The sequence below is a fragment of the Bison bison genome, unplaced genomic scaffold (genome assembly GCF_000754665.1).
Source record: "Bison bison bison isolate TAMUID 2011002044 unplaced genomic scaffold, Bison_UMD1.0 scf7180017864338, whole genome shotgun sequence".
NCBI classification, from domain to species: domain Eukaryota; kingdom Metazoa; phylum Chordata; class Mammalia; order Artiodactyla; family Bovidae; genus Bison; species Bison bison.
The window spans coordinates 2738926-2800529 of NW_011494910.1; the positions used below are offsets into that span (position 1 = coordinate 2738926).

A 61604-nucleotide genomic window follows, 5' to 3' on the forward strand; every position below is an offset into this window, starting at 1 on the left:
TCTCAGAAAGCCTGCGCCTTACCGTCCCACTGAGCCTGCTGAGAGTGAGTGGCTTGAGCTCCCAGCCCATCTGCCCACCCCTGCCCTGCAGTGTCACAGCTCGGTCACCCATGCTCTCATTTTCCCATGGTGTTGGCGGTCTGCCCTTTCTGCCTACCAACTTCACAGTGTAGGGAAAGGAAAGAGGTAGTGACCACTCAGACTTGCCGCTTAATTACAGCGCTACACCAGTCACCTCCCTCCTCCCACCTTGTCCTTGTGCATGAGGATCAGGATCCTGTTTTCAAAGGACATACTGGTAGGTTCCATGGTAAGGCCCTGCAAGTCTGGACATAGTACAGGTTCACGAGGGAGGGAAGGCAGTCACGGGCTTGACGGGTAGGTGCACAGCTATCCCAATCTCCTTCCCTCCAGGGTTCCAGCACCAGGGACAGCATCCACCTAGCCTCTGCCCACACTTTTCCTCTGTCCGGAAGCTGCCATGAAAATCTTTGTCCCTCTCATCCAGTGGCTTGGCCCACTGAACAGGTCTATGACTGACAGGTCCTTCTCCATTACTCAGAAACATCTGTTAGGACCACACACACCAAGACAGCACACAGAGCTCTCCTGAATATAATAAGCTCAAGAAGTCCAGGACCTGGAGCCAACAGCTGACAACTGAAAGCAACAAATGGCAAAAATCTTCCAGCTCCTTGGGTCAGCTTTACCTTCTGAGATGGTCTCCAACCTTGCTTAGCTCACCAGGCCCACCGAAGACAAATGGATACCTTCTGCAGCTGCCCTTCTCTGCTCTGCCAGGCCCTTCTCTTCCTGCTGTAGTTGGCTCTTCTGGATCTAGCTTGCCGTGCTGTCCAGCCAAAGATCCTCCTCCCCTGTCTGGGGAGGGGAGAAGTTACCTCTCAGGGAAACCCTGGCCCAGCTAGGGCCCCACTCCCCAACCCCCAGTTCGTGAGTGCTTGATGACATCCTCAGGCTGCCTCCATCCTTACCTGCCCTGGCCTGCACCCTTCATCTCAGCATCTGGTTCAGCAAGCTCTTTTACTTAAGTTGTTCTCACATCCCAGCATCCCAGGCCCATGGGGTTGATGATATCATATACCACAGATACCCGCTTAGTACCAGGCATTGGATAGGGGTCCCATATGTGGGGTTATGCCAGACCGCATGGCTGGAAGAGATGAAGGAGCCCATCTCCCAGTCTCCTTTCAGCTCAGAGGGCCACTGGGAATAATTAAGAAAGGAAAACTGGCCTGGGGGTCAGGGACATGGGTGTTAGTCTTGTACTGGTCTCTAACTAGCTGTGTGGCACCCTTTCCTCTTGGGATTGCAGCGTCCTCTGCTGTAAGAGAGGGGCTTAAATGGGGTGCTTTAGAAAGTCTTTCCAACTCCAAGTCTGTCTCTGAAAGTCTCCTGGGCTACTGCCCAGGGATCACCTCTCTTAGGAAAGAAAAGAGGAAACAGCAAAGATATTTTCCCCAGCTTCTCAGTACCCTTTCTAGTTCTTCATGATGCTAAATGATGAAGCACGACCAGATCTGGTTCTGGCACCAGAAGCTGAAGGAGAAAAAGGTGTAACTCTGTGCTGAGAACACAGGCCTCAAGGTCTACCAGCTCACAGCTCCAGCCTCTCCTGAGTGCTGTGACATTTAAAGTGGCAGAGGCTGCAGGCTCCTGCCCTGCACTCTCCAGGTAGACACTTCTGAAGTATTCTAAGGTCCACAGCTCCCATGGATAGGCTGGGGCTGCCTTTGCAGCTTCACTGAACTTGCATTCTCCTCTGCTTGCTCTTGCTTCCTTTGCGTCTTTAAGGTATTGATCCTAAGGGGTCTAGAGATCTCCCCAGTAGCTTCCTGTAGATAAATATTGACCCCAGAGGTCTCAGGGAACTAGACCTATAGGAACATAACTCATGGCCTACAGGGTCCTTTGTGATCTGGTCTCTGCCAATCTTTCTAGTCTTATTTCCTTCCAGTGGCCCCCTTGCACTCTATTCTTCAGCCTCACTGAACTCTCAGTTCCCCAAAACCAAGTTCTTTCTCTCTTGCATTGTGCAAAGTTGTGCATGTTTTCACATAATTTATTCAACAAATATTCATTATGCTACTAATCAGTCATGATGCCGTCAGGAAAGAGATGGTGTACTCAAAAGGGGGAACTGAAGTTTAATGAAGAGGCTATTTAAAATGTAAGCAGGATTTGGGGAAATTAGCAAAGCGTCCTAAGAGTAACAGCAGTGGGACGCTCCTAGCGGGATGGGGAAAGGGAAGCATGGCTAGCGGAAGGTGCACTGCCAGAGCTGCAGCTCCCGACGAGAGCCCTCACACAGGAGCTGTGACTTTTGGGAAGTGGACAGCCTTTGCCAACCCAGCCCAGCTGGAAGTGAGCTACGGTGAAAAATCCCCCAATCTCTGTCTCCTGCCACCCTCCAAACTCCCACTGGTACAGCTGAACCCAATGGGAAACCCCAGAGAAAAAGGTGTGGCCCACAGAGCTGGGTGGAGAGGTAAGAGTGGATGTGGAGGGGCGAGGAAGCACTCGGTGCAATCCCTGCCATGCACCCCACATGAGCGGCACAGAGCAGCGGTGCCCGCAGCTGCTCACAGGCTAGAGGGGAACGGCCTCCATCAGCGGGCCAATAAACAGCAACAGAAATACCAACTACTTTCGTGCTCACAACAAACACTTATTAAAAATTCACCATGAGCTAGTCATAGAGTAAGTTCCCACAACTTTTTTAAAACTGGCATCACATGGACCATGCTCTCTGCCCACAATGTAATTGCTATAAATCATTAACAAAGAAGGAATTTATCCTCATAGTCAGAAACTTAAAAACATGCCTCTGTAAAACTTGGGGCAAAGAAGAAATCACAATGGCAATTAGAAAACAGTTAAAACTGAATGATGACAAAAATGTTACAGATTAAAATTTATGGGATACAGCAATAGTTTGTATTTAAAGGGAGATTCTGAACATAAATGCTTACATTAGAAAAGAAGAAAGGTTGAAAATTCATAAGCTAAGCATCCAACTTAAGAAGATGGGGGGATGGATAATAGAAAAACCCTAAAAAGGAGAACAAAAAAGACAATTAAGACGAGCAGAAATTAATGAAACAGAAAACAGAGATACAATGGGGAAACAACCAAACCAAAAGGCGGCTCTCTGAGAAAAAGCAAACGGCTCAGCTGCAGTACGTGTGCACGTCAGAAGGATGCACTGCAGTAAAGACGGATGTGCTACAGTGACAGCAGATTAGCTTGGGTGAAATCAGAGGCTTGCGAGTGAAAATAAAAAGCTACAGAAGGTTAAATACAGGTAACACCATTTTTGTAAAGCTCAAGAACACGTAAAACCAAGTTATGTATTACTCAGGGTGTATCTGGGAAAAAATTTTTTTAAAGCAAGAGAATGATAAGCACAATCAGGACTGGCATCTGGGAAGAGCCCAGAGGGGCCTCAAGACCATGGGAATGTTCTGGTGCGGGGAGCGAGCTCCGCCTCTGGCAAAGGTCATGAGGAAGGAGGCTTGGCATACGCAAAGGCGGGATCAAGCCTCAGGAGTCTCCCTGGAAATTCTCGAGCAATCTACCCCCAAAACCAGAGTCTGCCTACTTTCTGCTTTGTGCTTTCACCTACACCTCTGACTTTACGGGGGGCTGTCCCCCACTACCTCTCTGAAAAAAGAGTTAGCTTACAGCTCCAGTTAATAATTCCTGGGTGTGACAGTGTTTAACCTACAAACTCCTTTGGAAATCCTCTAGCCTGCCTGAATAGGTTTTTCTGGCCACATGTGATTGTTCAGAGCCTCCCAACTGCGAGAGGCAGGAGATGTTCTAAACTGTCTAAACACAGATTCTTTTGAGTAGTTAAAAGATTGATTAGAAATTGTATTGGTGAAGGGATTTCCACTTGTTGGGCCAATGTTTGCTGCTAAGTTTCCATATCCCTTACCTGCTGTGTCCCTGGCAGTGTATTGATTAATATAATTGGTGTAAGTAGTAGCTTTAATGTTTGTAACCTGGGACCCTTGAGTTAATTCTTTTTCTTGTTATAGCCCACCACACCTTTGCTCTGTAGGAATGCAACTTTATCTAATGCTTTTTGGAGGCTGGCGCCTGACTTGAGAATAATCACCTTTAGAGAAAAAGGCCTCCGGGCCAGAAGATGATGCAAATCACCTAAACTTTTGCATATGATAAGTTTGCAGGAAGAAAGCCTGGCTTACTGCATGACTCTACCCCTTCCCCCATTATCCTCTATGCATAACTTAAGGTATAAAAACTACTTTGGAAAATAAAGTGCGGGCCTTGTTCACCGAAACTTGGTCTCACCATGTCGTTCTTTCTCTTACCTTCTGGCTGAATTATTCAGCCTCTTTTCTACACTGAATTTTCCTACTGAGCTATCCTCATTCTATTACTCTTTATATCCTTAATTAATGTTTAATTAAGCAATTGTTTCCTGATCTTCGCTGACGCCGTCCCCGCTTCGAATTCCCTGGATCAGCCGGGGCTGGTCCCCGGCATTCTGGTCCACAAATTTACAAGGATGCTTGTAAATATGATTTTTTGCAGGTATCTAATAATAATTTTTAAAAACTGTAAGCAAATCCTGGTCAGTAGAATGTCTCAGACTAACTCTGCATCGTTTCTCTACGTGTCAGTATGGAACTGTCTCATCCTCTGCTGCCCTCTTCTTTTGCCTTCAGTCTTTCCCAGCATCAGAGTCTTTTCCAATGAGATGGCTCTTTACCATCAGGGGCCAAAGTACTGGGGCTTCAGCTTCAGCAATAGTCCTTCCATCGAATATTCAGGGTTAATTTCCTTTAGGATTGACTGGTTGGATCTCCTTGCAGTCCAAGGGACTCTCATGAGTCTTCTCCAACACCACGGTTGAAAAGCATCAATTCTTTGATGCTAGGCCTTCTTTATGGTTCAACTTCCACATCTGTACATGACTACTGGAAAAACTATAGCTTTGACTATATAGACCTTTGTTGGCAAAGTGATGTCTCTGCTTTTTAATACAGTCTAGATTTGTCATAACTTTTCTTCCAAGAAGCAAACATCTTTAATTTCATGGCTGCAGTCACCATCCACAGTGATTTTGGAGCCCATCTGAGCAGATACAAACTACTATATATAAAATAAGTAAACAAGGTCCTACTATATAACATAGGGAGCTATATTTAATATCTTAGACCCTGATGCTGGGAAAGCCTGAGGGCAGGAGGAGAAGGGGACGACAGAGGGTGAGATGGCTGGACGGCACCACCCGTGTCCATGATGCCATCACCCATCGTGGACATGGGTTTGGGTGGACTCCGGGAGTTGGTGATGGACAGGGAGGCCTGGCGTGCTGAAAGAGTTGGACACGACTGAGCGACTGAACTGAACTGAAACTATTTCTTACTTATTCATTTATTCGGCTGTGCTGGTCTTACTGTGGCACAGGATTTTGTCTTTGCTGTGGTGTGCAGGGTCTTTAGTTTCAGGATGTGGGATCTGAGCTCCTTGATCAGCAATCAAACCCGGGCCACTTGCATAGGGAACATGGAGTCTTCGCCACCACGCTACCAGTGAAGTCATCCAATCTCTTGTAATAAACTGTAATGGAAAAGAATATAAAAAAGAATATGTGTATGTATAACTGAAATACTTCTCAACACCAGAAACTAATGCAACTGTAAATCAACTACACTTTGATTTTTTTAAAAAGCCTATAGCACATTGCTGGATGCTTGAGTGTTTTTATGGTTAATCTCATTGAGAAGCCTTGCTAAGAAAACAAGGAAATTGGAATAAAAACCAAGGAGGTCTTCTTACAATGAAAGCAAGCCCAGAGGTTGAAAAATGAACCTCCCGGAAACCTGGCTGTTTCCCCTCCATGCACAGGCTCCAATCTATAAACCTCCTTCCCTGACCTTGCCACCCAGGAGTGCCAGAAGGGTGGATATAAACATCAAGCAGCCCAAGAGGTGACCCACGGCAGGCACTTGTCACCTTGAGCCTGTCCTGAGTCTGTGTTCCTTTTCTAGCAGTTCTTTGATTACCTTTCAGGAATCACGTCTTCTCCACTGAATGTGGTTTTGGTGAGCAGGCAGATCGAGGCTCCGGGCTCCTACCGTGGGATCTGGAGGAGTCTTCCAACCCAGAAGACAGTACAGAGAAGACACGGGCCTGGGGCTGTGCTGGGCCAGCTGAGAACACCCTCCCTGGCAGCACACGCATCAGGACTGAAACCGTTCTTCACAGCCACCATGAAAATTTGCTCCGGTTCCGACTGGCTGATTCAATGAGTCTGAATTTACGGTTTCCTATTGATTTTGTGAGCCTCTGATATCTTTCCAACACATATTTCCTTTTTCCTAAATTAGCCATTTCATTCATTTTCTAAAATGACGATAAAAATAGATGTTCATAGTAGATGAACAGTAACAGAAATTCAATCCACTAGACGTTGGATGTTCTCTCCTAGGAAAGCCGCTGTTACCATTTTGATATATGTCCTTACAAACTTTTCTCTGTGTACATATAGAGAGATGGACTAGATCTCTAGATAATTTGGAGTTATGGGAGAATGGAAGAGGTTTTACCAAAAAAAGAAGTCACACTAAATAATTCTTATGTGTATTTTTTATAGGATATAGTATAAACATCTTCCCTCGTGAGTACAGAGAAATTTACACCATTCCTTTTAGTGGCTGCATAGCAATCCATGGTGTAAGAACCAGAATTTAATCATCCCCTGTTGTCATACATTAACACTGCCTCCAACTTTTTAGTATTACAAATAATAATGCAATAAATACTTACACACCCCTTCATGGGTCACAGCCTTGTCATGGCAAAGAGGCTTACATAATTCAATGACGCTATAAGCCATGCTATGCAGGGCTACCCCAGATGGATGGGTCATGGTGAAGAGTTCGGACAAAATGTGATACAAAATGAGAAGGAAATGGCAACCCACTCCAGTATTCTTGCCACGAGAACCCCATAAACAGTATAAAAAGACACCAGAAGATGAGCTTCCCCCCACCCCTACATCGGTTGGAAGGTGTCCAGTATGTAACTGGGGAAGTGGGTGGTGGTGGTTTACTTGCTAAGTCATGTCCAACTCTTGGGACCCCATGGACTGTAGTCAGCTAGGCTCTGCTGTCCATGGATTTCCTAGGCAAGGATACTAGAGTGGGTTGCCATTTCCTTCTCCAGAGGATCTTCTTGACCCAGGGATCAAACCCAGTCTCCTGCATTATAGGCAGATTCTTTATCAACTGAGCCACCAGGGAAGCCCCTACTCAGGAAAAGCAGAGGGCAAACACTAATAGCTCCAGAAAGAATGAAGCATTTGGGCAAAGTAGAAACAATGCATCAGCTGTGGATGTGTCTGGTGGTGAAAGGAAAATAGGATGCTGTAAAGACCAATATTGCATAGGAACCTGTAACTTTAGGTCCATGAGTTGGACGTGGTTAAACAGGAGAAGGCAAGATTGAACACTGACATCTTAGGAATTGGTGAACTAAAATGGACAGGATGGTCGAACTTAATTCAGATGATCATCATACCTACTACTGTGGGCAAGAATCCCTTAGAAGAAATGAAGTAGCCTTCACAGTTAACAAGAGTCCAAAATACAGTACTTGGGTGCAACCTCAAAAATAACAGGATGATCTCATTTCTAAGGCAAACCATTCAACATCACAGTAATCCAAGTCTCTGCCCCAACCAGTCATGCCAAAAAAGCTGAAGTTGACCAGTTCTATGAAGATCTACACGAACTTGCAGAACTAACACCAAAAAAAAAGATGTCCTTTTCATTATATGGGACTGGAATGCAAAAGTAGGAAGTCATAAACAGATACCCAGAATAACAGGCAAGTTTGATGTTGGAGTACAGAAAAATGAAGCAGAGCAAAGGCTAACAGAGTTTTGTCCAGAGAACATGTTGGTCTTAGCAAATACCCTTTTCCAACAACTTAAAGAGATGACTTTACACATGGACATCACCAGATAGTCAATTTGAAATCACGTTGATTATGTTTTTTGCAGCTGAAGATGGAGAAGCTCTATAAATCAGCAAAAACAAGACCTGGAGCTGACTGTGGCTCAGATCATGAGCTCCTTATTGAAAAATTCAGGCTTAAATTGAAGAAAGTAAGGAAAACCATTAGGCCATTTAGGAATGACCTAAATCAAATTCCTTATGATTATACAGTGGAGATGATGAATAGATTCAGGGGATTAGATCTGGTAGACAGAGTGCCTGAAGAACTGTGGACAGAGGTTCATAACATTGTACAGGAGGCAATGTTATGGTCCAGAACCATCCCAAAGAAAAAGAAATGCAAAAAGGCAAAGTGGTTGTCTGAGGAAGCTTTGTAAATAGCTGAGGAAAGAAGAGAAGCAAAAGGCATGGGAGAAAGGGAAAGATACACCCTACTGAATGCAGAGCTCCAGAGAAGAGCAAGGAGAGATAAGGTTTACCTAAATGAGCAATGCAAAGAAACAGAGGAAAACAATGGAATGGGAAAAACTAGGGTTCTCTCCGAGAAAACTGGGAGATATTAAGGGAACATTTCATGCAAGGATGAGCATGATAAAGGGTAGAAACAGTAAGGACCAAATAGAAGCAGAAGAGATTAAGAAAAGGTGGCAAGAATACACAGAAGAACTGTACAAAAAAGGTCTAGGTCATTCACCTAGAGCTGGGCATCCTGGAGTGTGAGGTCAAGTGGGCCTTAAGAAGCATCACTACAAACAAAGCTAGTGGAGGTGTCAGAATGCCAGCTGAGCTATTTAAAATCCTCAAAGACAATGCTATGAAAGTGATGCACTCAATATGCCAGCAAATTTGGTAAACTCAGCAGTGGCCACAGGATTGGAAAAGGTCAGTTTTCATTCCAATCCCAAAGCAGGGCAATGCCAAAGAATGTTCAAACTATTGTACAATTGTGTTCATTTCACATGCTGGTAAAGTTATGCTCAAAATCCTTCAAGCTAGGCTTCAGCAGTACGTGAACCAAGAACTTCCAGATGTACAAGCTGGGTTTCGAAGAAGCAGAAGAACCAGAGATCAAATTGCCAACATTTGCTGGATCATAGAAAAAGAAGGGAATTCCTGAAAAACATCTGCTTCAGCATCATTGACTATGCTGTGGAATAATTAGAGAGATGGGAGTACCAGACCACCTTACCGTCTCCTGAGAAATCTGTATGCAGTTCAAGAAGCAACAATTAGAACCAGACATGGTACAACCGACTAAGTAAAAACTGGGAAAGGAGTATGACAAGGCTGTTTATTGTGACCCTGCTTATTTAACTTATATGCGGAGTACATCATTCAAAATGCCAGGCTGGATGAATCACAAGCTAGAATCAAGATTTCTGGGAGAAATAACAACAACCTCAGATATGCAGATGATAACACTCTAATGGCAGAAAGTGAAGAAGAACTAAAGAGCCTCCTGATAAGGGTGAAAGAGGGGAGTAAAAAAGCTGGTTTAAAACTCAACATTCAAAAAAATAAGATCATGACATCTAGTCCCATCACTTCATGGCAAATAGATGGGCAAACAATAGAAACAGTGACAGACTTTATTTTCTTGGGCTCCAAAATCACTGCAGATGGTGACTGGAGCCATGAAATTAAAAGACGCTTGCTCCTGGGAAGTAAAGCTGTGACAAACAAAGGCAGTGTATTAAAAAGCACAGACATCACCTTGCCAGTAAAGGTCTGTAGAGTCAAAGCTATGGTTTTTCCAGTAGTCATGTATGAATATAAGAGTTGGACCTAAAGAAGGCTGAGTGCCAAAGAATTGATGTTTTTGAATTGTGATGCTGGAGAAGACTCTTGAGAGTCCCGTGGACAGCAAGGAGAACAAACCAGTCAATCCTAAAGGAAATCAACCCTGAATATTTATCTGAAGGAGTGATGCTGAAGCTGAAGCTGCAATACTTTGGCCACCTAATGAAAAAAGCCAACTTGCTGGAAAAGACCCTGATGCTGGGAAAGATTGAAGGAAAAGGAAAAGGGGGCAGCAGATAGCATCACTGACTTAATAGACATGAATCTGAGCAAACCCCAGGGGATAGTAGAGGACAGAGGAGCCTGGCGTGCTGCAGTTCTTGGGGTTGCAAAGAGCTGGACGTCACTTAGTGACTGAACAACAAACCATAAGCAGTTACAGCAAAAAGTGAAGAAGCCATGGAGTCTGATGTTGTAATCCAAAACAAAACACAACACACACCTGCCCCTGGGAGAGGGCATGTTCCATGCTGACAGCCCCTGGTGGTTACAGAGATTGCTGCTTGCTGGTAGAGGCCTATGATGGTGTCCACTGGGCACTGCCAAGGAAGCAAATCTGAAGAGCAGCTTGAGCCTAAAAACAAGTTCAAATATTCCAAATGCAGAGAGGCCCATATTTGTATTCCATGCCCCAAATGTCTCAAGAGTGTAATAAAGAGTAGCCAGGCTTGTGCACAAGTTTAGAATGTTGCAAGTTCCTGCTAAAGAGAGGCTGGTGCAAAGGGTGTGAACCCAGGAGAGGCTCTGAAAAATAAACTGCTGCCACTGCACTTTTCCCCCTTCTCCTCTGCTGTCCTACCTCCCCTTCCCAGGCCCCACCCTCTAGTCATGTCAAGTGCCCAGGGACTGGGAGTGATCCATGGGGAAGAGTAACATGTTCGGTCAATCTTTATGGCAAACTGAGAGACCTCTAGGAGCCCAGTGGAAATGGAATGGAATAGGGAGCATCCGGTAGACATAGCCAGGGAAGGGAAAACAAAAGCCAAATAGATGTAAACCTAAAATGTTAATATGATCTTTATTATACAGCACATCTGGTGTGTGTGCATCCCAGAAGCACACGCTATAAAACCAAGTCCAGCCATTCAAAATTACACTAAATGAAGACTTAACCCATAGTTGTATGGCTTAAAAATATACACAATTAACACTGTCCTGCTGTAAAAATATTATGGATAGAGACAGGGAGCACAAGAGGGGAGAGAGTGTAAGAACTGCAGTTTGTGTCTGAGTAATTTTCTCTTGTTATTGCACTTTTATTCTACATACTTAGTATATTACACTTTTATTTAACACTGTAATAATAAACATTAGTCCTTTAAAACAAACACACAAAAACATTACGTAAAGACAAAAGACAACAAGCTATCCAGACCGGTTTCCAATGTCAGGTGTTCACACACAGTCTGTTTTCCATCAGCTCAGCTGGACTGGATGTTAACAAAGCAGATAAAGTTAAAAATAAAACCCTTTTAAGAACAGTAGTGCTATTTAAAATCCCCAAGGGAGTTTGCCATACAAGTTTCTCAAGGTTGCTCCCACCTAACCCACTTAAACACCCACTAGTCCTAACCCACCCCACCCTCATACTTAGAAGGATAAACCCTCTTTTTTTCTTTTAAAGAAAAAGTGGGTTATTTGATCCAGCAAATCCAAAAATCAAGCTTTGAAAACTCAAAGAAAGCAACTACTCTTTTGGCAATGGACTCTTGGAGGGCCATTTATCCCACTCTAATGCAGTACAAACTTCCTGACTAGTCAGATGGAATACCACACATGCCTTCTCTCCAAAGCAAGGCCAGGGGGAGTCTACTCCCCAAAGTGCTATTACAATCACCAACCCCCTTGGCTTCTCAGTGCTAAATAATAAGCCAAAAAATAAAGTGTCGTTCAGTGCAGTTATCACTTTGCAGCCCTGCTACCCCAAACCACTTCTCTGATCAGGGAAAAACTTTCTCGATGCCTCTTTGGCAGCTCAAGCAAAAATGCAAAAAAAAAAAAACCACCAAAAATGCAACGGAGAGCTGACAGGTAGGAGCTGAGAGTTGTACAGTCCCGCGTTTCTATCTGTGGCAGTACTACAGCCTTCCCTTTCACTCTTTTTAGTGTTAAAAATTAGGAGAAGCTGCTGCCTAGGCTCTGTCCCTTTAAAACTGATGGGAGTCACAAATGACTTCTTTGGTCTGGGAAGAACCAGCACAGCCCTCCTTTCTAGAGAAGTGAAAGGCTTTTGCTCAATGAGCCCCTCTCTGCAGAGGATCCAGGGAACTAGGGCATGTCTAGGGAAATCCACCCCAACGTGCGTCCCTCAGTCTGCCCAGACCAACCTTGCTGCCAGCTCCCTCGGCCACGGCAGCGACTCTGGAGCCCCAGGCCCCACTGTGTCTCCTGACTGCTCGGCAGGAAGGTTCCTCAGCCAGTTCTGAAGCAACAGAAGGGCCCAGCCTCCAAGCACATTAAAAGTGGCCAGGTGATCAATTTCAGGCTGAGGTGAATTTCCCTAATTCAGGTGGTAAGAAGGAGGGAACATAGTAAGGGTAATTCTTCTCTCCACCCTTCCTCCTACCCCAGCCACAATCTCACCACATCACATGGGAGCACAGACAACCAAAGCTAGGAGGTAAAATCTTCAAGACTTTGGTCTTGTGGAGCCCTCTACAGCCCAAGAACTGCCAGACTTCTTTGAATATCTAGTGTCTTCCCAAGTAATATACAATACAGTACATTTCATGGCATTCCATCACTTAAATAATGGGTGCCAAGGAATAAAGAACCCAAAATTAGTGGACACTGTTATTAAACAAAAGCAAAGTATAAACACATGTTATACATATGTATTCCTGTACTCAGCCTGCTGAGTGTTTAAATAACACTTCCAAATATCTACATCTGGACTGTGGCTGGCCTGGAGACTTTCAGGAATATTTTGCACCTTTTCTTGATACTTTTTAAAAAATGAACTGTAACCACTCATCTCCTTACTAAGCATTAGCCCCTCCCCTGCTTCTTCCTACTCAGGCAAGAGACATGGGGCATCTGCTAGCAAACTAATGTCTGAGAGCAAACTAATGTCTGAGAGCAAACTAGGCCACAGAGGGTAAACTGAAAAGCGGCTCTGGGTAGAGAAAAACCTAGCCTCCCATGTGTAGATAGGAGTGTGGACTACTAAGGCTTCTTAGAATGTTGGGAATGTGGGCTCCACAATGGAAGCACAGAGTCCCCATTACAGCTGGAGCTAAAAGAGTCTGGAAAAGGGAACTGTGTACGACTTTTCTTGAAATTTCATAAGAAGAGATTTATACTGATTTTTTTCTTGGCTAAAGAAATAGCTTGGGTACAGGGGACTGCTGGATATGCCTAAGCAGCCATCCAACTCTTCACTATCTGGGAGTCATCTCAGCCTGGGAGGGTCTCAAGTTTCCCAGCAAGCATCAGTCCCCTTGGGAGCTCTCTGTAATGAATAAATGTCAAATTCTACCCATAGCCAAAAGGTGAGGGGAAGGAAAAAAAAATAAAGAGTGAAACAGAAAGGTCTCTGCTGTCAAGTAGAATCATCGAGTCCTCTGTTTGGCCTCTCAGAATGTGACTTGCATAGCCGGTCCATGATGCCCTGGAGCATGGGCTGGACAATGCCCAAGAGAGGTCTCTGAGAGGGGTCACCATCCCAACAGGCTTCCATCAGCTGCCAGCACTCCTCATCAAACACAGGAAGGCGTTCTGGACGGGCCCCTAGAAAACGGAGCATCGAAATAAGACCAGAGGCAGCGAGAAGGGACCGACACAACGAAGAGGCGTGATCAGCCCGAGGCCGACTGCCCGGTGTGGGCTCAGGATGTTAAACGATGCAATAAGTTTTGGCTTCAGCTGCATTTATCTAGGTTAGAACTTAATAGTAACAGTGATGAAAAACTGGAATATACCGGCATAGGAAGTTGAAGAATTAGACATTTTAAAGAAAAAAAGCCTTCTGAGAATTCAGAACCATGCTGCCTGGAAGGAAAGGTTGGACTTAAATGTCTTTTCTGGATTCCACGATGGTTTAAACGTGTATGAGGTCCTGCTGTGGAGTGGCCAGAGCGGGGGATGGGAGGTGCTGCGGGAGCAGGGGGTCTCAGCGTGCTCCCGCCAGGGGAGTCAGTGAAGCAGGGCTCGTGGCTCTTACCTCTCCGCACATTGTTCCAGAGATGGTCTTTGCTGGCACACCTCTCAAATGCCTCAGGGAGCTTGACAGAGCCTGAGCAGATATACCAGAAGAGAATGCCAAAAGCGTAGACATCCACGGAATTATCATACTTCCCTGCAGCAAGAAAGTGTGACAAGTAGTGAGCAGGGATGGAATCAACAGCATCACTCTCACCTCCATCAGTGGAGGCCTTTTCACACTTTTTTCTAAAGCCTTCTCTATCCATTATCTCTTATAACAACCCTGTTAGAAAGGACACATTTATAATGCCCATTTTATAGTATAAACAATTATGGCACTGGGAAGGCCAAAGATTAAGAGAACCAAGACTAGAACTTGACAAAGGAGAAGGAAAACAGGCCTTTAATTTTAATGGGACTGTCAAGAAGATTAATCCTGAAAGGTCGTATTAGGGAAATAAAATTGGAAAACACAGGTGGGTAAATAGGTTGGAAGCAGAACATGAAGATACTTAAAGTCAGGTAGTCTGGACTGGGTGGGTAGAAGGGGTCATTTATGCTCTAGAGCAGGAGGGAACATGAAGAAAATATTTTAGAAAGATTACGTTTACAACAGTAGGATGAACTGCAGTAGAAACGATCAAAGGACTTTAAATATGAAGTAGCCAAGATCAAATAATAGAAGTGGGAATAGAAATTTTTTAAAGTCAGGGAAAGAAAAATGATGGCTGTCTACTTCTTTGCGATGTGCGTAAGACTACAGTTAGTACACGACTACTAACTACTGTGAGTACACTACAGTTAGTGTGTCCAGCCAACTCCCGATCCTAACGCTGTCGCCCAGCCGTGGCCGACTCTGCGACCCCATGGAATGTAGCACGTCAGGCTCCATGAGATTCTCCAGGCAAGAATACTGGAGTGGGCTGCCATTTCCTTCTTCAGGGGACCTCCCCCACCCAGGGAGCAAACTCGACTCTTCTGCACTGGGAGGCGGATTCTTCACCACTGAGCCACCAGGGAAGCCCGAGCAGCTTCCTACTAGCCATCTATTTTACACATGGCAGTGTACATATGTCAGTGAAACTCTCTTAATTTGTTCCACCCTCTCCTTCCCCTGCTGTGTCCACAAGTCCATTCTCTTCATCTGCATCTCTATTCCTGCCCTTCAAATAGGTTCATCAGTATCATTTTTCCAGATTCTGCAATATATGTGTTAATATATGATATTTTTCTATTTCTGACTTCACTCTATCAATACTTTCTGATTAAATAATTGGTTGACTATGGCAATTACGGCACTAACAGCCCAGAGAGACAGCCAGAAGACAGCTGGTGCCCCCCATTTATAACTGTCTTTCTTGCTCCTGTACCTCTTCCTTTTCTCCCTACTTGTCTTGGGTTTCTCCTGTTCTGGTTCCTCCCCTGCCTGTACCAGAACTGCCAGTAGTACTTGTGGGTATTACTTAGTCCGAAGGGTAGCACTTGGTTAAAATACAGAGCTCTGCCCAAACCCACTCCCCGCCCTCCGGCTTACCTGTGAAAAGCTCAGGGGCCATATGGATTGGCGTCCCCACAATGCTGCCTGACATCATGGCCTCTGGCTTGCAGAATCCTAAGTCTGTGATCTTGGCACGGTTCTGCTTGTCCAACTGCCGACGAAGCAGGATGACAGTCACCCTATGCCTGGTCCTGCACACAGTGCTCAACTACATACCCAAGCTCAGAAGTAGGCATCTACCTCAGAGCAGCACTTCATCAGCTCTGCCTCCAGATCCACTCCCATTCCTTCTTTCCCTAAACCGTAAGCAACCTGGCGCAAGGACTGTCTTTTTCATCTTTGCGTCCCCGGCACATACATAGTGCCTGGCACGCATCAGGAGCTTAGCAAATCGTGGAAGAATGAGTAAGTGAAGGACATAAGGAAAGTATTTCAGTTCCTGATTATTCTCCTCTGACCTCCAGAACCCAGGGCAGAAAGTTGGTAAGTAAGAAGGCTGAGCTCCTTTGGTCAGCTGAGGGCTTTTCTGACACCCTCAAGTTTCCTTTCCTAAGGAAATCTATGTCTCAGAGGAATAAAGAAGCAACTGCATGTATATATAATGGAATATAACTTAGCCACAAAAAAGAACGAAATGATGCCATTTGCAGTGACATGGATGGACCTAAAGATTATCAAAAGAAGAGAAGTCAGTCAGACAGAGAGACAAATATATGATGCCACTTCTATGTGGGGTCTAAAAATGATACAAATGAACTTATTTACAAAACAGAAGCAGACTCACAGACATGGAAAACAACCTTATGGCTATCAAAGGGGAAAGGGGTGGCAGAGGGATAAACTAGGAGTTTTGGATTAGTAGACACAAACTATACATATAAAACAGACAATCAACAATGTTTATAGCACAGGGAACCATATTCCGTATCTTGTAATGGCATAGAATTGGTAAAAATATGATAAAAGAATACAGATATGTAGAACGGAATCACTTTGCTAATGCCAGAAACTAACACAACGTTATAAATCTTTATGTAACTGTAGCCGTGCTGTGCTCAGTCCTGTCCAGCTCTTTCTGACCCCATGGGCTGCAGCCCGCCAGGCTCCTCTGTCCATGGAATTTCCCAGGCAAGAATATTGGAGTGGGTTGCCATTTCCTTCTCCAGGGGATCTTCCCAACCCAGGGATCAAATCCACTCCTCTTGTGTCTCCTGCATTGGCAGGTGGATTCTTTACCACTGAGCTGCAAGGAAGCCCCGATAATGGCATTTTAATTATGTGGAAGAATGTCTTTTCCTTAGAGATACAAGCTGAAGTATTTGGGAGCAAAGTTTGTTTTAAATTAATTTAGCTGCTCCCGGCCTTGGCTGCGGCACTGGGAGCTTCCATCTTTGTTGTGGCATGCAGTGTCTTTAGTTGCAACTACGTGAATCTAGTTCCCCGACCAGGGATCGAACCTACTACATCGGGAGCACAGAGTCTTAGCCACGAATCACCAGGGAATTCCCTAGATGCAGACCTTTATCTGCAACTTACTCTCATATAGTTTAGTAAAAAAATGTGCATGCATATGCAGGTGAAGAGAGAGAGACAGAGACAGAGACAGCCTACACTGGGGGGGGAGAACATGAATCCGGATGAGCAGTGTGTGGGTCTTCATCATACCACTTTTTTAGCTTCTCTGTAAGTTTAAGTTTTCTCACGAGGGTTAGGAGAAAAAACCTTAAGCAATATAAGCTAGACCTATGATGCAATTCTTCCCTACGCTGCAAGTCCAAGATACCATCCATCTATTCTTCTGTGAACTGTTCTACTCTCACCCCAGTCTTTTCCTGTGAACAAATTTATATTTATATGTGAAAGTATTAGCCACTCAGTCATGTCCGACTCTTTGAGACCCTATGGACTGTAGCTAGCCAGCCTCCTCTGTCCGTGGAATTCTCCAGGCAAGAATACTGGAGTGGATAGCCATTCCCTCCTCTAGAGGGTCTTCCCGACCTAGGGCTCGTCTCCTAGACACGAGTCTCCTCCATTGCAGGCAGATTCTTTGCTATCTGAGCCGCTAGGGAAGCCCTGATGTATGTGTACCTCCTTCTAAAGGTCACTTACACGCAGAAACAGGGAGTTACCCTGGGGAAAGCAGCTCTTACGTACCAGCACATTTTTCAGTTTGACATCACGGTGGACAAGTCCCTGGCTGTGCAGGAAGCGGATTCCCTCCACAACATCTAGGGCTATCTGCAAACGGGTCTCCAGGGCCAGCCCAGCCTTGGGGAGACAAAAGGGTTTACGTGTCACCAAGAGGACGACTCCTCAACCCAACTCGCTTATACCAACTGAGAGTTCCTCTGTGAGGTACTGAGAGACTGTGCACACAAGGGCACACGAGCAGAGAAGTGGATGAGAACAAGGGAAGAGGAAGGCAGGCAGGAGAGGGAGACAAGGGAGAAGCAAGGAAAGGCAAGCTGCAAGGGCCAGAGCAAGCCTCCTGGAGGCAGCACTCAGGCAGCCGGACGAGCCCCAAAGGCGACCGACCAGGAGAGCCACAACCAAACACCCGAAGGCATGAGCTCATCTCTAACCTGAATCAACTCTAGAACTGCCTTAGAGACTCAGGGTGAGTATTTCTAGGACTCTCAGGCAGATTTACTTCTGTTGCTTTGTAGGCCTGGTTGGTCCAGGTTTGGTTTTATGGATTCAAATGCCAAAGTCATTCATGTTACTTCTAGCAAAGTTCCAATTTAGGGTCTTCTGAATTCTGGAGAATGTTATACCACTTATCCAGAAGCCCATATATGGTTCTCTAACCCACTTATGGAAAAGCACCTCAAGGTGCTGAGCCTAACTCCCATGAAATGAAGAAGAAGCCACTTGGAGAGTCCTTTTCTTCATTTTATTGATTTCTCTTGGCTCCTGTAAGCATTTCTGAAGATTCTTCTGTCTTACTTCTGAAAGCTTCCATATAAACTGGGAAAAGAGGCACCTGTCAGAAGAAACCTACCAGACACTCTGGGGTTAGCTTTTCTAGCTTGTGTAAAGGACAAACAAAAGAAACCTCCCTATCTCCCTGCTGGGGGCTGTTTTAGTTGAGGGGAACTCAGCATTCAACTGAGAACATTTTACCTTCGTTCAAAATCTTTTGCTTCCCACTGTCTACAAGAGGATTTGAATTTTATGGAATTCTTCACAGTTCTGGTCTTCTATAATTTGCTCCCAGCACTTCCTTGCATGTCGTTTCCCCTCTATTTCCCAAATGAGCCACCTGCTCCACACAGTCATAGTGTCCTTCCCACGTCCTGGGCACTAGCCTATTTCTTCCCCTGGTATAACTTCTTCTTTCCAACATCTGCCCAAATTTTACCCACTAGGGTATTATCAAACTCAAATGCCACCTGTTCATGAAATGATCACTGACCAATTTTTTTTAAAGTCCTGGCCAAAATATATATATATATATTTTTTTTTTCCAATTATATATATATATGTTTTTTGATATCCTCTTATGTTGCTTAATACGAGGCCTTGTACAAAGTAACCACTAATAAATATTTGTTGACCAAAAAAACTAGTTTAATTCACAGAGAACAAAAAAAAGAAAGAATAGTAGCGTTATAGGAAGCTTTTCTGCTCCTCTGTGTAGTCTAGATTTTTACTATTACCACAATAGGTAAAAGTAGTGAATTGCAATATTCTAGATATAAAATGGGGCCAAAAAACAACTTCTGAGACATTTTTTAGGGTTTTGGAACTGAAGGTAATAAAGTTTGATTACTCCAAAAATGTCTTATGAGAGCTAGAGGCTCTGAATCAGGAAGAAGGGAGGAAAGGCCAGAAAGGAGCCCATGAACCTGGCTGCCAACTGGCCACCCCCTGTTGGCCCCTCACCTTCAGTCCCGTGTAGAGGTCCCGGTGCAGCCGCTCCATGATGAGCAGCACGGCAATGCTGGAGCCACCGCCGTAGCTGTAGTCGATGACGGAGCCGTGCAGATCCACCAAGCGCTCATGCTTTGGCAGAGACCTGGTGAGGAGCAGAGGCCTGGGCTAGAGCATCTAGGTGCTATCCTCGAGTAGCACGTCACCACGGGGGACCATGCTTAGTCCAGGCCCAGAGTAATGGCCCTCAGGACAGAGAGAGGGCAAAGAGAATGGCCTCTCTAACAAGGACAGAGAATTATGGAATCTGAAAGGGGACAGGCTTTGAGGACTAAGGAAGAAAGGCAAATATGAGGATGTGTCTAAGAATTAGGATGGGGGGAAAGGGCAGGGAAAGGAGTAAAGGCCTTGAAGAGAGCACATTTCTGGACCTGACCCTGAAATACTGGTCTACAACATTGTGAGACGTGGAATGGAGAGACAGGGCACACTGTATCTCTTGGTACAAAATTTATATGAGGTTTCTAGGTTCTTCTCTAGAAGAATTGCTCCCCACAAAGCTGACGGAGACCAGAACCTACCTCATGTAGTGGAACTCCAAAGCGAGGTCATTCCAGTGCTTCTCATCTGGAGGGACAACAGACTTGAGGGCACAAGGGAAGTGCCCCCCCCAGCTGTCACACAGGTACACCACGCCGTACTGGCCCCGGCCCAGTTCCTGCCCCAGTTTAGGTTTACCTGTAAGGCAAGAGATAAGGCAGCAAGGGTGTGAACGTGCTGGGCAACTGACTCTTGAGATTCAGACGCGGACCTGCCTGGAAGCAAGAAGTCATAACTATGCCAGGGGAAGAAATGTGGGTGTTTTGTAAAGTAGTAACCTAACTGCTTTAATTTAAATAAACTTCGGTTGTGTTATTGGAACTATATAAACAGCAGGACCAAGCAGACTTCATCAGAAACTCAAAAATAGTAGATGTTTAGACAGCTTTGCAAGCTTTAGACTGTGGCATTCTCCGAGGTTGGGTGTGAAGATATTAGATATCCAGAAGCCCCCTCCAATTTCCAGGAAAAAGTAAGGACTCACGATGCAGTAAGACATCCTGTAGAGAACGGCTTTCCAGCGAAAGGCGTGCCAGGCGGGGAGCATGATCTTTCCGAACCTTCAGCCATAGATCTTCAGTTTTCTCCAACCGGCCTGAGTGGCCAGCTTCCAGCTGGGACAGAAAAAGAAGAAAGAAATATGGCTTATCAGGTCCCCAGCTTTGGCTTCCTCACCTATTATAGGGATAACAGTATCTACCTCATGAGGGTAACTGTGAGAATTAAGTAAGATGCATGTAACGCAACTCAGGAGTTGGCAGGTACTGAGCACTCATTAAGTAGTAATTTTTTCCTCCTGGATGTATAATCACAACTACCCACCCTCCCCTCCACAAACATGCACACATATGCAACTGCACACACCCACACCACCCCCCACCCTCCAAAGGCACAAGCAAATGTCACATAATTGCAAACTACTATGAAAGTTGGGGGCTTCCCTGGTGGCTCAGACAGTAAAGAATCTGCCTGTGGTGCAGGAGACCTGGCTTTGATCCCTGGGTTGAGAAGATCCTCTGAAGGAGGGCACGGTAACCCACTCCAGTATTCTTGCCTGGAGAATCCCCATGGAGCCTGGCAGGCTGCAGTCCATGGGATTGCAAAGAGTCAGACGTGACTGAGTGACTAAGCACAAACATGGAAGCTGAAATGCCATCCCTTTTTGTCACTCATTCCTAAAATACTATATAAACTCATATAAAATTCCTACCCCTTGATTTTCATTCCTCTGAGTTTTCTCCATTCTCTCTAGAGTTAGAAAAACATCCACATGAAACATTTATTGATGAAACACCCTGTAACTTAGTATTATCCTCTAACACAACAGAAAGAAAATATACTGATGATTTTTTAAACAATTATATGGAGGGCAGTAGATAAAGCACTCCACAGCGGATGAGGCTCCTCTCTGCTTGATCCGGTTGCATTCCCTTTCCGACAGACTCACCTGCCGCAAGGAAGCTGCAAAGGCTTCGTGAGAACTGTTGAGCCGAGTCCTGAACTGGCTGCAAATGCTTTTGGCCAGCTTGGAGGCACTGAGGCTCTCGATGGCTTCCTGGGCCACCTTCCTCTTCCACTCCAGTGTGATGGCAGGTGGGCTCACCCAAGTGATGCGCTGGATGATCTGTCAGGACAGGGGTAGTGAGAGCACTGAGGGGTGGAGACTGGAACCGCTAGAACCCCTTCCTTGCTGGATTACCCATTCAGCAGGCCAGGATCTTAAGACAAGAGCTGTATGAGGTCCAACACTCCTCTCCAATTTCACCTACCTCAAAATCGGGGCTCAGTCCAACGGAAGGCATCAAAGAACACTAGGCTTGGAATGCATGTTCACGAATCCTCAATACATTACAGTCAGTACTGGGGGTGCCTGGTAAATCCCTTTCTAAAGTCAGCAAATAATTCAATATAAGAACCAGACTGAATACCAGAAAATAAATTCTATTCATGGTCTTTGGTAACAAAGCCTGGTTCTGAGAAAACACTTAGGTTGGGGAAAAGAACATGAAACAGCTAGAGAAGTAGAGCTTTATGGCTCCATAAAATATCACTTAGATACATCACTTCTAAGAGTTAAAGGGGACACTGTTAATAATTATTTCAGAACAGGCATAAATCAGAACTTCCCCAGGCAGGGAAATCAGGACAAACGGCCACCCATATTGACAGATATCAGTTTGTCTAGGACAGACATCCTAGACATTAGTTCCTGTTGGAGCGACCAAGATTCATTTGAGCCAATTAGGGGCTGAAAAATCTTTCCCTAAAAAACCTCTACCTGTTTGATTTGCTCCCACAGCATCCTTGTAACTGAGGACCCTGAGTGAAATGTGACTTCAACATGATAGGCAGCATTTAAGATCTGAAAAAAGAAGACACAATAAGAAAGTCAATATGCCCTGAGTAAAGTGGATAATTTAAAAATGCAACAAATGATATTTATTTCAAGAACATGGTCCAGTTTCAAGGTTGCCAAATCCACCCCTCAATGTATGTGCAGAGTCAAGGCAGGGCGATCATCTGTTTTGTGACCAGTGGGACCCCTCTACTTCATCTTCATCATCTTGCTCATCGGCTGAACTGCAACCTGACAGTTCACAAGCACCTCCCACAGACAGTGGTCATGAGACAGGAAAACAAAATTCAAACTGGACTGGCAAAAAGACTGAAAGGGAAATTCTTGGCTAACTTGACGCTGGGCTCGTGGGTGGATTCCGTTTCATGTGTTATCTGTGGCCAGCTCTTAACTACCCTCTGAGTACCTGTTTGAGATAATTACTGGTGATGTGAACTGAGACATCCTGAGACTTCTCCAGGCTCTGCAGACACCGTTCCAGGGTTCCAACGAAGCTCTCACGTAGGTAATCCACGGAGCTGATCAGCTTGTTAGCCACTGCTTGATTAAGCCGGGAAATGATGAGCTCCTGGATCTGTCGGATGCAGCATTTGATCTCTCTGGTGCCCACTGGTTCTCCATTCTCAGGGACAATGACATCTATGGAGGCACAGCAAAAAGCTAGTTGGTTGTGAGGGGAATGGGCAGGTACACTGAATAAAGTCGGACCCAAGGAGCTAGCATGCTGATGGCTACAAAACACACATGGCTGACTACCTCGGACTCTCAGCATGCGGGGCCACGCGATCCTCAACCATTTCAGGCATCTAAGAGTCCTGAAGGAGCACCTGTTGTACAGAATGAACCTCCTGATCCTGTCAGCTCTTACACCACATTTACAGAAGGGAAGGAACAACACTCACTGAGTGCAGGCTATCTGAAATGCACAGGAAGTATTTTACATATCTAATTTAATCTAACCCTAACAACACGTCAGAAGGGTATCACTGGTTATATTTGATACATCAGGAAAAAGCTCCAAAAAAAGAATAAACTGGGCACTGGGAGGGGATGCTGGAGTTAGGGAATAATATACCTAGCATTTGAACGCAAAGCTCATGAATTCCAAAGCCTCTAATCTTTGTAATATTTCACACTTCCGAGCAAATTAATGAGAAAAATCCAAGAGTCAACAATTCAATTCTAATCAATTACTAGAGAAATAAAAAGTAAAACTGGAATGCTGTCATTGCCTCAAGGATACAAATGTGCATCCTTGCATTGGAAGTGCAGAGTCTGAACGTCTGGACTGCCAGGGAAGTCCCCACGCTGAGGTTTTGAAGCTGGTTCCCAGGAAGATGGTAACATCAATAACTGGGAATAGATAAAGACGAAGTAAGTGTGGAAATTGTGAGCATGAGCTCAGGAATCAGACTGTCTAGATTCAAGTTCTGCCTCTACTACTTAGTATCTGTGTGACCTTGAGCAAATTACTGAAGCTATCTGAGCCTTGTTGCTGCTGCTAAGTCGCTTCAGTCATGTCCAACTCTGTGAGACCCCAGAGACGGCAGCCCACCAGGCTCCTCCATCCATGGGATTTTCCAGGCAAGAGTACTGGAGTGGGTTGCCATTGCCTTCTCCGATCTGAGCCTTAGAAAATGGTAATAAGCAGAACCCACCTATGGAGGCTGTTCTACTACATTAAGAACTATGGATGGAAGTTCATGACATTGTACAGGAGGCAGTGATCAAGACCATCTCCAAGAAAAAGAAATGCAAAAGGCAAAATGGTTGTCTGAGGAGGCCTTACAAATATCTGAGAAAAGAAAAGAAAAGAAGCAAAGGCAAAGGAGAAAAGGAAAGATATACCTACCCATCTGAATGCAGAGTTCCAAAAACAGCAAGGAGAGATAAGAAAGCCTTCCTCAGTGATCAATGAAAAGAAATGAGGAAAACAACAGAATGGGAAAGACTAGAGATCTCTTTAAGAAAATCAGAGCTACCAAAGGAACCTCTCATACAAAGATGGGCACAATAAAGGACAGAAATGGTATGGACCTAATAGAAGCAGAAGATATTAAGAAGAGGTGGCAAGAATACACAGAAGAACTATTCAAAAAAGTTCTTCATGACCCAGATAATCACGATGGTGTGATCACTCACCTAGAGCCAGACATCCTGGAGTGCAAAATCAAGGCCTTAGGAAGCATCACTATGAACAAAGCTAGTGGAGGTGATGGAATTCCAGTTGAGCTACTTCAAGTCCGAAAAGATGGTGCTGTTAAAGTGCTGCACTCAATATGCCAGCAAATTTGGAAAACTCAGCAGTGGCCACAGGACTATAAAAGGTCAATTTTCATTCCAGTCCCAAAGAAAGGCAATGCCAAAGAATGTTCAAACTACCATACAATTGCACTCATCTCACACGCTAGCAAAGCAATGCTCAAAATTCTCCAAGCCAGGCTTCAACAGTACATGAACTGAGAACTTCCAGATGTTCAAGCTGGATTTAAAAAGGCAGAGGAACCAGAGATCTAATTGCCAACATCCTTTGGATCACAGAATAAGCAAGAGAGTTCCAGAAAAACATCTACTTCTGCTTTATTGATTATGCCAAAGCCTGTGACTGTGTGGATCACAACACACTGGAAAATTCTGAAAGAGATGGGAATACCAGACCACCTGACCTGCCTCCCGAGAAATCTGTATACAGGTCAAGAAGCAACAGTTAGAACTGGACATGGAACAACAGACTGGTTTCAAATTGGGAAAGGAGTACATCAAGGCTGTATACTGTCACCCTATTTATTTAACTTATATGCAGGGTACATCATGAGAAACACCAGGCTGGATGAAGCACAAGCTGGACTCAAGACTGCCGGGAGAATATCAATAACCTCAGATATGCAGATGATATCACCCTTATGACAGGAAGTAAAGAGAAACTAAAGAGCCTCTTGATGAAAGTGAAAGAGGAGAGTGAAAAAGCTGGCTTAAAACTCAACATCCAAAAAACTAAGATCATGGCATCCGGTCCCATCACTTCATGGCAAATAGATGGGGAAACAGTGACAGACTTTATTTTCTTGGGCTCCAAAATCACTGCAGATGGTGACTGGAGCCATGAAATTAAAAGACGCTTGCTCCTTGGAAAAAAAGCTATGATCTATCTAGACAGCATATTAAAAAGCAGAGACATTACTGTGTCGGCAAAGGTCCGTCTAGTCAAAGCTATGGTTTTTTTTCAGTAGTCATGTATGGATGTGAGTTGGACTATAAAGAAAGCTTAGCATCAAAGAATTGATGCTTTTGAACTGTGGTGTTGGAGAAGATTCTTGAGAGTCCCTTGGACTGCAAGGAGATCCAACTAGTCAATCCTAAAGGAGATCAGTCCTGAATATTCATTGGAAGTTGAATGCTGAAGTTGAAGCTCCAATATATTGACTACTTGATGTGAAGAGCTGACTCACTGGAAATGACCCTGATGCTGGGAAAGACTGAAGGCAGGAGGAGAGGGGATGGCAGAGGATGAGATGGGTGGATGGCATCACTGACTCAATGGACATGAGTTTGAGAAAGCTCCGGGAGTTGGTGCTGGACAGGGAGGCCTGGTGTGCTGTAGTCCATGGGGTTGCAAAGAGTTGGACGTGACTGAGCGACTGAACTGAACTGAGAGCTAATGTTCACACAGGAGTCACTATACAAAGTCAGTAGCACCCAGACCTCAGATACCAAAAGACCTGACTAAGCATTTGGCCCAGTTTTGTTAACAGTCACTCATGAAGTATAGGAATGCCAGAAAAGCTAAAACCGCTACTTTGGGAAATCCTTCTGAGTTAGGTCTCAGGAGCACCCTGAAAAGAAAATGAGACCATGACACACAAAAAAGAACCAACAAAGCAGCATGGGCCATGACAAAGGAGTCAGGATTAAAGCATGACTCTGACATTCTTCAAGCAGCTCTTCTCCAGTCTTAAAAAGGCAAGGGGATACAAATAGGAACTGGAGACTAAAGAGCAGTATTGGGATGAATTTATCAAATAGGAAGGAATGATGGCAGACTTTTCCAAGAAGGCCTCTCAGAAGAAGAGAGGCCAACTTCGCTCAATGATTTCAGGTAGGCTGCTGCTAATGAGCCCCATCGGGGTAGGTACCTTTGGGCTTCAGAAGTGACGTACTCTATGCCACCTGGAAAGGGTTCGAGGATGCCCCAGTTCCTGCACCCTACCAAGCTCTAAGACCCACCTTTGAACTCCATGTTGGCAGCATCATCCAGAAGTTCCTCCTTCATGGTGTTAAGAGTCTCAACGATCATGTCCTTCATTTCCTCTTGCTTCCGGTTGGCAATATTCATCAATGATTCGTACAGCTCATTCTCCTTTTTTCGAGTGTATTCCAGACGTTTGGGCGTAATCTGCAGGTCCCGCTGCATGTCAAAAGCCTGGTTAATGAAGATGTCGAGGCAGCGGCAGTGCACCAGGTTCAGGGTCTTGGCTGCGTCCACCAGGCGAGTCTGCAGCACCTGGTGAGAAAACGTGTTCAAGTGTCTCAGCTTCTCACTTTGCTCCACCAACATGCTCTGAGCTTTGGTGTCCTGGCCGGGGGCCCCACAGTTACAGTGGCTGCTGCTCAGATAGCCCAGGTCAGTCAGCTGTCGATGAAGTGGCGATCTTTCACTCTCCATTCTTTCAGTGGAGGAGTCAATTATCTCCGAGCCCAGCTTCGGCACTTTGAAAAAGAATATGGGAAAGGAGAAATACTTTCGGATTTCCTGAAGCTCTTGCTCATCCCTCTCAGAGAGTTCATCTTTGTGGAGCGCATAGGTTATCACAGGCAAGAAATCATTCACCAAGTCACTCAGAACATCCACTGTGGGCCGGAGGCCTTGGCACGGTGCTACCACAATGTCCACTTCCTGGAAGGGGAAGGGGGTCATATCAGCACTTCAGGGTCAGAACCAGTCCTTGCCTCCCCAGAGTCCCACACTGAGACCAAAATCCAGACCTATGATGGGGCAACTGGGCTTCAGTATATGCCCTAATCACTTGTCCCCCTCCTTCCTTGGTTAGCAACACTCCCTGGTGCCACCTAAGCAGGCAGGCACTCATCAAGAGAGAGTGAAAAAACAAGTAAGTAGGAAGGATGGCAGTCCTTTCAGCCATTTAGATTAAAAAAGAACCTGGAATCCCTTTTGTTGCTTTGGAAACTCCCGCTGATTCCCTCTGTGAAGAACTCTTAGACTGGGAGTGGATCTGCCTGGAACATTCCTCCCCCTCTTTCTAACCTGACTCATCCTCAACTTTCTAACTCCCATGCATCCTTTAAATCTCAGTGTATACACTGTGTCATACCCTTCTGGAGTCTCTCCTAATAGGAAATCCCTATTAGGGGAGTACTCGCTACTTCTGCTTCTCTTAATGGTCAATACACTTATATACTTATAATTTACTTATTTAAAAACAAGTTGTTTTTTTCCCAATTAGCCCATAAACTCTTCCGAGAGAGGGAACATGTCTATCTTTTTCACTCCTGTAAGTCCAGTGCCTGGTATAGAGTAAGTCCTTAACACTGTTGAATCAATCAATCAAGCAGCAAACTAAAGGTTAGATGTGTCAAACATTACCATCCTATCTTAAGAGTTGGCAAACATCCCACGGTCTCAGCCATCTAGGTCTCAGGAATACCTTTATGCTCATGATCAGTTGGTCCGGCAGAGACTAAGGTCTGCCTACCCAATATTTAACTTCTGCATCATTGGGAAGGCAATGTCTTTCATAGACGGGGCAGCCAATAATAGGTAGGACAACAGAAAGCTCTTCAAAGGGTTGAATCTGCTAGCAAGTACACCCTTTGGCCCTGCCCTTCTTGCCTGGAGCACAGGTGTGACAGACAGAGCAGCAGTGGTCACCCTACAGTCCCTAGGCAATCCCGAGAGTAGAAGCCAGCCTGAGGATGAGGAAGCAAAAAGAAATCGGGAGCTTGGATCTCTGATGACTACAGAGCTGCCACACCAGCTCTCAACTGCCTAGCTTTGGACTTATATAAGGGAAAAATATATTAACCTCTGTCTTGCTTAAGCAAACCCCTATTTTTCTGTTTGTTAACTATGTTTGAAGCCAATCATCACTGATACACCCAACTCCTAAACAGGTCATTTCCCTAGCTAGTAGTTTCTGCTTATCATTCTACTTCTTCACTAAGGATCTCGACTCACTTAAGAGCATACATTTCCATCCATATGGGAATATGGAGGGAAATAAATTTTGCTCCTCTAAACCTCTGAAACTGCCTACTTTGCCTGGCACTCCAGACCTAAGCACTGATCTAGAGACTCGTGCCCATATTACCACTGCAGGCACACCAACCCTGAAGTCTGCAGACTCAAAATCAATCCTTTGCAGAATTCTAAAATGTTTTAAAGAGTTTTCCTTTTTTATCTCCTTCTCCAGACAATGGAGAAAGGGCTGGGAAATGCCAGCTTATTGCTTCTTGTACTATGTGTAAGTGTGTGTGTGTGTGTGTGTACGTGTGCCTGTACTAAAGAACAGAGAGTGAGAGACAGCAAGCTCTTACTTCCACCAAAGCACAAAGGTCTCACCTTCTTCCTCAACAAAGAATTCATAAATTTTATTCTCAGGTAGGCCACAGAGCTTTCATTTGGCTGGCCACTTTGAACTCCCTAAAACTAAAAGTGCTTTTAGCATCTCATCATTTGTAATTTGAGCAAACACTGTATAAATCTACTAGCTTTCTAGCCAAGCCTAGGCCAAGAAGAAATCTGCGATTCACCTGTGCCTCAAACTGCATGGAATGTTTTCTGATTGGAAGACTAATCTGACACTCACTCTGCTACTTGAAACAAGCCACCTCTCACTGCCCTGAGTCACAGTGCTGGAGTATGAATCGTTTCATGAGGCACATTCAAAAAAGAGGGTACATAAGGACATTTAAGGTCCACAGTATAGCATGCAATCGCTTAAATGCAACATTCTAATTACATATAGTAATTACAGACTAGAAGAGAATTTCAAGAAATGAAAAGTTATAACAAGATAATTATAGGTGACAGTGGCTTTAAAAATTTTTTTTAAATGGCTTCTGTCTTAAATATATCTTTTTAAAAATATAAATGAATCAAACTTATTAGAGAAATATTAAGAGAAAAAAGTCTAAATATTTAAACCAAAGTAAGCATTGTTTAGAAAGTTTTCAGGAAGAATTTTGCTGCTTGTTTATTTGATGGATTTTCTTAAAATTTTGAAGTGAATTTCCAGGTTTTTCTCAAAGGACCATTTTAAGTGTGCAACAGAACCGTCAGCCAAAGCCGCCAAGTCCACTTGTAGAACCAATATCCTTTGTAAAGGAGAGCTGACTTTATTTGCTCACAAATGCAAATTCATTTTTGAAAAAAAAAAAAAACAAACAAACAGGATTCAGTGGATAGAGAAGATGTGGTATATATATGTATACACACACACACCCCCACCCCCCTACCTATACTTCCCTGGTGGTTCAGATGGTAAGAAAATCTGATCCATGGGACTGGAAGACCCCCTGGAGAAGGGAATGGCTACCTACTCCAGTATTCTTGCCCGGAGAATGACATGGACGGAGGAACCTGGTGGGCTACAGTTTATGGGGTCACAAAGCGTCAGATGACTAAGCAACTAACATTTTCATCTATAACACACACACGCACACATACACATACAGTGGACTCCTCCTCAGCCATAAGAAGAATGAAATCTGGCATCCGCAGCAACGTGGATGGACCTGGAGGGCACTGTGCCAAGTGAAACGGACACAGAAAGACAAACACTGTACTATCTCACGTACATGTGGAATCCAAGAAATATACCAAGCTAGTGATTGTAACGAAAAGGAAACACACAGGTACAGAGAAAAAACTAGTGGTTACCAGTGCGGACAAGGAAGGAGAGATGGGAAAGATCGGGGTAGGGGATTATGAGGCACAAACTGCTATGCATAAAATAAATAAGCTTCAGGGAATATAGCCCGTATTTTATAAATAACTATAAATGGAATATAACCTTTAAGAATTGTGAACCACTACGTTTTCTACCTGTAACTTATATAATACTATACGTCAGCTATACATCAAGCTTTAACAATCCCCCTAAAATGAACTCTGATGGTAGATACTGCCTGGTGCATTGGCACCTAGAAAGAAGGTATCTACTCCTAAATATATCTTGTACAAACAAAAACATATAGAAAACAAGTACCGTGCTCTCTCTTCTCCATTCCCCAGTTAATTAATTTGTGTAGCAGGTCTCACTGTTCTGACTATCTTGACTGTTGGAAGACAGGCAAAAAGAGCTGCTGCTGAGACCCTGGCAGCAGTACAAACTAGACTGGAATGTGATACATGATTCTGCAATACTCACGGCAAAGAGATGACTCATGCCTGACGGTTATAAACAAAAAGGGAAGCCACACTGTCTCCTGGAGACAGGGAGTGAAAAAAATTCAAGAGAGGATGAGCCCTGTTCTTGGCCCATATATTACAGCCACCTGAGAGGGAAGACTGACCTCAGACTATTTCATGGAAGACTGCACTCCTTCCTGGCACTTAGAACAGTGTTTGCACTTACTGAGCATTCAATAAATAAATGTGTAATTACTGGATGAATGAATGATGCCTTTACTATTTGCTCAAAACCATTTTCAATCATCATATGTAAAACTGTCAATTTTTTAACCCATATCTCACACATTTATCTGGAACTGCTGTTTGCGTCTACTCTAAGAATGAAGCAGTGAGGAAGCATTTTGCTCTGAAATCAGTCAAGGAAGAAGAATCCAAGGAATCAGAAGAATATGCCATAATTCCCATTTTGAGTTGCAGAAAATTCCTAAAGAGATGTCTCTTGTATAATATGTCTGCACAAATCTGTGGAATCTACAGAAGCCAATATATTACCATTAATTCTCTTGGCAAGACTAAGAGAATATAATAAAAAAGCAAACTGCTACTCTGCAAACACCAGGATTTTCCTCTTTGGTGTTTTAATATAAAATCACACTATCATAAGTGCCGAGAAGAAACGGTTCAGTCACTGAAGCCTGACCACTTCCTAAGAACACTGGCTCTGACTGGTGAGGACTCTTACTCTATGGCTCACAGTACATTACACCCTCAGCGATAGCTAAGGATGGTCGTCTTAACCAACAGTTCAAACAGAAGACGATCATACACTCAGATAGGTCATGAGTGTCTTTGCCTACAGCTCTGCAACCTCATTCCATCACACAGAAAAGCAGCACATAACTAGGTCCTACCCCTTGCATAACAACGGACACATCCCGGACGCCAGTCCCTGTCTCCATATTCTATCAACCATCACCATCAATTCTCCTCCCATGCCCACTATCACAGAACAATAGGAGGTTTTCCCCATTTTACTCAGGGTTGATTCTTCCTCATTTGTGTACAGTTCTCTGAAATCACTACCCCTCTTAAACATCAATTATACAGTAAGGCAAATACACCCCTCCATGGTGTTGCAGAGAGTCACACCACTGAGCACACACAGTCCATGCATACCCCTCTCCCTGTTACACTGCAGAAAATACCCTGACTCTTGATCTGAACACTCTCCAGTGGGGAGCTGTGACTAAGCTGCTTTCTAGAATATAATAGGCCACAAGCAGCTGTGCCAACCCAGGGCTTCACCCTAGTAGTCCACATAAAATGGATACTAGCTCATCTCCCTAGTCAGTAAAAGTAGGGAGTGGTAACTTACAGATCAGAACAAGACTTGAGAAAAACCATAATCCCAACCAAAGCCCTCAACTAGCCACAGAAAGCATGAGACCATCATGCTAAAAGCCGAAGTGTGTTTATGATCCCAAACACATTAAAGTAAAGGCTTTAGATCTGCATCTCAACTCACAAGCATGAAGCCCTCCAGGATCAAAACTATCTGATTTCATATTGTGATGAATCAGATAACACACAAGTTGACAAGAAGGTACTGAATAGCCTCCTACTGTGTGGATATTCAAACATCCAGGTGTCCACAGATACAAAATTAGGAATGTGAATTCTCTCACCATTTACTAGACTCATCAAGAAAGACAACAGAAGAATGGAGAAGAAAGAAATGTCTGAAGAAAGTTAAAAGTTACCTTTTAACTTTATAACTTTAACTTCTGTATTTTTTTTTTACCTTTATAACATCTCTCTCTTCTTTCATTTTATTACAAAAGTACTTCATAATAATTATGAAGAACTTTGCTTCTGAATGGAGCACAATAATAAGTCTAAGTAAGTAGGAACCAGAAGGACTTAAGTCTCACAATGGAAGGAGTTCCAGTATGGATGGCTGTCAGGGAACAGATGGGTGGCTGAGACAGGACGAAGTCCTCCTCTCAATTCATTCAAAGGGAGGCTTACTATGGGCCAGACACTGTGCTAGATGCTTTACACCTAGCCTCTCATTTAAGCCTCATACCAGCCCTAAAACACACGGATTATTACTTCTGTTTTACAAATGGGGGATGCCCTAGGACCACAGTCACACAGTTAAGTAACCAAGCCAGGATGTAAATCCAGGCTCACCTGACTACAAAGACCGTGTATAAACAGTGACTGAGGTCCACTGTGTCAGGAATTGTCTTGCCTGGTGTTAGAGAAGTTCTGAGAGAAGAATAAAGGATGGACAAGATCATTTCAGGGACTCTAACAGTCCTAGCTTTCTGTGTTAAAAGTATATGTTGGCAACAAGTAAAAAGCCCTGCTTTGCTCAAAAAAAGGATGATTAAGACCATAATCTCTGCCAGATTTTCTCCCAAAGAGCTAACCTTGGAAGGCCAAAAGTGAACAAGTGGTGGTGAATTGAGAAAATAGCCCTTTAAGCTAGTCTTTTTAAGAGGGATCAAGGCTACTACAGCGAGCATGGGATTTTAAAAAGAATCGTGCCTTTAAAGCATACATATCCTTAATAGGTAAATTAACCTATAGTAAGTTATTACCAGGTTTGTTAGCAAAGAGCAATGTATTGGTTATATTTCACTACATATGTTAGTGTGTGTTAGGGGAAGGCAGAGAGATGCTGAATTCAAAGAACATAGAATTACTGCCTAGAAGGAACTTATATTCAGCATTTGCCTGAACTTCCCAAATCCTTTTTTAACACATTACTTTTAGTTCCCTTTTCTTTTTGCCCCATAAAATAATGGTTTCTTTATTTTAATATATATTTTTAGAATACCATTCTTTATTTCTCTTATACATATTACTCCAACCTTGTTATTTTTCCCTTGGAAATGGCCATCTTTGACCTAATTCCATATACTCTCTTTTCCAAAAGTATCCGCTTACTGTCAGATAAAAGACTATCACCCAAACTTCTTTCATAAGGTTTACCTTTCAATCGAGATACATTCCAGAGAAGACATAGCATCTAACTTAAAAGTAAGCAACACTTAACAAATTTATTTTCATAAGGCACCAAAACAAATGCCAAAAATTAAACAAAACTTGAAAGAAGACAGTTTTCTAGCAACAATGTTTAATGAATTTGGGGGTTTAAATTTTGCATAAACTTGTCATTTTTACTTTGATTTGGGGTTGTGAAAGTATTAACTGCTGAGAAATTAAAAAAAAAAAACAAAACAGTGTCTGTATGGACAGAACAGAGAGCTTAGAAACAGACCCACACACCTATGGTCAATTAATCTCCAACAAAGGAAGCAAGATACACAATGGAGAAAGACTGTCTCTTCAGCAAAGTAGTGTCCGGAAAGCTCATGAGTCAGAATCCCAAGGCAATAGAAATAAAAGCAAAAATAAACAAATAATCAAACCTATAAGCTTTTCCACAGCAAAATGAAAAGAATAATCAATATGAATAATCAATAATCAAAATGAAAAGACAATATACAGACTGAGAGACAGTATTTGCAAATGATGTGACTGACAAGGGTTTAATTTCCAAAATACACATATAGCTCACATAACTCAATAACCAAAAACACAAACGACCCAATCAAAAAATGAGAAGACGTAAATACAGGTTTCTCCAAAGAAGAGATATAGATGGCCAATAGACATGTGAAAAGATGCTCAACGTCGCTAATTATTATAGAAGTGCAAATCAAAACTATAAGGAGATGACAGAGGAACGGATAAAGAAGATATGGTACACTTATACAGTGGAGTATCACTCAGCCATAAGAAAGAACAAAACGTTACCATCTGCAGCGACACGGATGGACCTAGAGGTTGTCATACTGAGTGAAAAAGTCAGGTAGGGAAAGACAAGTATCATATATATTGCTTATGTGTGGAATCTAAACAAAAATGGTACAAATAAACGTATTTACAGAACAGAAATGGAGTCACAGATGTAGAAAACAAATTTAGGATTACCAGAGAGGAAAAGAGGGGGAGGGATAAACTGAGGGACTGCGACTGACACGCACACTACTGTATGTGAGAGAGGGCTAATAAGGACCTACTATCACGCGTTACAGCACTCTGTCAGGACCTATGTGGGAAAAGAATCTAAAGAAGAATGGTTATACGTGTAAATGATTCACTTTGCTGTACTCCGAAACTAACACAACACTGTACATCACCTATATGCCAATAAAATTTTTTAAAAAATAGATCACAACAGCAGAATACAACTACAGTGAGGTACCATCGCACACCAGTCAGAAGGGCCAGCATTAAAAACTACAAATAACAAATGGTGAAGAGGGTGTGCAGAAGCCTCCTACACTCTTGGTAGGAATGTAAATTAGTATAGCCACTATGGAGAACAGTATGGAAGTTCCTTAAAAAACCAAAAATAGAGTTGCCCTATGATTCAGCAGTCCCACTGCTGGGCATATGTCCAGAGAAAACTCTGATTTGAAAAGACACAGGCACCCTAATGTTCACAGTAGCACTATTTACAATAGCCAAGACACGGGAGCAACCCAAGCGTCCATCCACAGAGGAATGGATAAAGATGCGGTGCATATACACAACGTCCACTTCTCCTCAGCCATAGAGAAGAATGGAATAGTGCCGCTGGCAGCGACATGGATGGAGCTAGAGACACCACACCAAGTGAAAGAAACCAGAAAGATAAATGCCGTATGATGTCACTTATATGTGGAATCTAAGATATGATACAGATAAACTTATTTATGAAACACAAACAGATTCACAGATAAAGAAAACAAACTTCTGGTCACCAAAGAGGAAAGTGGGTGAGGAGGAATAAACTAAGTGAGAGTTTGGGATTAGCAGACACAAACTACTATATGTAAAACAGAGAAACAAGAGGCTTCTACCGTATAGCACCGAGAACTACATTCAACATCCTGCAGAAAACCATAATGGAAAAGACTTTGAAAAAGAACATATATACAGACAGACACATACATACATACACATAAGACTGAATCACTTTGCTGTACAACACTGTAAATCAACTAAAAAATTATATACCAAATAAAAAGCTTTTAATTTTTAAAGATTAAAAAGTAAAAATATCAATGTCACTATGAAATGACAAATAGATTACTTCCATTGATGGCTACTGAGGTTTATAAAGAGAAAATTTAACTATTTCAACTCATTAGAGTTCAAAGTAGCAAAGAAAAAAAATAAGTTTATTTGCAAGTCATTAGACCTTTCTTGGAAACATCAGTGTACTTCAGTTCCCTGAAGTACCCCTTCCCAGACATCACCAGGAGCCAGGCACCAGGACGCGTGACAGCCCCGCGGCCACGTGACAGCGTGTTTTTCCGCGGGGCCAGGACACCCGGCAGGGACACACGGGCGACTGGTGAGAGCGGAGCGCTGAGGGCTGCGCAACGGCCGTCAGAGGTAAGATGCCGCCGCTGGGCTGCAGGAATCCCATCTCAGGCCGAGGAAGCGTAACCACCTCCGTTTCCTTTTATTCCTTCATAGGGAATAACATATCTAGACTCACATACATCAGACTGAGGCAATTCTAAGGCAGACGACTGTGTGCCGCTGGACTTGTAAATGGAACAAAAAAGAGAAGGAGCTGAGATATACACCAGAAAGAGGGCGAAGGTTAGGATGGGAAGGATGTACATGAAGACAAAACTAGTGAACACGGAGAAGGGTGAAATGTACTGCCAACTGGAAAATGACCATGTTTTGACACTAAATGAGGTTTCAGGAACTAATGGTTTGACAGTATTCCTCTATTATTGAATTATGAACTGAGAATCTCAGGGGACCCAGAGCTAAAAAACTGGGAATACTGTAGTATTCCATGTGGGTACCATGTGGTATGGGGTCCATGTGAGTTGCCCTACTCTGAAACAAATTGAAAATGGCTAATTTATGAGGACTTTAAAGTAACATATTAGAAGAATGACCATTGTGTAAGAGAGTAAGGGGAAATTCTGCTTTAGTAATTTGACAGTTAAAAATGAACATCACATTTCCCCTAATTCAATCTTGGTTTCCTTTAGCTAAACGTTTCCTTTCTTTACGACCCCTTTTAGGAACCAAATTGAAGGGCTGTTTAGAGCTAATTCTCTAGTTCTAAATATAACTGGAGCTAAAAAAAAGATCTTTCTCACTGGCAAGAAAAATCTTCAAGGTAGCTTAGGAAATGCTCCCAGCAGTAAGCCAATGGAGACAGGAGTCTGACGACAGTGGCAGAGCAGAGCCTGAGGCTGCAGAGGCTAAGGCCCCTCTGAGGCTCACCATCAGGGGGTTCTAAAGTTAGAAATGTGGGGGTCCGTGGCTGTTTCCACATCAAAATCACTGCCGTATAAAGCAGATCCAAAGAAACATTACTAAAGAAGCCTCACAAACCACATGAAACAGAACACGGGAGGCTAGAAAATTCTTGAAGAAAAGAGAAGGATATTTCTCATGAAAGAGAATCTATACATATTTCAACCGTGCAGAGAAAACTGGTTAGGTATCTTAACTTCCCTCCCAGCCAAGTAGCCTTCTTAATTGTTAACTCAGTTTGAGTGCTTACTATATATACATGGGGGTTTCCCTCGTGGCTCAGTGGTAAAGAATCTGCCTGCCAATACAGGAGACGGGGATTCAATCTCTGGGTCGGGAAGATCCCCTGGAGAAGGAAATGGGAACTCACTCCAGTATTCTCGCCTGGGAAATTCCATGGACAGAGGAGCCTCGTGGTATAGCCCATGGGGTCCCAGAATTGGACACAACTGAACGACTAAACAACAACACTGTATTCCTTGAGCATCGCTGAGAACTCTCACCAGTAAGACATGCGCTCATGGCTTCCCTGGTGGCTCAGATGGTAGAAGATCTGCCTGTAATGCAGGAGACCAGGGTTAGATTCCTGGGTCGGGAAGATCCCCTGGAGAAGGAAATGGCAACCCACTCCAGTATTCTTGCCTCGAGAATCTCATGGGCAGAGGAGCCTTGCAGGCTACAATCTATGGGGTCGTAAAGAGTCAGACGTGACTGAGCTACTCACACACACACACACAGACATGACTGAGAGACTCACACACACACACAGACATGACTGAGCGACTCACACACACACACACTTGGGAAATAGCTCTCACTTTCTTTTCTGTGACTTTATTAGCTTAGCTCATGGGACAAAAGTAAATGAGCACTAAAAATCAAAACCAACAAAATGAAGGAACACAGAGAAATCAATCAAATACTGCACCTGTCCTACAGATGGCTTTGTTCACATTCCAAGACTGTTTTTAAAACTCAAGAACAGGAAAAATCACCACCCAACCAAGAGCAGTCATTTCAGCTATTTAACAGTGTTTTTTAAGCTGTAGGTCAGAATACATTGTCAGATCAACAATTTAGTGGGTTGCTATCATTTTTCAAAAAAATGAAGTCAAATAGAATAGAGAAGAAAATATCAGTGTATTTTGCAAGAAGTAAAAGTACTGTTTCATGGAACTTTATTCCAAATGCACACATGTATATATGTACTCGGTCCTAATAATAAAATGCTATTTCTGAGCATGAATTAAAATCTAAAAAAGTTTGAAAACCACTGAGCTCTTGGAAACTGAAGTAACTAGACCAGAACAGAATACTATAGACTGTGCTTGGATCATACACTTACAAAGCTTATGAGTCAACTGAGCAGGCTCAGTCAATAAACAAGGGTCACAGCCAGAGTCATTCGAGAACTCTCGCATTGTCTTGGAGCTAAGAAGTGCACGCTCTCGGTCTGAACACAGAGGAAAGTCACCAGTGAAACTGAGCTGAGAGAAAATGCTGGTTTGTATACTAAATCCCTCTAGCATTTATTGAGATAAAAGACAACTGGACTCTGGAAAGAAATGAGATGACAGTTTCTACCTCCAGAGAATCACAAGCCAAAGCCACAATCAAAGGCCTCACTGCACTGACTGAGAGACCAAACCTTCCAGAACAGGAGTAGGTGAAGCGAAGAAGAAAGTGCTCTCCAAGTCCTGCCAAACGAGCCCCTCCTTCCTGGCACAGCTAATCAAGGTGACAAACTCTCTGAGAATGTCTGCTTCTTTTATTCCTGCCAGCTTCTGATCCTTGACATAGGCACCTTCTCTGCCCAACCCCATGCTCCTGACACATTCACATGCTGTGCCTGTCACCTTTTGGTCTAATAAATAGTCTAGTCCTAGCTATACAGTAGCAAAGGAAGTCTTGCACAAGAGACAAGTCCTTCCTAGGTAGAGATATAAATACCAGACAGATAATATTATCTTTTAGGAAATGCCACAAGACCTGTGTCCTCTTCAGGAGTTTACTTCAAGAGAGAAACAGACATATTCTTCAGTTGATAGGATCTCTTTATTTGAGCCAGATCTGTCCTCATGTTCTGAAGTCCCTTAGAAAGTAGGAGACATGACCTGGCTCACTTAGTAAATGACGGCTGCTGCTGCTGCTGCCAAGTCGCTTCAGTCATGTCTGACTCTGTGCGACCCCATAGACGGCAGCCCACCAGGCTCCCCCGTCCCTGGGATTCCCCAGGCAAGAACACTGGAATGGGTTGCCATTTCCTTCTCCAGTGCATGAAAGTGAAAAGTCAAAGTGAAGTCGCTCAGTCGTGTCTGACTCTTAGCGACCCCATGGACTGCAGCCTACCAGGCTCCTCCATCCATGGGATTTTCCAGGCAAGAGTACTGGAGTGGGGTGCCACTGCCTTCTCTGAACTGATGGCAAATCTAAGAAAAAACTCATTAACTTCTTCACTTGTTTTCAATTCCGTAAGAATGTCAATCATATGTTCCTTTTAGAAAGGGATGGCTAGAGACAATTCTAGCCACGCCTTCCTGCTAAGAAATGAAAAAGGATTTCTAACCCTGATCCTCTCTCTGTAAAGGCAGGCTGAGATGTAAGTATCATATTCTTCAGTTTTAGAAAGGGATTAGACAAACTGCTCAGGGCCTTGCAGCACAGCAGTAGAGGCAGGGATGGGCACTGCTACAGCCTTGTCTGGTTTTCAACTTCCTAGATCACGTTCCTTTGACTCTATCTGCTGATGCTCAGAGCCCACAGTACACACTGCCAAACTACTTTCTGAGAAAGCTCAGGTACAATGAAACTGGTGCCTACGAGTGCACCCGTGTAAGGACGAGACCGGTACCTGTAAGAGAGCATGGCGCATCGTCACCTCCAGTTCGGCTAGAACGCGGGCAGCGTCCTCACTGTCCTCCCGCGCCTCTAGGTCCTCCTCAGGGACGGTCTCCCAGGTGCCCTGGTGAGCAGCCAGCGTGTGCACTAGTTCGTACCGGTCAGGGAGCGCCAGGCTGACCCGAGTCTGAGTCCCATAGGTGAAGCGGAGGCGCCGAAGCTTACAGTTCTCACCGCCCAGCTTGTTGGTGGGAAGCACCTGCACCCCCAAGAGCAGGTTCAGCAGCTGGCACTTGACACTGCAGTCCTGGCCGAGGATCAAGATGCAGGGCAGGCAGTCCACCATCTGCTGGAGGCGCTTCTCTTCCTTGGGTGGGAAGGAAATGCAGCTCAGCTGGCCTGGGCAGGGACGGGGGTGGAAGGAGAAAGGAGTACAGAGAGAAGAGTGAGGAGGGGCAGACAGAGACTGACACAGAGATCCCATTAGATGGCAGCCTCCTAGAAAAGAAACTTCTAGGAAGCTCTTGGTGGAAGGAGATACCAGAAAAACATCCCAGTAAGGAAAAGTTTCTCAAATATCACACAGGAGTCCCCTCTCTGGCTCACCCCCGGAGCAGTTCTTTCTTTCCAGAAATTTCGTGGCAGTGACCTAATCTCCCCTTCCTGACCCGGTTTCAATCAGTGGAGGGACAGCCTAAGGAGTTTACAAGGACTCAATCAAAGGACATTAAACTGACAAAACCAGAAAAGACTATGCTACTGGGACGTGAGTCCAAGGACTGAACGCGTGCGTTAATGCTCAGACACGTACAACTCTTTGCGACACCATGGACTGTAGCTTGTCAGGCTCCTCAGCCATGGACTTTTCCAGGCAAGAATACCAGAGTGGGTCGCCATTTCCTACTCCAGGGGATCTTTCCAACCCAGGGATAGAACCCACATCTCCTGTGTCTCCTGCACTGAGAGGGTGATTCTTTACCACTGCGCTACCTCGGAAGCCCGCAAGGACTGAACACAAATCAAAATAAAAACCTTCCTTGTGACACAAAACCTAATACTCAAACACAGAAAGGTTCTTTAAAATGACTCTACCACATGCAGTTTATTTTCCTTATTTATAACATATTTTATTGTAACTAAATGTGTGTAGTCTTTTAACACACATACATTGAAATAAAATGTTATTTGAGTGTGCATAAGCATAGAATCTTTTCCGGTTCATTTCTCTGATAGCTGGTAACAGCATCCCAGCTCCAAGTCATTTGTTTTCTTAAAACACTGAATGCTTAATTAAGATCAGTATCTCTAATCAAATCATATTCTTTCAGTTTATGGAAGACAAGACCCCAAGTAAGACAAAGGGGAAAGGACTACCTGTTAGGATAAAATCCAAGCAAATCAAGGAAGATTTGATCTATCTCAGAAATATCTTTCCAGGATACACTCATCTATACTGCAAGCTTCCACAAAACAGATCATATAATACTCAAGAGAAAAAAAAAGGCTTCCTAAAGTATGAGAACTTCTAATTGGGAAAAGGAACCAGAAATTTGTTGACTGGAACTCTCCGATTCCAAACTCAATCACTCCCCAACTTGTTCAGTGACAGTGCCTGCCCAAGTCTAAGATTCAGGCAACTTCGTGTTTGTTCAGAAAGGCACAGACACACAGTTCTTAGGCTGTTAGAAAGCCGATCTGTATTTGAAGCCATTTAAATACATACATCTTCATTAAAATTTAGGGTGGCACCAACTGAAACAGTATTTGCTTTAGTCATGTAACCATGAGCTGCATTAAACCATTCTTAAGCTATTTATTTTATGTAATTGAAGCAAGAGAGGCCAGATTCATTTAAAAGGTTGTCCCACTCTGGCTCTACCTGCATGTGTCCCTTCAGTCGTGTCCAACTCTACAACCCCATGGACTGCAGCCCGCCAGGCTCCTCTGTCCATGGGATTCTCCAGGCAAGAATACTGGAGGGGGCTGCCATGCCCTCATCCAGGGGATCTTCCCAACCCAGGGATCGAACCCAGGTCTCCCACATTGCAGGAAGATTCTTTACCATCTGAGTCACCAGGGAAGCCCAAGAATACTGGAGTGGGTAGCCTATCCCTTCTCCAAGGGATCTTCCCAACACAGGGATCAAACCCAGGTTTCCTGCATTGCAAGTGGTCTCTTTATTGACTGAGCCACCAGGGAAGCCCCTCAACTCTACCTATCCTGCTACAAACTATTTTAAATCTTCTCTCCAACAAATGGCAGCAAAAGATTTAAAGAAGCTGGCTTTCACTCAGACCCCTTTACGCGTTTCATTACGCTCTTCCTTTCATGTCTGCCTGTTAAGTACGTCACCTGGTCAGCAGAAGCACACCAGCGCACACCAGCACACCAGCAATACGAGACACTGAAACACGGAAATCTATTCTCCTGGGAGAAATGAGAAGCAAAACATTAACTGAGGGCCCAACTCTATGCAAGGCATTTATTAAGCACGAGGGAAAAACACCAGACAACTGGTCTAATTTCTGACTTACAAACTAAAAGCAAGGGGACACAGCCCCTTGCATGTGTGACAACTCAGCAAGTAGGGAGTCCTGAGTCCCTCCGTACCTCACTGACAACTAAACAGCATTTACTACAGTTGTCAGGGAGGAAAAACAATTTTCCTCTACCCTTTTAGTTTCCTCTGGCTGGGGCTAAGAATTAAATTGACATGAAAAAGATTAACAGTAGAAAATGAAATTTAATTACACACACATGAGGAATCTGAACACGAGAGTTTCAAAAGACAGGTTAAATGAGATACATACGTTATCCTGGAACAAAGAGAGGGGGCAGGGGGCTGGGTCTTCAAAGAGAAACAAGGCAATTCACAGAAGAGTAAATGTTTGGTAAACAAATGTTTGCTGGGCCATCCAGAAACAACCGGACATAGAGAAGATTTTGACACCGAGTTCATACTACACTGTAGCTAGCTCCGGTGATAGGCCCTCTATACAAATTCATTTAGGCAGTTAAGGTGAGGAAGATAACAACTCTTGCTGAGCTTTTTGTTTCTTTAAAACAGCCAAGCCTGAACTAATTCTCATACCAAAGAGACACATTTTGGGACAGCAAATCTTGCTCACCTCTTCAGACTATTCTAGTCATACGTTTATAATTACCAAAGGCAGGAAGAACCATCGTATTTCTCTCTGTATCCTCAATACCCAACGCAATGACTAAAAAATGTTTTGTTATTTGTTTGCTCATTGAGAACTGTCTACAGAAAACCGTAAGCGGCTCTACTAAGTACTCAGAAAAATCCAGTAATATGATGAACAGTCCAGGACCATGAATAGTATAGGAGCAAGCGTCATTCCTAAAAACGCCCTTCATCTCAACATGGAGAGCAGAGGTGGACAGCAGAACAGGACTTCCCCATTCAGCTGCAGGATTTACCCCCCAGGCTCTGCCTGAGCACGAGGGCTCCTGCTAGATCCGCTCTCACCTTACTTCCTTTCTCTCCAGTCAGAGCTCAGGTGGCTGTCTAAGTAAGCTCATAGCAACACCCTTCATAGGGCCCACAAGAAAAGCTGGTCCATAGTAACAACAGTGAGTCTAAATGAGTTTTGTGACTACTGCTGCTGCCAGGAGAGTGGGTAACAGAGAACGAAAACTAACCAACCATTTTTCAGGACGAAAGGGAGAGATCTCAACACCTCGGAGACTATAGGAAAACCAGTAAACCATGTGGCACTGGCCAAAACCACAGCAGACACACCCATTAATCATCTGACCCAAAGTATCACACCTCCATCTCTGCAGTGACAGAAACGGTCACTATAAATAAACTCGCTGGAGTCAAACAACCGTCGGCCAGTGCAATGGGAGAGGGGGCTGACAGTGAGTCCAGTTCGAATTTTCGTTTCCAGGTGCTTTGCTAGGGTTGTGTGTGCAACTTACTAGACAGAGAAAAGGTCTTCAATATGGATATCTCCATCTGGTTTTCAATATATCATTATCCAAGCTCTTCACTTCTCCCACTAATCTTTAGTTTTTTTCATTGCTCTTCAATGTGTCTACAAGATTTGAACGAGAGCATGGAGAAAAATGAAGCTGAAACTAGAGGGTTCCACTCCTTGCTCCCCTTGGCAAATGGTCTGGTGAGCGTGGAGCATAGCAGGGCGGTGGGCAGAGCACCGGCGGGGCGGCACTCTGACCCGGGGCCTCACCACCGACTGGCCCTGTGACTCTGGCAATCCACTTGTTTCTCTCAGCCTCGGATTTCTCATCTGTGAACTAGGGAGCTGGATTAGATCATCTTTAACATCCTTTCCAGTTCCAAAATTCCAAGATTCCATCAGGTTTTAACTGTTGAAAGAAAAATAACTGAGGGGGCCAGGCAGTTGTCTGGTTGTTTTTCAACGAGACGTGAAGTTAATTAGGAGAGCTCCCCTGGACTGCTACAGCTGCAGATCAAAAGGTGACGGAGCAAGCCGGGGGCTCTGAGGGCCTCCTGGGCAGTCTCAGCGGTTCTCTAAAAAAGAGATGAAAAACGGGAGAACGACAGGAGGAAGGAGAAAGAAAACCTGCTTCAGAGCTAAAGCAGCTGCTTCACTGACAGTTAAGGACTTTTGAGTTAATCATGTTTTCTACTGTAATTAATATAACGGCATCTGCATATGGGACTGCCAGAAGGTAACAGCACGGCCTCTCAGCTGGAACACATTAACCCTGCCGACTCTGACTGTAGGAAAATTCAAAGCAAATTGTCTTAAAAGCCAAAACATTTTTTTTCCCTTTATGATTCTTAAATACAGATTATCTTGGTTAACAAATGTTTCAAATACAAGAAGGAGCAGCTAAGCAGCAATGCATTTTGTTTATCTGTATCAGATAATGAAGGGGAACAAAACATATCATCCCAAAATATGCCTCTTTGACATACTACTTTGAGGTTATTTTTAAGAACTAGCAGACACAGGTTAAGCTCCGAAAACTGAGAAGTTACTTTTTCTAAGAGACATTTATACTTAAAAGGGAAATCTCCCATTTGTAGGGGTATATTCCTCCAGTTTCACGAATAGGAGGAAGACTCGAAATGTCTAGAAACTCTTATCAATGCAGAAGGCAACCACTTTAAACTGCCTAACAACCTTACCCCTGTTTAGTGTGCTTTTCCTGATAACCACCGATAACTGACTCCCCCACCTCACCTCACCCCACCCCAGCGTGCTTCATCTTTAGCTAGAGACGGTATTTCAGGTATTGGCCTGCGCCATTTCAGAGTTACTTAGTTTTTCCTGGGTAGCTCCTATGTGTACACATCTGTCGTTTTCCCCTCATTAGTCTGTCTTTTTATAAAAGACAAAAATCTAGAAGGGTAGAGGGAAAATTATTTTTCCTCCCCCACAATATTTACTGAGCCCTTTCTAAGTACATCATTTTATTTGCCTCAGCTCATTTAATGCTCATAATCCTACCAGAGACAAACTGTTACTATCCTCATTTACAGAAGAGGAAGCAGTAACTTAAAAGGCAAAACAGAACAAAAAAGAAGCCATGTTTCTCTATTTATTTAGGACGGAGCAGGAGCTGTTTTTAGGTCTCAGGGGGCCAGGTGAATACCTCATGGTAAACAATGTCTGTGAAGGGTGGCAGAATATACCATCCCCCAAAAGGCCTCTTTTGCATAAGGATGATTTTGAGCTAAAGGCACTGAACAAACAGCAGGTATGAGAAGGGCACTCTGACCTCCCTTTTATCTTCCTGAAAGCCAGAAATAAAATCCTCACTGGGAAGATGTCCTCCCTATAACAGAGGAAAGCAACATTCTTATTATCGGAGTCGAGGTCAAGAAAAGTCTGTACAAATAAGTCTTGTTAAACTAACCAGTGTCTTCCTAGTTACTTTCCCACCATTAACTGCCCTAGCCCAAGCCCCTTTGTCTTGTCACCTCTCGTAATTTACTTCTCTTTGTCCAATTTCAGTATATAAAAGCACAACTCTGCTTCTTTGGGTCTTCATTCTTTTCTGAGGACTCCCTCGTACAGATAAGATTTAACAGTGTATTTACGCTCTTCTCTTGCTTATCTGTTTAATGTCAGTTTAATTCTTAGGCCCAGGTGGAGATAAGAGGGTAGAGGAGAAATTCCTTCCCTGCTACACCCCTCCCCTACACCACACTTTCTCCCTATGTGGGGTCAAACACAACTTAGTAGCTGCAGGACCCCAATTAAAAACAGACTGAGAGATTCCTTATGAAAACTGCCCAAGACCATGAGGAACAAAGCTTGGAGGAAAAAGACAGTATGACCACTCGGTGGTGAACGCTTTTTTAAAATCTTGTTATTCTACCTAAGAGCTCTTAGGGTCCCTTTCCTTAAAAAAAAAAAAAAAAGTAGGTACTTTTCAGAGGAACTTTTATTAGTCCCCTCATCAGTTAGTCTGTATTACCCTTTGGGTTGAAGTTAAGGTAGAGTGGGGAAGTAATGCTAGGAACAACTGATGTATCTAGAGACCCATTAGCGGAGATAGTTCGTTTAAATTGTTTTTGGAGTAGAGCTGCAAACCGTCAGAGAGAACACGCACTCCACGCCCAGTCGCCTAGCTTAGCTCTGTCTGAGGCGGCACTGTCAGTTTCTGAGGCGTGGGAGCCGAACGTATCGGTACACGAAGACCGCAGCAGCCCTTCAGAACGCAAACCACTGCCACTGTGTCATCTATGATGAGAAAAAAAGGAGAGCCACTATCCAGACACCACTGGGTCGTTTTTTCAAGAGGGTAGATAGAAGAGAATCCAGCAAGACACCAGAACCTGAGCCACAATCGTCAGGCGTGACGAAACTGCAGCTTGTTCTGTCTCCGGTCGCTGACGACCCTTCAGCTCTACCGTCTCCCCCACCCCGTCCCTCCTCCAGTCAGCAACTCTTTTCGCCTGTTCACTCGACGCCAGCCCATATGCCAGCTGTTGTACCATACTTTTCAATATGCCATTCTGTAACATTAAAAATGACTTTTTTACTTGTAGTTAATGTACATCCATGCTTACTAAACGATTAGCCTCCATTTTGTAAATCACAGAAATCATAACCGTCATTAAGTCACATGTTTCTGAGAGCCTGTAATTTGCATTTTAATCAACACAATGAACTGTAAAAGATTTCAACTATACGTGAAATGAATATATATTAATAAAACTGAATGGTTTTTAATTGTCAAAAATGACTTATTTTTTGTGTTTGTTTTTTATGTACTGTGTGAAAAGTATTATATAGATGTATTAAAGTACTATATAGCCAATTGTGTTAGTTAGGTACCTAAGCTAACCTTGTTGGACTTACAAATAGACTGGACTACGAACACACTCTCAGAACAGAATGTGTAGGGAGGGGACTTACCGTAGTGGATTTAGAGCAACACATTCTCCTTCCTGCCTGTGTTCTACCCCAATCAATGATATGAGTGAAGGCCAGAGTAAGGCACAGTCCACAGCCAAAGAGGGGCAGCCGTATGGAGTGAATGAAGTGGAACTCTATCTTTGCTTCCTATTCTTGCAACTCTAAGGTTGCCAGGGCTTCAGCGTCAATTCAGGTCTCAGCAGAGTTACGACTGCAATACTTGTCCCTGATATCCAAGGATTTCCTTCCTTTGGTAAAATTTTTTTACGTCACCTTTAATACTGAACTTGAAGTCCTCTCTGTAAGTGACTGAAATACAAAAGATTTTATAAGTCACTGAAGTAATCAGTGACACAAATTTGCATTTACACAAATAAGTAGTAATGTTTTATTTCTTATTAACTACATGCGCCAAGTGTAAAGGACAAATCCTAAGTCGAGAAATGAATCGGTCTTCTACTACAGTCAATTCTACTACAAGCTTCAAAGTACTGAGCTACAAAAAAACCCCAGGAGTTGAGACAGAAATAATTCTGCCAAGAAACATTTATCATTTCCAAACAAGCTCTCTGACCTTCAGCTAAATTTAAAGGATTCTGAATTACAGAGGAGGTATTCCCATTTAAGGAAAACACATGCTTAGGTAGTCTGGGTTTCAGAATTGTCAGGATCAAGTAATACACAGCATTTTGCTTGAAAGGGACGGTTTCTGTGGATGGGTAACGCAAACGTGCTCAAGCAGCCAAAGCTCCTGGCAGCTGAGAGTCTAGCAGGCAGAAACGCCGTCAAGTCATCCTACCTGGTGGCCACGTGGAGATCCTGAATAGTGTGAAAAGCAGACCTGACTGCACCTGGAAAGAGGGACGCAACACCCCCCACCGCCCGGCCGAAGACTTGGATCTCCTGGGAGCTACGCGAAGCCCAGAGAGCACACTCAGCAGCCTGCTGACAAGCTCCATTCCAGGAGAAAGTGCTCCTGAGGCTGGCCACGCTGCAGAGGGAGCAGAAAGGCAGCTGGAACTGTGATTCATGGGATGCAGAGGCAGAAGCAGCTCCCTAGGAAGCCAACCCCACACTTCACTGAGGGAAGGCAGCATCTCTCAGCTACGAACCACTAAGAATGATCCAATGGTGGGAATGTGTTACAGAGACACAGGAACCAGCCCAAAGCAGGGCTTACTGACCAGACTGGGGACAATTGACGCATGAAAACATTTGTTAAATAATAATAAGAAATTAAAGTCCATTGAAAAACTTCAGAAGTCCACATTGGTATAAACAATAAACAAACAGTGGCAAAGGAAAGCTCTTCCATCCCAAACACTAAGACACACAGAGGAAACACAGGCCAGGTCATGTTAAACATGTCAAACACCACCACTGAGGCAGGTGTACGGCCTGGGCTCGGTCGTGTCCACTCTTTGCAACCCCACAGACTGGAGCCCAACAGGTTCCTCTGTCCATGGAACTTTCCAGGCAAGAGTACTGGCGTGGACTGCCATTTCCTTCAACTGAGGCAAGTGGGTTGTCAATGGACGCTAGGTCCAGTAGTAGGAGGCACCTTCAGGAGCAAGATTATCACTGAAATCTTAGAACACCTTCCCACAAAAGACTAAGCAACTGGAGAAGGAAGAACAGTGACTTGAAGATAAAGAAATGTAAAGGGCACTGACATGACCAGATATCAAGTTTAACATCTAAAAACGGTGGATGATAGACATCATGCACCCCTGGGTAATGACTATACATCACATCATTTCTGTGCCTGATCCTGCTGAGAGCTCGTGACCTGAGTTTACTCATGGAACAGCTCAATCCAGGCTAAGGGTCACCCCATAGAATGTAAAGCCTGCTCTTTAAACCTGTCAAAGATATAAATGCCAGGGAAAGGCCAAAAGACTGTCCACAGTGAGTCTGAAGAGACATTAACAGCTAAATGCAACGTGCTCCTGGACAGGATCCTGGATAAAAAAGAAAAAGAAAAATGAAACTGGAGCCGATTATACAGAGTGAAGTAAGCCAGAAAGAAAAACACCAATACAGTATACTAACACATATATATGGAATTTAGAAAGATGGTAATGATAACTGGGTATGTGAGACAGCAAAAGAGACACAGATGTATAGAACAGTCTTTTGGACTCTGTGGGAGAGGGAGAGGGTGGGACAATTTGGGAGAATGGCATTGAAACATGTATAATATCATATAAGAAACGAATCACCAGTCCAGGTTCGATGCAGGATACAGGATGCTCGGGGCTGGTGCACTGGAATGACCCAGAGGGATGGTACGGGGAGGGAGGTGGGAGGGGGGTTCAGGAAGGGGAGCACGTGTACACCTGTGGCGGATTCATGTTGATGTACGGCAAAACCAATCCAATATTGTAAAGTAATTAACCTCCAATTAAAATAAATAAATTTAATAAAAAAATAAAAAAGGGAAAAAAATAAAAATTAACACATTTATGAAAATAAAAGAAAATCCAACTTTTTGAACATAAAAAAAAAGAAAACGAAATTATTGGAAAAGTTGGCAAAACTTAAATGGGGTCTGTACCCTGAATGGTACTACTGACTCATTGTTGATTTCCTGATTTAGGGAGCTGCAGGCTGAAATACAAGGTTATGCTCAAAATCCTTCAAGTTAGGCTTCAGCAGCACGTGAACCGAAAACTTCCAGACATATAAGCTGGATTTAGAAAAGGCAGAGGAACCAGAGATCAAATTGCCAACATTCGTTGGATCACAGTGAAAGCCTCTGACTATGTGGATCACAACAAACTGTGGAAAATTCTTGAAGAGATGGGAATACCAGACCACCTTATCTGTTTCCTGAGAAACCTGTACGCTGGTCAGGAACCAATAGTTAGAATAGGACATGGAAGGAAGGACTTGTTCAAAATTAGGAAAGGAGTACGACAAGGCTGTATATTGTCACTCTGCTTATTTAACTTATAGGCAGAGTACATCATGCAAAATGCCAGGTTCGATGAATCACAAACTGGAATCAAGATAAGCTGGGAGAAATATCAACAACCTCAAATATGCATATGATACCACTCTAATGGCAGAAACTGAAGAGGAACTAAAGAGCCTCTTGACGAAGGTGAAAGAGGAGAGTGAAAAAGCTGGCTTAAAACTTAACATTCAAAAAGCAAAGATCATGGCATCTGGTTCCATCACTTCATAGCAAATAGGTGGGGAAAAAATGCAAGATTTTTTCATGAGCTCCAAAATCACTGCAGCCATGAAATTAAAGGACACTTGCTTCTTGGAAGGAAAGCTGTAACAAACCTAGAAAGAGTATTAAAAAGCAGAGATATCACTTTGCTGACAAAGGTCCATATAATCAAAACTATGGTTTTTCCAGTTGTCATGTACGGATGTGAAAGTTGGACCATAAAGAAGGCTGAGTGCTGAAGAACTGATGCTTTTGAATTGCATTGGAGAAGACTCTTGAGAGTTCCTTGGACAGCAAGGAGATCAAACCCAGTCAATCCTAAAGGAAATTAATCCTGAATATTCATTGGAAGGACTGATGCTGAAGCTGAAGCTCCAATACTTTGGCCACCTGATGTGAAAAGCCTACTCACTGGAAAAGACCCTGATGCTGGGAAAGATTGAGGCAAGAGAAGAGGGTGAGAGAAGACGAGACGGTTGGATAGCTTCATCGACTCAATGGACGTGAGTTTGAGCAAACTCTGGGAAATACTGAAGGACAGGGAAGCTTGGAGTGCTTCAGTCCATGGGGTCGCAAAGAGTGGGACACAACCAAACAGCTGAACAATAGCAAATGCTAATATGTAAAAGCATGTCCTTGTTTGGGAGAAATGTACACTGGAAGTGTTCAGAGGAGATAAGAGCTATCTACCTATCAAGAGCTCATTTTCACAAGGTTCACAAAAATATATACATATAATAGAAACAGAGAGAGACTGGGTGATGGGGCAAATGCAGTAAAATCTTAACAACTGGGGAGCCTGCATGGCATGGGTATGAGAGCTCTTTGTAGTAGTTCTGGTGACATTTACATAAACTTGAAATTATTCCAAAATAATTAAAAAAATAAGCCAAAAGGATAACCAGCAAAATATATCCAGGTCTGGATCTCAGAGAAAAGAGATTGAGAGACAGAATTCTACTCGTCAAAAAAAACCCAGCAGGAGAAAGTCCATTATATACAGAAACAGCAGACTTTAAACAAGAAGTTTCCTCACTGTCCCCACTTCTGCCCTGTACATTACTTCCTGTCTCCACAATCTCCCAGGGATGGTTTACTGATGCCAGTTGTGAGTCTGGGAAGTCCAAGGCTCTCATCTAAGTAAGTATCTAAGTTCAGGATCAGATTTAGAACCCGAGTCTTTAAGACCAAGCAGGGGCAGACAAAATACCCACTCCAGGACAGGATACTCTGATGAACCACTGAAGTTGCTCAGTCGTGTCCGACTCTTTGCGACTCCATGGACTGTAACCTACCAGGCTCCTCCATCCATGGAATTTTCCAGGCAAGAGTACTGGAGTGGGTTGCCATTTCCTTTTCCAGGGGATTTTCCTGACCTGGGGATCGAACCCAGGTCTCCCGCACTGCAGGCAGACACTCTACCATCTGAGCTACCAGGGAAGCCCATTTTGATGAAAGTAACCTATAACCACCCAGTTAATTGAACTAGAAGCCTCCAGAAGCAGCTCCAGCTTGCACTGCCTGCAGTGGCCTTCTGATTACTCAGCAGTAGGGAACACACCTCCAGTGCAGCTCCGGCCTCCTTGGTATCATATGCCAACAGACTACTTTTATCTTAGACTAACAAGCCATGTCTCCAAGTTGCAGTAGCAGAACTTCTCCACTTCTCTTCATGGAGTAAGAGCCAGAAGAGGAGCACAATTCTTCAATCAGGAGAAACTGAAATAGGTCTTCCCAGGGGAGTTCTTACATGTCAAAAGAATGATTTCTCTCCTACTAGCTGTTTCCCCCATGTTCTTCCTTCCTTCCTTGCCCCTACATATTTCCATAATACTAAAAGTTATATATGTGTTAGTTGCTCAGTCGTGTCTGACTCTTTGTGACCCCATGGACTAAAGCCCACCAGGCTCCTCTGTTCATGGAATTCTCCAGGCGAGAATACTGCAGAGGGTAGCCATTCTCTTCTCCAGAGGATCTCCCAACCCAGGGATCAAACCTGGGTCTCCTGCATTGCAGACAAATTCTCTACCATCTTGAGCCACCAGGGAAGCTCCCATTAAAAGTTATTGGTAGAGTATATCATATAGACTATTCCTAAAAAGTAAACTCCATATTGGTTCAGTTACTCTCCCTCTAATTTGAATAAACACAAAGCTTTTACTCAAATTAGTCTCACTACCTACTTGCTCTTATGATATGGCCTTAAGTCTCTCTAGTTTGGAAAATTTGGCCTCACCAAAACAATCCTGGGAAATGTAATTCTCTTCCATTATATGACCCAGAAAGGGTAAAAACTGTCTGGCATAAATAACACACTCAAGTTTTAATCTGATGAAGCTAAAATTAGACCTTTTTTTATATCTGAGTAAAATAAAAGTGATAAGAGCATTTTTTAAGAGTTTTTTTTTTTTAAACAATCAAAGGCTTTTATGAATACATAAGCTTCATTATTCTTTGGGATAGTTTTGATGCCTTATATAAAACAAGTGAAAAACAAAACAATCCCTCAAGTTCTACTCCCCATCTTCCTGCCCAGAGAACACCACCCCAGGGAACAGAAACACATTATTAAGCCCAACTTCAAAGGCTTGTGGTCAAAAGGTTCCCACAGCCACATGGCACCCCCAGGCTGGGGATACATCCAAACCACTCACATTGCCTACTAAACACCACAAAAGAAGGCACCGCACATCACGCGCAATTCAACCAGGGGCCCACGGCGAATTCGGAGTCCCCATGCTTTGACCAACCTTCCTTCATGGAGTTTTCGTGTGGCCTTTGGAGGAATCTTCAGCGCAGTCCAGTCGCTCAGTTGTGTCCGACTCTTTGCGACCCCATGGACTGCAGCACGCCAGGCTCCCCTGTCCATCACCAACTCCCGGAGCTTTCTCAAACTCATGTTGAGTTGGTGATGACATCCAAACATCTCATCCTCTGTGGCCCCCTTTTCCTCCTGCCTTCAATCTTTTGGAGGAATATTAGGAGGAGACTTCCTCATAGAGGCTGATTTAAGCAAGGGAGCACTTATCTCAATCACTGCTACATCTGTCCTATTAAAGTATCAAGTTCCAGGATCCCTAAGATTACCAGACTCCCCACTTGGCAAAGAATGCAGTCAATTTTCAAGCATGGGGTGGCCTATGCTTAGACTAAAAATCCTACAGGAGACTCCAGACATCTGAGAGTCATAAAGGAAAAGCTGTATCTTTCTCAAGGACTCTACACTCTTGTTATTTTAATATGAATGATGCCTTTCAAATTCCCTGGACCATCCCTAGACGTGAACTATTTTCCTACAAAAAGTAAACAGCGAGTTCACCTCAGATCTTAAAACTGTTAGAGAAAAAACCACATCCACCCACACACCTCACACTCTTCACATTGGCTCCCCTGTGAGTAAGCTCTGATGAAGATGAAAGACACTCTAACCACAACCTTCATGAATGCATTCTTCTTCTGAACCATGCAAACAAGACAATTATAGTTATTCCATCAAAGATACACTGGGGTTAATTCTCCTGTACTGTCACAAAGATAGTGAAGCATCTCAACTCCTGTTTTTGTCAATACCATTTAATCTTAGAACTTCTCATATGCATTATTCTTATGCCCTCAAAGACTAATGGTTAAGCGGGAAATCCCAATGTGTAAGAAATCCTTCAGAGGATACACAATGAAACGCTAACCCTTCTTTCTTTCATAACCTCAACTTAAAAATAAAAATATCAGTTACTTGGACGGTGCTTCACTATTGAGTGTCCTGAACCCAGTACCGAGTTAGGCATTAATATAGATTTGCCGAGGGAATGAATACTAAGGATTTATTTCCTATATCATGGTGAAGCTCTGATATTGCATGCAACTAATTATTTGGGACATGAAACTCATTCTTTGGGATACTGGCAGCTCTAGCCTAACTAGTCATCTATCAAATGCTTATTATTGCTCTTTTTTAGGGACCAGACAGGAAAATGTGAGCAAATATACAAAATAGTGTATCTTTCATGGAGGAAAAATGTCCTTCTGAAGTGGAAAAACACATCATTCCAATAATCTACCAGACATGGAAACGATTTAACAGATACTAATTTGTCTGTTATGTACTATGGTAGGCATTGCAGGGATACAATAAAGATGAATAAAACACATCTTTTTTTTTTTTTTAAACACATCTTTACCATTAAGAATTCACAATGTAGCAGGTGAGATAAGACAAATATATTCATAGTTATTATACAAATAAATAAATACAAGCATGATCTATATGTCTAGAGCCTATAGGAACTGAGCAATAGGTTTAAGGTGAAATTTACTTCAATACATATTTTTTGAGGCTCTATTTTCAAAAGACTGCTTTAGAGAAGTGCATTTATTGCAGGAAGATTCTTTGTTGCCTTAACCTAGTGAGACAGAGAGGCATGGAGAAAGAAATGCTGATGCTGGAAAGTGGACAGAGCAAAATAAAATTTTAAAACCAGAACTAATTTTTATTTTAAACCCATTCTTTATTTAAATGCTACTCACAAGGCTGAAGAACTAACCATACTGAAATCAGAAATGACTTTTAAGACTAAACTAAGCATGTTGCAAATGATAACCATCTTAAAGGTAATAATGTCTTTTCTTTCAAGAGCAGGCAGAATTATCCAAGCCTTTTTAGTAGTGGGCTACCCCATTCCATGGAAAATAGATTATCCTAGCAAAGAAGATTAGGAAGGGGAAAAGGAACTGGAAACTGGAATAAGAAGCTTAAGTAGGTAATGTCACACTATACTTAATCAGATAAAATCTCCCACTGAAGTAAAATACCGTTTCATGGCAAGCTACAGAGCCTGGGTTATGACTCACTTGTAACAAAATCTCTCCTATGCAAGGGTGCATTTTATAGTCTCATGGGCAGAGCAGGAAAGAACAAGAGGGGAGCTGCAGAACTGAACTGGGAGCTTAGAGACCTGGGCCTAAATCTGGCTTCAGCTCAAAACTGTTCTGTCCCTCATTCTTTCCTGCTGTTCCTCTTATTCTCCCCTCAGTCCCCATGGGTCAACTTTCTAATCTAACGTTCACCAAGTACGTACATACACACACACACACACACTCAAACATCGCGTGTTTAGTGCTAACTATACGCCTGTGCCATGTGCTTTATATGATCTCTAAATGTCACAACTTTGTGAGGTAGACATTATCATTCCCATTCTATTTGCTTATTTAGATAAAATTTACATACCATAAAATTCTAGCAAATTAACAAAGTTGTACAATCATGACCACTATCTAATTCCAAAACATTTTTATTCCCTAGGAAGTAATCCCATACCTATTAGCAGTTACTCCTCATCCCCTGGCAAAATCATTAATCTACTTTCTGTCTTTACAAATTTTCTTGTTCTGGATGTTTCAAATAGATGTGGCATTCTGTATTACTCCCATGTGACATATGAAGAAACCAAGAATCCAATAGGTTAAGTTCTATGCTTAGTCACTCAGTCATGTCCCACTCTTTTCCACCCCATGGACTGTAGCGCCCACCAGGCTCCTCTGTCCATGGGAATTCTCCAGGCAAGGATACTGGAGTGGGTTGCCATTTTCTTCTCCAGGGGATCTTCCCGACCCAGGAACCCATGTCTCCCACATTTCAGACAGATTCTTTACCATCTGAGCCACCAGGGAAGCCCGTAATAGGTTAAGTAATATGCCCTAAGTCCCACAGTTAATAAAGTCGTGAAGTCGCTCAGTCGTGTCTGACTCTTCGTGACCCCATGGACTGTAGCCCACCAGGCTCCTCCATCCATGGAGTAATTTGCCCTAAGTCCCACAGTTAATAAAAGGCTGAACTAGAAGAGGAACTCAGATCTGATTCAAATGCCTGTGCTTGCTTTTGACTACCTTTTTTTTTTTTTTTTCGGTGCTGCCACATAGCATATGGGATCTTAGTTCCCAACCAGGGATCTAACCCCTACCCCCTGCAATGAAATAGAGGAAGCCCAACCACTGGACCACCAGGGAAGTCCCAGTTGACTACTCTTTCTTTTCCCCCATTGGTTAAACCAAAAAACCACCGTGGTTGAAACTTTTGACTACTATATATTGCCTCCATGCCAGAAGAAAACAAAGAAAGCGAAAGTTTTAGATATACTTGGGGAAATGGGGTTTTCTTCATTTAAGGTAATATAACTAAGAATCACATTTACAGCACCACCTCTGCTAAGCTTATGTTGAAATGCTGAGGCAGCTCTTCCAAATAGATCAATACAAATTACTACAAACAACTTTGTTTCTTAAGAAAAGCTTTTCTTAAATCAATAGGTACACTATGCTTTTCTCTTTCAATTGTGGCAGCCAGTTTACATCAGATGTGACCAAAGGAGGGTGAAGGATGCTACAGAAACAAAGCTGTTCACGAACCAAAGGCAAAAAGCTATAACAGCCTAAGAATTGTAACTCACTTAAAAGGCTTATAATCTAACTTTAGCTTTCTGCTATTTTTCCACTTTATATGTTGCACATGGTTGTGATAAGATTATACCTTTCTAGAGGAACAAGTTCAGATTTTCTTAGTCCTTTTTGTCCTCATTCAACATAAACAAACAGGTGCACAGTATTGATAATTATAATTTTTATCTTTCTTAACAGAAAAATATAGAATGGGAAGACTGATCTCCACTAATCCAAAGCCAAGGCCAATGTTTTTATTAGACTCTTTATCTCCCATACCAGATACTCAAATGTTTATTGACTAATAATCAGTTCACTTCGGTTGCTCAGTCTTGTCTGACTCTTTGTGATCCCATGGACTGCACCACGCCGGGCTTCCCTGTCCAGCACAAACTCCCAGAGCTTGCTCAAACTCATGTCCATTGAGTCACTGATGCCATCCAACCATCTCATCCTCTGTCGTCCCTTTCTCCTTCTGCCTTCAATCTTTCCCAGCATCAGGGTCTTTTCCAATGAGTCAGTTCTTTGCATCAGGTGGCCAAAGTACTGGAGTTTCAGCTTCAGCATCAGTCCTTTCAATGAATATTCAGGACTGATTTCCTTTAGGACTGACTGGTTGGGTCTCCTTGCAGTCCAAGGGACTCTCAAGAGTCTTCTCCAGCACCACAGTTCAAAAGCATCAATTCTTTGGTGCTAAGCCTTTATGGTCCAACTTTCACGTCTATACATTACTATCGGAAAAACCATAGCTTTGACTAGACGTACCTTTGTCGGCAAAGTAATGTCTCTGCTTTTTAATATGCTGTCTAGGTTGGTCATTGCTTTTCTTCCAAGGAGCAAGTGTCTTTTAATTTCATGGCTGCACTCACCATCTGCAGTGATTTTGGAGCCCAAGAAAATAAAGTCTGTCACTGTTTCCATTGTTTCCCCATCTATTTTCCATGGAGTGATGGGACTGGATGCCATAATCTTAGTTTTCTGAATGTTGAGTTTTAAGCCAGTTTTTTCACTCTCCTCTTTCACTTTCATGAAGACGCTCTTTAGTTTCTCTTCACTTTCTGTCATAAGGGTGCTGTCATCTGTGTATATCTGAGGTTATTAATATTTCTCTCAGCAATCTTGATTCCAGCTTGTGCTTCCTCCAGCCCAGCGTTTCTCATGATGTACTCTGCATATAAGTTAAACAAACAGGATGACAATATAGAGCCTCGACATACTTATTTCCCAATCTGGAATCAGTCTATTGTTCCATGTCCAGTTCTAACTGTTGCTTCTTGACCTGCATACAGATTTCTCAGGAGGCAGGTATTCCCATCTCGTTAAGAATTTTCCATAGTTTGTTGTGAACTGCAGAGTCAAAGGTTTTGGCATAACCAATAAAGCAGATGTTTTTCTGGAACTCTTTTGCTGTTTCTATGATCCAAAAAATATTGGCAATTTGATCTCTGGTTCCTCTGACTTTTCTAAATCCAGCTTAAACATCTGGAAGATCACAGTTCATGTACTGTTAAAGTCTGGCTTGGAGAATTTTAAGCATTACTTTACTAGTGTGTGAGATGAGTGCAACTGTGCGGTAGTTCGAACATTCTTTGGCACTGCGTTTCTTTGGGACTGGAATGAAAACTGACCTTTTCCAGTCCTGTGGCCACTTCTGAGTTTTCCAAATTTGCTGGCATATTGAGTGCAGCACTTTCACAGCATCATCCTTCAGGATTTGAAAGAGCTCAACTGGAATTCCATCACCTCCACTAGCTTTGTTCGTAGTGATGCTTCCTAAGGCCCACTTGACTTCACATTCCAGGATGTCTGGCTCTAGGTGGGTGATCACACCATCGTGGTTATCTGTGTCATGAAGATTTTTTTTGAATAGTTCTTCTGTGTATCCTTGCCACCTCTTCTTAGTATCTTCTGCTTCTGTTAGGTCCATACCATTTCTCTCCCTTATTGTGCCCATCTTTAATAGCTAATACTTACACAGCACCTTCCCAGGTACTGTTCTAAGCACATATATTAACTCCCAACAACCCCAGAGGCAACTACTATTATTATAATCCCCATGTTCAGATGAGAACATTGTGGCAAATCACAATAAGGTCACTCAGTAAGGACCAGAACCAGGAGGAAAGGATATAGCACAGACTAGAGCATTCCAACTAAATATATTCGAGTCATTGCAACTTCTTAAAATCCAGAGGTTTATGATACACTGCAATAGCTTGGAACTCTGCTGGACCATAAAATAAGAAAAATACTTCTCCCTCTGCTACTTTGTAATACTCCACTCTGCCTATCTTCAGAAGTGCTCAAAGCCTTTATCTCACTACCTTTGAACCCCCTGTTACAGAGCTAAATCAACAGACAGGCTCTCAGCCCCCATAGTTAAGTGAAAAGAAGGCCAATGATCTGGGAAGAAAAGAGGAGCTGGGACTTCCCTGTTGGCCCAGTGGTTAAGAATCCACCTGCCAATGCTAGGGTTCAATTCCTGGCCTGGAAAGACTCCACCTGCCATGGGACAACTAAGCCCGTGCATCACAACTGAGCCCAGGTGCCGCAACCACTGAAGTCCGAGTGCCCCAGAGCCCGTGCTCCACAACACAAGAAGCCGCCGCAACCAGAGGTCCGGGCATCACCATGAAGACCCAGTGCAGTCAAAAACAAATAAATAAAAAAGAAAGCTTTTTTTTTTTAAAAGGAGGAACTGAATCAAAGCAATTTATAATTCAGTTTTTCCTGTACAGGCTAAGCAACTCTCATTTCAGTTTTATTCTACCTACTTTTCAACTTCTAAAACATCAAGTATATATACGTTATATGCTCTTTACACTGCCCCAGTGAATTAAAAACTGTCAAAATTAAGAAGGAAGAATTATTTGGGGGGTTCTCCCCATCTCTTTTGTGGCTAAAAGTGAAATAATGAAAATTTAGTCTCTGATCTTCAATTGCTCAAATACCATACTACATTCCAACCGAGAAGACACTTCCATTCAGAAACAATTAAAACTTTCAGGAGGTTTATGAGGTTAAGCAAGGAGTGTTCCTTTCCTTGACATTTCAAGTTCCTATTAATCAGAAGAAAGTTGAGAATCTTTGAACGAACATGACCTTGTAAAGAGATGGTCTGTAAAGGGAGAGAACAAGAACTAGTTGTCGTTTAAGGAATGGCTTCTACTTTCTAACACAATCATTTAAACAGCAGGGAAAATCAGATCCCCCAAAATATACATAGTAGGTGCCACCTCTCTAATTTCTCCTTTTCACCTCCAAAGATAAAACTCTCCACTCTAAACTAATGGAAGCACTTTATGGAACAAAGTCAAAAGGCTCCCTGTCCTGTCATCTGTACGCTTCCCTACTTTTTACTTTGGATGAACAGACTCCAGAGGGTGTACAGAGTTAAATACGCGAAGATGAGTTCATGATGCAGTCAACTAGAAAAGCCAACGAGGCAAAATACAAAGGTGCATTTGCATTTCTTAAGTTGGCGTTTAAAGAATGAAAACAAGAGCCAACCAATGTGCCTTGAAAACCTCCATCTCTCTGAGGTGAATCTACTCGTTTTTTTCAATAGTAATTCTAAAATAAACAGTTGCTGTAAAATTACAGCAATAGAGGGTTTTTTAAGATAAAGAAAAACTGAGCAGGGAAAGTTTCTGGCAAGCACTGCTGAGGAAGAGGGTGAAAGTACCCATTCTGGGGCTCATCTCTGAAAACATCGGCCCTTCTCACCCAAATCAGTTTTTTAATAGCTTCACAGAAATCAATACCCTTTATGGGTCCATTTTACCACAGCAAACCGATGGGCAGATGTCAAAACCACAACTTCAGAAAAGCTAGTCATCCCTCTCCTCCCACGTATCCTATGAGATAAACAAAAGCTTTTATCTACATCCAGGCCAATTACGTGAAATATCATTAATCAGAATCTGATTTTTATCACCATTTTTGGAGTCTCAGACAAATTTAGGATATTAAACATGCAACTTTGGAAACACAGGGCCTGACACAGAAACTCTGAAGAGTTTAAGAATTCAACGCATTCTACACCTGATATTCAAATTTGCTGTCAGCCTCTAAATCAGTGTTTCTGAAAGTGTTTGTGGCCCACCTGCATCAGAATCCCTTTGGGATGGCTTGCGTTTAGATTCTTAGGACCCACCCACTAGACCTACTCAATCAATCTGTGGGATAGATGTTTTTTACTTTAGTTTTAGCACACATTTTCGCTGGAGAATCACTGAATGAAATCCACTGACTCTTTGCTGTGTTATCCCAATGTATCTAAATACATGGGACGCCAGTCCTTTCTCCCATCCAACCTGTTATTTCCTAATTAGACCAAGTGGTAACAAACCCTCCTGTTCCCACTAAGAGCAGTTTAAGAGGAAGCAAGAAATTAGGCAAGATCAAAGACGCTGCACGATTTTAAGTGCTTTAAGGTCTCCAACACATGCCAGAGAGAATCAAGTCAAGTTTCAAGACAAAAAAAAGAGAGAGATCCTTCCCCTCTCTAACTTTACCATAAGCGCAAGCCGCCATCTCTGGAAATACCGTGGCAGACATAAGATATCCTTTTAGCGATTCCAGCCTCATTTAGATTTATATTCCTTACTTCTTCAGAGTTGCCTCATGATTGATGTATATTTCACATACAAAATCAAGCATGCACACATACGCGCACACACAGCGGACACACACAACCTCCACTACAGTCCCCTGGCCTCCTTGGGTACTGAGGGTCCCTGCCTACCGCCCATCCTGCATCCA

General features: G+C 43.3%; 1 protein-coding gene across 1 annotated transcript; it reads right to left on the bottom strand.

Moving 5' to 3' along the window:
- Positions 1-10808: 10808 nt before the first annotated feature.
- DSTYK (dual serine/threonine and tyrosine protein kinase) lies at positions 10809-40636 on the bottom strand. Its single transcript, XM_010854167.1, has 12 exons — positions 39856-40636; positions 26510-27179; positions 22692-22924; positions 22208-22291; positions 21377-21553; positions 20414-20543; positions 19911-20067; positions 19342-19474; positions 17611-17724; positions 15493-15607; positions 13978-14112; positions 10809-13544 (listed from the first exon to the last, which is right to left on the bottom strand). Exons 1-12 carry the CDS (start codon positions 40324-40326, stop codon positions 13357-13359), a joined length of 2607 nt encoding a protein of 868 aa, XP_010852469.1. The 5' UTR covers positions 40327-40636; the 3' UTR covers positions 10809-13356.
- Positions 40637-61604: the final 20968 nt, after the last annotated feature.

Coding starts and splice junctions, on each gene's coding strand:
- DSTYK (XM_010854167.1), bottom strand. CDS start 40,326: ATGGGATCTCTGTGTCAGTCTCTGTCTGCCCCTCCTCACTCTTCTCTC. Junction 22,925..26,509: donor TGCCAACATGGAGTTCAAAG/GTGGGTCTTAGA, acceptor GTGCCTCCATAG/ATGTCATTGTCCCTGAGAAT. Junction 19,475..19,910: donor TTGGAGTTCCACTACATGAG/GTAGGTTCTGGT, acceptor GCTCCTCACCAG/GTCTCTGCCAAAGCATGAGC.